Here is a 72,089-nt window from a genome sequence, read left to right as displayed (position 1 = left end):
GGAGTCCTATGGTCTGTCTTAAGGACTCAGCTTCACCCTTGTAATGGGAAAGTTGTGTTCCAATAATACTTTACTTATGAGTGCTGAAATCTAAATTTCATATAATTTCCATATTATGAAATATTCTTGTGATTTCCTGCCAACCATTTCATATATATATATATACACACACATATATATTTAGTTGTCAATGGACCTTTAATTTTTTATTTATATGCAGTGCTGAGAATTGAACCCAGTGCTAGGCAAGCCCTCTACCACTGAGCCACAACCTCAGGGTGCCCCCCACAACCATTTAAATGGAGAAACATACTATTTTTCTTCTTCTTTTGGTACTAGGGATTGAGACAGGGTCTTGCTAAGTTGTTTAGGGCCTCCCTAAATTGCTGAGGCTGGCCTCAAATTTGCAATCCTTCTGTCACAGCCTTCTGAGTTGCAAGCATACATGACAAAATATTCTTAGTTTCAGAGGACAAACACACACACACACACCACAAAAACAAAAAAACCTGCAGGGTGGATATGGCCTAGGGCCTTAGTCAACCCACTTTTTTTTAGAAGATTGATGTCTCTTGTCATCAAATCTTCCCTACCAACTGCTTAATGGAAAAGCACAAACCAATCCTCTTGGTACACATAACAAATGAAGCTTTAGAACTACAAAGGGTCAAGGCCATAAAAGAAAGGGGTGGGGGAGATCTGAAGCCTTGCACCTGGCTTTTTGGGGGCAACATCGCCTTTAGATGCAGCCTCTTGGCATCCAGAATGCTGGGAGTCTCTCTTGCCCACCACTGGAACTCTCAGAGAGGACACCAGACAGCAGCTGCTACTGGCTCTTCGGTGGGGCCTTAAAGTCCCGGGGAGGTGCCTCTCGATGGCTAGGGCACCTCAGGTTTCAGTGACATCTGGAAGATCCAGGACAAGGCCTGGGCCCACATTCCCAGATGCCAAAAAAAAGCAGACTGGGAGGGACAATGGAAGGATCCACATGTGCACTAGCAGAACTGGGGGAGACCTCTCCAGACTAGAAGCATCGTGGTCAAAATTTACCATCTATTAGGTACTCCTCTAAAAGAAGTTAAGATGGGGCTGGGGCTGTAGCTCAGTGGTAGAGTGCTTGCCTAGCTTATGTGAGGCACTGGGTTTGATCCTCACTCAGCACCACATAAAAATAAACAAATAAAATAAAGTGTGCATCTACAACTAAAAATATTTTTAAAAGTTAAGATTTATCAAATTATGTTATATGCATGTATGAATATGTCACAATGAATCCCAGTAGTACGTATAATTATAATGCAGCAACAAAAACAATGTTTTTGAAAAGGGGTGGGACATCTTCTTTCCTGTATTTGGCCTGGGTGTGTCCCTCATCTTTTTTTTTTCTAAGAGAGAGAGAGAGAGGATTTTTAATATTTATTTTTTAGTTTTTCGGTGGACACAAAACCTTTATTTTATTTTTATGTGGTGCTGAGGATCGAACCCAGCGCCCCGCGCAAGCCAGGCGAGCGCGCTACCGCTTGAGCTACATCCCCAGCCCTTGTCCCTCAACTTGCCAGAAAAATTGGGAGCCCCAGGGCGTGAGCTGGGAGAAAGGGTGGGGAAAGTTGCAGCTCCAGAGGAGCTTCCTAAAGACTCTGGGCTGAACACTTCCAGAGGGTCTCAATTAAACACCCTTAGCATCTCTCCCAGGAGGGTGTCAATTTCTCTACTTTTCGCAGAAGAAAGACACTAAAGAGTTTAAGTGAATATTGCAGTGAGTAACGAAGCCATTAAGTGACCGCGTCCTAATTCGAACCCTGGTCTTACAGAGGAGAAAGGAGAGGAGTCCTGAGCCCGGGCGCCCACTCGGCTCCGAGGAGGCGGCGGGAGGGAACTACCTGAGCAGCAGGGTCATTCGGTCGTTGCTGCGTGCCTCCTGGGCGCCGGCGACCTGCGGCAGCCCGCCTGCCCTGCCTGCCCCTCCGGAGTCCGTCGACTCTGCGGCAGTTTGCTCCTGGAGATGCCGCTCCATTGCCAACACGAAGACACCGTTGGAGAAGTAAGGCGGTTCTGAAGGGGCCGCTTTTCCCGCCACGAATTCGATGCCGGGAAGGAGCCGAGAGCCCCGCCTCTTCCGCCCCAGGGCCACACCCCCTCCCGCCCTCCGGTTGCTGAGATTACTGTATACTTAGATTTTGTGCTGGTCCAGTCGGTGGAGCTCGCTATGGACCACGAGCGATAAGTTCAAAGAACTGGGCTGGTGGTGTGACTCAGTGGTAGAGCTTGTCTCTTGTGCGCGAGACCCTGGTTCTATCTCTAGCACCGCAAAAAAAAAAAAAAAAAAAAAAAAAATCTAAGAACTTGAACTTGGCATCAGCAATGTCCTAGAACAGCCGCAGTATGGAAGGGGGAAAAGAATACCCGACCTAAATGGTCAGTCAGCTTTGACTCTGTGACATAGGAATGGGGATAGCTCTTCATTGCTCCACCTCGGCACTGCTAGGCTGTAGAATTGGAAAGCTGGCCAGCGGGTTGGGAAAGATAAACTTTGGAGAGTGCTTTGGATTTTTTTTTTTTTTTTTTTTGTCGTGCTTAGGAATGGAACCTAAGGCCTAGGCCTGTGAGACAGTGCTGCAACCATTGACCCGCATTCCATTCCCCTAGAAGGATTTAAATCTAAGGCCGTGAGGTGCATACCCCTCGTTTAGCAGAGAAATGAGTAGTGCAAGTTTTAAGGTTACCCAAACCCCCCAAGTACAAAGCACTGCAGGCACATAAACCCCAGACTTTCAGTGTGGCCACTTGCACTTTCAATTCCTTACATGGGTACTTCATTCTGCTATCAAGTAGGATTCCCACCACTCCTGAGAATTGGGTGCCCCTAAATGTCTCCTCTGTGACCGGGCCGGTTACAGTTGAGCCATGAAGCTGAAGAAAATGCTGGCCATACATAAATGATTTGTAGTTTTTCACTGTAGACGTATAAGACACATTTGTCCCTGATGCAAAAGCACAAAACCTCTTTGAAAAGGGGGGCCAGATGTGAAAAAAATGTTCAACATCATTAGCAATTGGGAAAAAAAAAAACAAAACTACACTGAGATTTCATCTCTCACCACTCAGAATGACAGGGGGAAGAAGTGCTGAGGAATGGTATTGGTTTATTTATATTGTTATATAAATTGTTTATGTACGAATATGTAACACATTCCATCACTGTGTACAACAATAATGCACCAATAAAATATGTGGAAAGCGAAAAAAGAAAGAGGGTTGAGAATTTTTATAGCTACAGCAGTTCCCAGTTAAACTTGACCACACAGTGCTTTCCCTCCTATATCTAATAAAGCTCCTGGTATTAATTTCCTTGGCTTTCGAAAGGCATAATAGGGGGCTGGGGATGTGGCTCAAGCAGTAGCCTGCTTGCCTGCATGCCGGGGCGCTGGGTTTGATCCTCAGCGCCACGTTAAAAAAATTAAAAATAAAGAGGTTGTGTCCACCGAAAACTAAAAAATTCTGTCTTTAAAAATAAAAGGCATAGTAGGATGTAAAAGGCATTAGGCTTGCTAATCCTACCCCCAAACTCATGGAACATTCTGTTTCCTTTAATTAATTTTGTTTTATAAAAATGTGATCCTACAGATGTAATCCCAGATATTTGGGAGCCTGAGGTAGGAGAATCTGCCTGAGGCCAGCCTAGGAAATTTAGCAAGATCTTGTCTTACAATAAGAAATAAAAGAATTACGAATGTTGCTAAGTGGTAGAGTGCTTCTGGGTTCAAGTCTCAGTACAAAAACAAAAATAAATAAAAATAAAAATTAGTGATCCTATTGTTCTTTTTTCACTTAACCATTTATCCAAACTGCCTTCCAATATTTCATCTCAAATCTCATTTTTGCCAGCAGTTAGTTGTCCACCAGGTTATCCACTGACTAGATTTGGAACAAAAATCATGCAATGGTTCTTCAACCAGAGAATGTATCAGATTATGGGGAGGGCTATTTCTGGATGCTTCTAGGACTATGATTTGCATTTCTTTCTTTTTTAGTTTTTTTAGAGGGAGAGAGAATTTTTAATATTTTTTAGTTATCGGCGGACACAACATCGTTGTTGGTATGTGGTGCTGAGGATCGAACCCGGGCCGCACGCATGCCAGACCAGGAGCGCACTACAGCTTGAGCCACATCCCCAGTCCTATGATTTGCATTTCTACAAGTTCTCAGGTGAAGTTTTGTTTGCTGATTTGGGATGGAACTTAAACAATCACCTAGGGAATGGATCATGGCACAACCCATTTAGCTCCATTGTCCCAGATGTAGAATACCTATAACTGGTATATAATATATAATGATTAATAATTATAATTAATGATATATAAGAACTGGATTATTACTTCCAACCTACTTTATTTTTTGGTACTTAGAATTTAACCTAGGGTGGCATTACCACTGTACTACATTCCCATCCATTTATAGTTTTCTTTTTTCCATTTATAGTTTTTGATACAGGGATTCATTAAGTTGCTGAGGCTGGCTTCACAGTTGGAATCCTTTTTTTTTTTTTTTTTTAGAGAGAAGAGAGGAGAGGGAGGGAGGGAGGGAGGGAGAGAGAGAGAGAGACAGAGAGAGAGAGAGAGAATTTTAATATTTATTTTTTAGTTCTCGGTGGACAAAACATCTTTGTTTTGCATGTGGTGCTGAGGATTGAACCCGGGCCGCTTGAGCCACATCCCCAGCCCTGGAATCCTCCTGTCTTGACTTCTTCAGTCTCTGGGATTACAGGCATGTGCCACTTGACCACTGAGCCACATCCCCAACACTATTTTTCATTTTATTTAAAAACAGGGTCTCTCTGAGTTGCTCAGTGTCTTGCTATTGCTGAGGCTGGCTTCAAACTCATAATTCTCCTGTCTCAGCCTCCTGAGACCCTCAGTGAGACCCTGTCTAAATTTATAAAAGAGCTAACGATGAAGCTCAGTGACAGAACACCCCCGAGTTCAATCCCTGGCACTGAAAATAAATTAATAAATGGTTTACTAAAGTATAGACCTAAATGAGAAAAATTAGTTTTAGAAATTGTTCATGGTTTGGGAATGATCTTGACCTTAAGATTTCAAGAAGAAACACACACACACACACACACACACACACCCCAACAACAACAACAAAAAAAACAGATTTGGTTACGTGAAAACTTCCTGCATGGCAAAAGACAGCATAAGGCAAATGAGAAGCTCAGAAAGCCTTCCACATTGATAAGACAATTTATTCAACTTGCCATCAGAAATTCAATTAAAATAACAAATATTTTTTTTTGCCAGTTGAAGACCTTCAATTCTAACAATGAGGCAAAGAAAACCAGCACATTTGCATGATACCAAGAAAGTATCTGGCTCTGCCTGTCACAAATTAAAATGCATAATCAGAGAAATCTAGCATAAAGAAAAGCATAGTATAGAATGATATTTCAACAGCATGTTCTGTACAGGCAAGAGAAAATGCAGTCTGAATGTCACAGGACAATGGCTGAATACACTGCAGTACATCCTTACCACATAATGTGATGCACAAATCCAGGAAGGCCTATATACAGTTGAAGAGAACTTCTATGTATAGAAGAAACCTATTAAAAAAAAAATCTCTATAACAACTTAAATGTCTGTCTTTATTTATACAAGGAATGGAAGAATACATTCCAAACCTTTGATGGGATTGAGAAGGGAGGGGTAAATTACCTTTCTCTTAACAAGATACCTTTGTATGTTTTTGAGCATCCTGTTTGTTAAACCAATAAACAATGATAAATACATGACATGAAAACAAGGTTTAGAATGCAAATTAAAATTCTCATTTTTCAAAGTGAAAACATTTTAAAAAAAACTATTAAAGTTGACAGCTTAAAAATAATGGTTAAAGTAAATCACTTAGGGCAGAAAACCTCAGAATAAATAAATAAAACAGAAGGACTAAGGATGAGGTGACAGTTTTTTATATTTAACATAGAACTAGGCAGAAGATTTTCCAAGCTGATTTGGCTCACATGTGGTATCCCCTAATGAAGTAACAGTTTTAGATACTTTTACCACCTCATAAAAAGCAAATGCCAGGTATATATAACAAGTATATTAACACATAGGCAACAATTATATACATCAGTTGGATCCCCTGGTAAACTGAAAGCAGTTTTAAAAAATATTCCCCACCATCCTCTTAAGACACCTTTCAGGTTACCCATGAATAGGAAGCAACCACATTAAAACGAGTTAAACTATGAAAAATAAAAAGGGCCATGACCTTTATTTAAAAGTATGTAAAGGTAGTATAATATGTACAGGTGGCACATGGTGCCAATTTTATTTGCAGATATAGTATTCCAACTCAAATTTGCAAGTTACACCTTTGCCACAGCCTTGGCTAAATCTTGAACTAGTGCAGAATTCAGCTGTGCTAGAGTGCTGATCTTTGCATGCTTAGATGTAGCATACTTGTTCTTGATAGTCTGGAAGAGAAATAGCACAGTAATTACACAGGGAAATCAAAAATTTACAATATCCATTGGAAAGCAGTATGGAGATTCCTGGGAAAGATAGGAATGGAACCACCATTTGACCCAGTTATTGCCCTTCTTGGTCTATTCCCTGAAGACCTTAAAAGAGCGCACTACAGGGATACTGCCACATCGATCGATGTTCATAGCAGCACAATTCACAATAGCTAGACTGTGGAACCAACCCAGATGCCCTTCAATGGATGAATGGATTAAAAAAATGTGGCATTTATACACTATGGAGTATTACGCAGCACTAAAAAAATGACAAAATCATGGAATTTGCAGGGAAATGGATGGCACTAGAGCAGATTATGCTTAGTGAAGCTAGCCAATCCCTAAAAAACAAATACCAAATGTCCTCTTTGATATAATGAGAGCAACTAAGAATAGAGCAGGGAGGAAGAGCAGGAAGAAAAGATTGACATTAAACAGAGGCACGAGATGGGAGGGAAAGAGAGAGAAAAGGGGAATTGCATGGAAATGGAAAGAGACCCTCATTGTGAGGGGAATTGGAAGAAAAAATAAGGAGAGAAATGAATTACAGTAGATGGGATAGAAAGAGAAGATGGGGGGACAGGGGGATAGTAGAGGATAGGAAAGGTAGCAGAATACAACAGTCACTAGCATGGCATTATGTAAAAATGTGAATGTGTAACCGATGTGATTCTGCAATCTGTATTTGGGGTAAAAATGGGAGTTCATAACTCACTTGAAACTAATGTTTGAAATATGGTATGTCAAGAGCTTTGTAAGGTTTTGAACAACCAATAAAAAAAAAATTTACAATATCCAATAGTATAGGATTCATTTAAAAAAAAAATCAACACTTTGGGCCTGAGGTACAGCTCAGAGGTAAAACAGCAGCAGCAACCCAAAACACCTAACATGATCTCCTTAAAAATAAAGTATGAATTTGCAGGCAGTAAATCTAAATTATTCTCATTTTTTCAATATCTCATTATTAATTTGACTTACCATATGCTTTGTAAGCCCTTGATTCACCATGACTATATTCTTAGCCAGGTGCTGCATAACAGGAAGAAGAGACTCTTCAGTATATGACAGGTAATGCTGTAGAATTGGTGTCTAAGACAAAAACAAAATGTCAAAAATGTTCAACCTGGAACAAAACCCACTTATCAATGAACTTCTTATTACAAATGTCTACAACTTTTCATAAGGTTTCTAGATGTTAGTCAAGAGAGGTAGGGGAACACACACTATATGACTAATTTTAATTCAAATTTAAGACAAGTTTGAGCCTCTTTTTTCCCCAGTTTCTCTCTCAGGCTTCTGTAGAAACCTCTGCTCAAATCTCATTACACTAATGTAATTGCTGGGTTGTCCACCCCAAAGCTAGATTCCAAGTTCCTTGAGGCTGAGTTTCTTATTCATAGCTCTGTTTCCAGGGTTTAGGGTAGTACCTGACAAACAGGAGAAATATTAGTTGAATCAATGATTACGAATGAATTTCCAGTTATGTCATTTGACAGTTTCTACATATATAAAGGGTAACAGCTACTATGTCTTTCTCAAAGGGTTTATGGAGATTAAATTCAGTAAAGAAATGAGAGCATTCTATCAAGATGACATCATAAATAAATTATTTTTAGCATTCCTTCTATAGATTCTATATTTAGGAACCAGTGGAAATGACAAAATTCTGTATTCAAACATCATTTACAATTTAAAAGCTTCGGAGTTCTGTGAGACAGATCTTACCCATTCACCATTGTCAAGAATTTTCAGTGCTAAGCAAAAAGCTCCTGCTGCAATTTGAGAAGGAGGAAAGTGCACCATATCATAGTCCAACATAGTTAGTTCCATCAGATATTTAGCCAAAGTATGTTGCTCAACATCAACCTGGAACAAAACCCACTTATCAATGAACTTCTTATTACAAATGTCTACAAGTTCTCAAATGCAATTGCTCAAAAAAGGCTTCATAATGATATTAATATGTAACCTGATTATAAATAAAAAACATCTTTATCCCTTCCCACACGTCATTAGGTATTTAATATACAACCAGCAGCAGTATTCCCTAATACATCCTAACGAAGGCTTCTCAAGGAGTATGTACCTCTCCAATTTTAGATGCTCTGCGAAGGAAGTGCAGTGGTAGAGGGCGACCCAGACCAAAGTTTAAAACTCTTAGAATCTTCATTTCCATCTGTCTGATTTGGTGCTTAGTGTAAGTGTTGTTAGTCACAAAAGCAAAGTCACCAATTTCTGGAGGGTACATTTCTTCATATTTGCTTGCAATAAACATGGCAGTGACACCAACCAGCTGCAGCATCTTCTTGGGCACACAATTATCCTATAATGAGAATTTCAACTGGGTAAATAACATGTACTTCAAAAGGAGACAGTTATGAAGGATACATACTTCTATAGCAAAATCTTAACTAATGACGTTTTATCTCCTGAGACAGATTTTAGCTGAAAAATAAGTTTCTTATGACTAAGCTAAGACCCTAGAATAGAGAACCTTCAGTTACTGAACCAGGCTCACCTGCATAAACCGATCAATAATGGAAACGGTCATATACATGGTCTCCTGCAGCAACCTGAATTTCATTTGAACTTGTATTAGCCAGTCAATTAGGATAGCTCTCATGTTTCCAGTGACTTCCCGACCCAGTAGGTATTTTGGTCTCACTGACTGTTCTTCCTGCAAAAAAAAAATGCAGATTATCCTTAGAAGCACAACTGCATGTGACATTTATGTCCAGAAAGGTGAGTTTTTTTGTTTCTAAATATAATAGATTTGAGGTATTTAGAATCTATAAGTTTTTAGTCCAATTATTCATTTGGTAACTAACTTTAATGGGGAAGAAAGCAAATCTTAGCTAGAACAATGTGACACTGTCAGATGTTATAATGTCCAATTCATTACCACTGCTGCTGGTGCACATTCTGTATCCACCTTCCTCACAAATAAAGACACTATACCATCATTTCAGATTTTTTCACTGAAGACTGAAAAACCAGAGCCTGACTGAAATTTTAGGAAATAAGAGAAAAATGTCAATAACTTGGGTGTCAACATACTTTATATATAAACAGAGATATGAATTGTAATGTAAAAAACAACAACAACAAAGCACATGTATAAAGGCAAAAAAAAAAAAGAAAGAAATGCTGCCAGGGGGCTGGGGTTTCGGCTCAGTGGTAGAGCGCTTGCCTAACATGTGACACTGGGTTTGATCCTCAGCACCACATAAAAATAACTAAAATAAAGTTTAATTTTTTTTTTCTTTTAGAGAGAGAATTTTAATATTTATTTTTTAGTTTTCGGCGGACACAACATCTTTGTATGTGATGCTGAGGATCGAACCCAGGCCGCACGCACGCCAGGCAAGCGGGCTACCGCTTGAGCCACATCCCCAGCCCCAGTTTAAAAAATGTTTAACAACAGGGCTGATGCTGTGGCTCAGTGGTAGCACACTTGCCTGGCATACGTGAGGCACTGGGTTTGATTCAGCACCACATATAAATTTAAAAATAAATAAATAAAAGGTCAGTCAATAACTAAGAAAATTTAAAAAAAAATTTACCAACAACAAAAAAACGAGGGTTGAGGTTGTGGCTCAGTGGTAGAGCACTTGCCTCATATGTATGAGGCCCTGGGTTTGATCCTGAGCACCACATAAAAGGTAATAAGTTGTGTCTATCAACAACTAAAAATTCTAAAAAGAAACAAAACAAAAATAAATGCTGCCAGGCATGATGCTGCATGCCTGTAATCCCAGTGACTTGAGAGGGTGAGGCAGTAGGATTGCAAATTCAAAGCCAGCCTCAGCAACTAAGCTGATCGTAAGCAACTTAGTGAGACCCGTCTCAAAATAAAAAGGGTTGCAGCAGGCGTGGTGGTGCATACCTGTAATCCCAGTGGCTCAGGAGGCTGAGACAAGAGGATCACAAGTTCAAAGCCAGCCTCAAAAGTGAGGCACTAAGCAACTCAGTGAGACCCTGTCTCTAAATAGAATGCAAAACAGAAATGGGGATGTGGCTCAGTGGTTAGGTGCCCCCGAGTTCAATCCCCAGTACCAAAAATAAATAAATATATAAATAAATAAAAAGGGTTGCGGATGTGGCTCAGTGTCCCTGGGTTCAATCTCTAGTTAAAACAAAACAAATCCACTGCCTGTAATCCCAGAAATTGAGGAGGAGGCAGGAGGATCACAAATTTGAGGCCAGCATGGGCAACTTAGTGAGACCTTGTCTCAAAATTAAAAAATAAAAGGAACAGAAGATGGAGTGTACTCTGTGCTTCTATTCCCAGTAACCTCCCTGCCAAAAGGAAAATGTTGCCAAAGTCCTGCTTCATTACTGTAAACTGTTGATAGAAAAGTATCTTTAATAGTTGGGTGTAGCAGCATATGCTGATAGTCCCAACTATTCAGGAGGCTGAGGCAGGAGTATCACTTGAACCCAGGAATTCAAGGTCAGCCTGGGAAACATAATGAGACCCCATTTCAAACAAAACAACAATAACCCCCCAAATTTTAATGAAACTAAATATAGCTTAGAAAAAATGGACTCTAGTGATTTTACTGACCTCAAGTTGTCTCAGATAAGCATAGATATCCTTTACATATTCACTACAAAGGTTTGGATCTACTCCATCTTCTGCATCCACATCACTCACTGCAAGGATTACATCAGAGAAAGCCTGACATAGATATTCTTCTGCAGGAGCACATCCAGATGTTTCCATTGGGCTTGCAGAGGGAGTATCAACCTTGAAACAGAGAGAACTTTTGAAATAATTGCAGAGGACACACACTATAACTTGGGAATGAAGGTCAGATTATTGGTAACACCAACTCAAGAAACAATACTGCTAAAGACAATTCATTTCCTTAGAAGAAAAGAATTAGATTTGTTCAATTTCTTCTCAGGAAGTTAATAATATAAAAAGGAAAATGTCAATTTAGATCAAGCCAATTTAAAGTCAGCAGAATGTAACTGCTAACAGGCAAAAAGAGAAGCAAATTCATATTCTAGACTTTCTGCCAAAGAAAACCAGCAAGTCATAAAGCTGTTTATCAGCATCATGTGAAGTTAATTAAAAAACTAATGACAAATGAGCCTTTAGTCCATTTCTTTCTTTTTTTTAAAGGTGAAAAATTTTAATGTTCACTTTTTTTTAGTTGTTAATATTTTTTTAGTCGTTGGCAAACTTTTATTTTATTTATTTATATGCGGTGCTGAGAATCGAACCCAGAGCCTCACACATGCCAGGCAAGTGCTCCACCACTGAGCAACAACCCCAGCCCCCTTTAGTCCATTTCAAAACAGGAATTGCTTCTCACTACTCAGGAAAATATAAGTTCTGTCCTGAGTACCAAGGATTAACTGACTTTATTGCCTTTAACCATTTCCTTTATGCTCCTTTTACCACACTGTTCAAATATTCATTGAGCACCTTCTTCAAGTCAAACTGTGTTAGGAATTGCCTCAGCATCCTTAAGAGGCTTTAAATTTAGTAGAGACATAGTAAAGAAACTCATGAGATTGATTGTGGGAGCAGAGAAAGGGTGGGGAAATTAGGGGAAGTTTCAGGAACTGATGCTTGAGCTGTTTTGAGAAAAACAAAAAGGTTATTTGCTAAATGAGACAGAGGATGGGAAAGGCATTCTTAAAGGGGAAATCAAAGGCAAGAAACAGTATGGGGCAAGGTGAGGTTGCACAGGCCTGTGATCCCAGCTATTTGGGAGGCTGAGGAGTAAAATCACAAGTTGAAAGAAAGCCAGTCTTGTGCAACTTAGTGAGACCCTTAATCAGTATAGGACTTTAAAAAAAAAACAGAAAGAAAAAGAAAAAGTTAATTATTGGGCATTTTTGGTTGGTTGTATGTTTTGGTGCTGTGGGGACTGGACCCAAGGCCTCATGCATGCTAAGCAAATGCTCTATCAGCTAACTACTTTCCTAGCCAAAAAATTCTTAGTTTTAGACTGTTAATCCATTTTCTTCTTCACTCTTTGGAGGAGATATATATATATTCTTTTTCACTCCTTTTTATACTCCAACATCACAGACAATTCTTTTCAAGAAAATATTGTTTCAGTCAATGAATTTTGGATAGTATTGGCCTGTACTTAAACAAAATTTTCAGGCATCTACTATTTAATATCATTTACAAAGGGGGTAATATAAGAAAACAATTAAAAGCCAAGATTCTGAGCTGGGGTTGTAGCTCAGTGCAAGAGCGCTGCCTAGCATATGTGAGGCACTGGGTTCAATTCTCAGCACCATATAATAAATAAAATAAAGGTCCATTGACAACTGAAAAAAAAAAGAAGAAGCCGAGGTTTTGAAGCTACAGCAAGGGCTTAAATTTCATATTGACCATCATTTAATTTCTCTTAGCCATTATCCAAAAAGTAGAAATAATACCTATCCCTGAAAGTAAATAAAGATTATGTGAGTTAATGCACATAAAGTGTTTAGCAGGGCTTGCCCTATGCTAAGCACTCAATAAAGAGTAAGTTTACCAAAATAGGTTCAGGCGAAAGTTTTTCTTCCTTGACAGGCTCAGGCTCAGGCTCAGGTTCAGTCTCAGGCTCTGGCTCTGGCACACACACAGGTGCCTTTTCCAAAGGTTTTGATAGTTTTTTAGCAATAACCTTTCCAGTAGCTGATGGTTTTGCTTCCTGTGGATGAAAGAGAGAGAATGGAATGTTTCTCTATCAAGGGTCACAGCTGGAATGTGGGCTCTTCAGGGAAGTTGGGTCAGGAAGATAGTTACCTTTTTCAGAAGCACTCTAGTCTGCAGCTGTTCACTGACTTTATTACCAATGTCTCCAAGAGCTGTTCTTGGCCTCAGCCCAGGCTTGGAGGCTGCAACAGTGGCCACAGGCACACGCTTTGCCCCTGCCATACTAATCTTGGTCTTATTGTCAGCATTAATTTTCGTGTTCTGAAATAAGAAAGAGCACTTTTGACGGCTGGTCCAGGGAGGCTCGAGTAAGTCAAGGGTTAATTAAGGTAGACACAATTTAGGGGCTGGGGATAGAGCTCAGTTGGTAGAGTGCTTGCCTTGCATGCACAAGGCCCTGGGTTCTATCCCCAGCACCGCCAAAAAAAAAAAAGGTGGACATAATTGAGAAGGAAAGCTGGCTGCAAATGGGTTCTAAGGAGAGACGTGGTTCCAGGCTCTAAGGCCTCAGCAGTCATTTTCCTCCCAGAAACTCTTCATTCACCTATTGCGGGATTACCTCTTTAGTCCCCGCTTAGCCCCGTGAATTACAGTAGAAAGGGGTATTCAAGTACAGATACTGCTCTGGGAAAAGGTTTACGCTGTTGGTGGGGGGCTTACTCAGGGGTCCTCCATTGCTTTTTTAAAAAGGTTTCCCGTTGATCCTCCATCTACTCTCAAGGTCTATATCCAAGATCCGTTCAATTTTTTCTCACCTTCCTTCGTCCCCAAAAGTCCCCCAGCTCCCCAGAGGCCCAGCTCAGTTCTCTCCCGGTAACCCCTCTCCCATACTGCCCCCGTAGTAGCCACGGTCCTCTCGGGTTCCGGGGACGCCCGCAGGTGAGTCAAGGCAGGAAGCCCGGAGCAAGGAAGACGGCGTTTTTTCACGGTCCGCAACGGCTCACCCTGGTGACTCGGAGCGCCATGGCTTTCTCTTCACCAGGCAGCGGCTCAGCTGGCAGAAGCAGGAACGGGAACACCGGATTCTCGGACTGACTAAAGACCTGACCCCAGCACAGATAAACAGCCGTTCCTCTGCAGCACGCCGGGAGGAGCCTGCCCGCTCGGGTTTAAACCCCGCACCGCTCCCTCCTTATTGGTCCATTCATGGAACTCGCTCCCTTCCCATTGGCCCCAGTCTGTTCTTGCGAATGCGTTTCCTGGGCGACCCCACGAAGACGTTCGACAGGGGCGGGGCCAGGGAAAGCTGCGGCCCCCAAGACACCGCCCTGTGCTCGCGCTGTCTGGCTCCGCGCCTGCGCTCTGGAGCACCGCGGCCTCCTGGGAGAGGCGTGTTGCGTGCACCGCCTACTTGGGAGGGCGCGAGTGCGTGTTTTCTGCGCCTGCTGCAGTCTTTCCTCCTTGGAGAGCGACGTTGTGTTGCCCGTAGTTTTAGAAACTTGCACTTCTGGCTCTAGACAAGTTTATTGTTACACACTCTCTTCCCTTTCAGTAACAATAATAACATCTTAAAAGTTTATGAAAGATTTTAATGTAGGTAATTCTTTAATTCGATCATTCCAGTAGCTCCGTGGATTTACAATATGGTGTTATGGGATACACATGCTACAAATGGGCATCTCTTGAAGCAAAGTTAACGCATTTACTTTTCAGTTACTCTTTTTTTTTTTTTTTTAGGTTATGGGGATTAAACCCAGTGGTGCTCTACCACTGCACTTCATTCCCAGCCCTTTTTATTTTTGGTACCAGTAGTTGAACCCAGGAGTGTTCAAACACTGAGCCACCTCCCCAGCCCTTTTTAAAATTTTTAAATTTATTTTTGGTGCCAGGGATTGAGTTTAGGGGCACTTGACTTAAAGTCACATACCCAGCCCTATTTTGTATTTTATTTAGAGACAGGGTCTCCCTGAGTTGCTTAGCACCTCGCCATTGCTGAGGCTGGCTTTGAACTCGCCATCCTTCTGTCTCAGCCTCCTGAGCTACTGGGATTACAGGCGTGTGTCCCTACGCCCGCACCTTTTTTATTTTTCGAGACAGGTTTTAATTAAACTGCTCAGAGCCTTGCTAAATTGTTGAGCTGACCTTGAACTTGCAACTTGCAATCATCTGTCTCAGCTTCCCAAACCGCTGGGATTACAGGCCTGTGCCACCACTCCTGGCTCCAGCCCTTTTTAAAAATAATATTTATTTTTCTAAGTTGCTGAGGCTGGCCTCAAATTTGTGATGTTCCTGCCTCAGTTTAGCTGGGATTACAGGAGTGCAGGTAGGTTTATGGAGGTCTTTTGGAATCAGTACTTGAGAAGGTAGTGAAATTAGTTTTTTGTTATATTTTGAATGTGGCCTTGTGTAGTTGAACTTTCTTTGACTCATGCAAAAAAGTCTCCTCAGCATAAAAGCTTTATTTATTGTGATGATTATAGCAGTCTTGGGAGGATAACTAGTTTTGTTTTTGTTTTCTACAAAAACATTGCTCTAGGAGTAAGTTATACTCCCTGAGACAGAGTATTTCACAAGTAAATATCCTATTTGAGAAATCTGTTTCAAGGCTTAACTTTAGTCCTTCAGTCTGCTGAATTAAGTGATGGCAAGAAGATGGAGGCAAGCAGAATGTGGTGTCATGAGCCCTGTAGGCCAGGCTACTGGGGGACTGAGGCAGGAGGATTGCTTGTGTTCAGAAGTTTGAGGCCAGCTGGGGCTAGACAGAGAGACCCCCATCTCAAAAATAAAAAAGAAGCCCTGTATGGTGGTCCACACCTGTAATCCCAATGCCTGGGGAAACAGAGGCAGAAGGATCACAAGTTCAAAGCCAGCCTCAGCAACTTGGAGAGGCTGTAAACAATTTAGTGAGACCCTGTCCCAAAATTTAAAAGTTAAAAGGACTGGGGATGTGGCTCAGTGGCTAAGTGTCCCTGGGCTCAGTCCCCAGTACCAAATAAAAAAATGATGGGGCCAGATTAAAGGAAATGAATAAGAGAAAGGGCAAGTAACAAAAGAGGAGGATGCAAAGAAGAATGGTGGAGAATAGAGAATGAGAGAGGACCCTTACCAGTCCTAGAAATTGAAGTGAGGGTTCTTTCCACATTCCACTCCTGGTTTATCTTCCATTTCTTTAAACAGAAAGTAGTTTTTGTAGAAGACTGAGTAGTAGCCTGATGCCCTCAAACTGCACTGAGGAACATGAAATGTAACAGTGAGAATTTGAAAGCACAATTTAAACTGGGCTTGTGGGTGCATGCCTGTAATCCCCACCCTGGAGTTTGAGTTAGGAGGATTGAAAGTCCTGCAAGTTCATGAGACCCTGTCTTTTTTTATATTTATTTTTTTTTTAGTTGTACACAATACCTTTATTTTGTTTATTTATTTTTATGTGGTACTAAGGATCGAACCCAGGGCCTTGCATGTGCTAGGTGAGCGCTCTACCACTGAGCCACAACCCCAGCCCGAGACCCTGTCTTTAAAAAAAAAGGAAATAAAAAGGATGGCATGTAGCTCAGAGGTAGACTCAGGCATGCACCAGGCACTGGGAATCCCTAGTACTCGAAAAAAAAAAACAAAAACAAAAACAAAATATATAGTTTTATATTGGTGCCCAGCTATACTTTATAATCTGCTGATTGGTGGGGGTAGGGTATATGGGTGTGGTGAACAGAAGAAATGGTGTTGAGAGCCACTGCTGAAGGAGCCCCAGCAAACTTCCAGCTGATTGGCTCACCGTGGCCCCAGCAAACTTCCAGCTGCCAGCTGATTGGCTCCTCTACAGTAATACTCATTGGGCTGTTTCCCCGCCCTTTCAGATCACGGAGCTGCTCATTGGGGGACTCTTTTGGCTCCACCCAAGGGACCCAGCCAACTGGTCAGTGGGGGGTGGAGAGGCTCTCTGGAAGCCGGTGGTGGCAGTTGGGCTCTGAGGGAATTCCTGAAGAGCTCCTGTGGTGCAGTGTGTGTTCTAAAAATAAAGTTCCTTTCTGCTTGATAAGTGGCTCAGGAATTGTGCCCAGCCAGATTGTGGCAAAATGGCCCACTGATTACCCAAAAACTATGGTGCTCACAGCTAATTAACCTGAAGATCAGAGTTTAAACAGAAGTGTCAGCCAGTATATGAAATGAGCCAAGCTTCAAGCTTCAAAATCATTGCTTATAGGCTCAGCAATAGAGCATTTGCCTAGCATGTGCAGAGGCCCTCCGTTCCATCTCCACACCAGAAAAAAAAGAATGGCTAATTCCACTGATTTTCCTACATTATAAACATATGCCCTCTCATCCATAAAGGCTTTTCTCACTTCTAGGAGAAGAGTTCTTGTTCTCCTTTGAATTGGAATAATTTACTTTTTTTCATTCTCAAGAGCTTGTATGGCTTCTGGCTCTATATTTTATACATTTTTGGGGTATCTGTGTGTGTGTATGTGTGTGTGCGTGTGCAATGGATTGAACTCAGGCAAATGCCACACTACTGAGCTACATCCTCAGCTCCTATTTTACAACTTTTTATATGCTCAGTAACTAGTGCCTTCTTATGAGGGGAGAGACAATGTTATATATTTTTTGTATCATCATCCTGCTTTACATATATTGGGCATTTAATACATCTATTGACTAAATACTTACCTTTGATAAAACTGTTCGAATAAATTAGCTGCTTCCATAAATTCTGCAGGAATCTGCCATATATTTAATGGATCCAGACTTCATCTGTTTAAGTCAGAGAATAAGTAGCCCTTGGACCATATCTATTGGGAGAATCTGATTCCTAGGTCAGCCCATCTCAGTATAAATTTTCAGTCTTTCATATTAGGCATTCCTATTTTGCTCTTATGGAAAATTGAGGCAACCAATAAAAGGATAAGTCAGTATAATTTGATTAATTTGTAACTGTTAAAGAGAGGCACAGTTACAGATATTTAACCTGGTATCCAAGTAGACTCAAAGTCCCACTCCTGACCTTACTTTCTAACCATAGGTATACAAATCTGAGGTATGTGATTGTTATGCCAGATTCGTGGGACCCCAATAGACCTCCAGGAGCTGAATCCGATGCAATCACACAAGAGTCTTTATTGCAAGCTGGAGCCTGGACTCACAACCGTTCCGAAGCAGGGGTCCCAGGGAGTGAGTCCTGGTCCTTTGGTCCGTGAGATTTTATAGGTTTTAGGGGGACACTCTATGCATCACAACATCACATTGATTAGCACATTCACTGGCAGGAACAAGTTGGGTAGAGGTGATAGGCTAGTACAAGAGGGGGGTTCGTTTGAGCTGATTGGTTTAGGCCACGAGGGGTGTATGTGCTGAACTACATGGTTTCCCAACATGTTATCAACCACCATAAACTACTTGGGGGTCATCTGGCATCCCAGGTATTTTCCCTGTCTTATGCTGATTGGAGGTTGCTAGGGGGGTTGCTATGGGTCCCCACTAAGCCTGAGTCAGGGACACCTGGTGCCACAGACCTCTCCTGTTATTTACAGACAAACAACTCAGCAGGGTGGGTATGTACTTAGGAGTGCTCTGTGGATTTTTCCAAGGACAAGGGTCACGCCCCCTTCCTTAGTTCAGGCCTTGAGGTAGAAGCTGCTGTTATTTATTTTAAAAAATGGAGCCACATTAGTTTCTCATGATTATGCAAAAACAACTACAAATGATTTTCTCATTTTACTTCCAAACCTCATTCATCTCTTAGGTCTGTAAATGCTATCTCCATGAAGTCTTCTTTTCCTTCTAGTTAAAAGTAACCTCTACATTCTGAAATTTGTCACTCTGTGAAAGCGTCAAACCTCTCTAAATATTTACTTATAATTTTTATTTTTAAGTTGTAGTTGGACACAATATCTTTATTTTATTATTTATTTTTATGTGGTGCACACATGCTAAGTGAGTTCTCTACCTACCGCTAAGCCACAATCCCAGCCCTATTTATAACCGTTCATGTGTCTTATCTTACCTAAGCATGGTAATAAGCATACTAAAGAAAAGGTTTGTGTCTGATTCATGTTTTTGAAAAGAAAGTGAGAAAGCGAGTGACTAGTGAGCGAGAAATGAAAGACCAGGCAGAGATCCACACAAAGGTTTATTTGTCAAAGCAGACAAATAAAGGCCATCCTTCTATATATAGAGTGGAGATATTCTGATGTTCAGCTTTTGTGGGGTAAGGGTTTGGAGCTGTAGTTGTGGTGCTATGGGATAGGTTGGGGGGAGTGCTTGCCTCAGAGTTGGGCGGGTAGGAATAGCATGGGATTGGCTTAGGTCTATGGCACCCTGGGGCTTTCCAGAGTCAAGGGGTCCTGTCCTTCTGGTATTGGCGTAGGGTTATGGTAACATGCAGTAGGTCACTAATGCGGGTGGGAGGAGTTTGGGTAAAAGGAAGTACAGGAAAGTGAAACTTAAATGGCGGTTAACATATAAAATGACTGCTCAGATGTTAAATCAAGACCCTATAGTTTTTATCTTGGAAAAGCAAATTCACAAATAAAAGGCAATGAGTACATTACCTAGTCCCAGTCATTGTTCTCTCTACTGAGCTTCAGCAAAAAACCTGCCAACTGTCCCCTATATCCTACTCACTCTCCTCCTCTGATCCTTTTGAAACACATTGGTTCATGACAATCTCTTTACTCAGGGAGGTACATCTACAGGCTCCCAAGTCCTCAAAGTGTCATCTGCCTAATCTTGCTGCATCACTGTCCTTCTTGCTCTACATCGCGCGCACGCACACACATATACACATATATTTTTTCTTCCTGTGGTGCTGGGGATTAAATCCCAGGCCTTACATGTGCTAGGCAAGTGCTCCATCACCTAAGCTACACCCCCCTACACCTGTTTTGTTTTGAAATCATGCGAAGTACTTCCTTCCTCAAAAGCCCTTGCATTTGATGTACTCTCAGTCTAGAATAGTTGATATTGTGGCCTTTCTTCCATCAGGTCCTAAAGCCTTCTTCCACAGAGAACCTCTTTAATCATTCTTTAGCACATTCTCTGGCACTTTGGCCTGAACTCTGCTTTTGTTGAATGTCAACTCTGAATCCATAATGCCTGGTTTGAAGAGCTGGCTTTCCCATTTACTAGGTATATAATTTTGGGCAAGTTAATTAAACATTCCTTGCTTTCGTTTCCTCATCAGTAAAATGAAGATAATAATTATATATGTATTTATTGCTTAAAACGGTGTTCATCTGACACGAGAAGGGTTCCATAGCTAATGCTTTTCTTCATAGCACTTAGCACACCTGACATTTTGTTATACATTAGACTGTCTTCACTAGAAAGTAAACTTCCTCAGGGCAGGACTGTTAATTATTGATGACTTTATCCCTAGCAACTACAGCAGTGTAGTCAGTGTTTTGCCACTGAGTTACCTCCCCAGCAAACCCCCCTCCCCCTATTTTTTTTTGGAACTGGAGACTGAATCAGGGACACTGAACTATATCCCCAGCCCTTTTTATTTATTTATTTTTAATTTTTTTTACCTTTATTTTATTTATTTATATGTGGTGCTGAGGATTGAACCTAGTGCCTCACATGTTCCAGGCAAGCACTCTACCACTGACTGAGCCATAGCCACAGCTCTTTATTTTTACATTTTGAGACCAGGTCTTGCTAAGTTGTCTAGGATGGCATCAAACTTGTAGTCCTGCCTCAGCCTCCTGAGTAGCTGAGATTATAGACTTGTTTCATAGCAAACCAGCACATTTTCTTTTCTTTCTTTCTTTTTTTTGGTACCAGGGATTGAACTCCGGGGCAGTCAACCACCGAACCACATTCCCAGCCCTATTTTGTATTTTATTAGAGACAGGGTGTCACTGAGTTGCAAAGCACTCTGCCATTGCTGAGGCTGGCTTTGAACTTGCAATCCTCCTGTCTTAGCCTCCCAAACCGCTGCGATTACAGGCATGCACCTCTGCACCTGGCTAGCACATTTTCTTAAAAAGGCTTTCCATAACTATGTGAATGTTAATATTGAAAAATTTAGGTACTTCCCAAAGTTGCAGGAGGAACCTCCTTAGGCTTTAAATTCAAATGAAAAATAGCCATAAAATAGAACAATATATATCTGAAAAAAACCTAGTCAACCACACTGCACTATCAAGCTTGATCAGTTCAAGCATACTTAATATATGGTAACACTAGAGCAATAGGAGGAAAAAATGCATATGATCATGTAAAATGCTAATGTAGTGCTTAGCACAAAGTAATTGTGAAATAATGAAAAATTGAAAAAACCCAAGCCCCCCCCCAAAAAAAAACTTAAGAAAATGAATAATGTAGAAATTAAAATTTCAAAGATTTGACAGTTGTGTACAGCTGTGTAATCACTGTCCTGACCAAGATGTAGAATGATCTCAACACTCCCCAAATATTCCCTTTTCCTCCTTTCCAACAAATCCTGTACACCCTCAAGACCACACGTGCTGTGATACATCCTCCCCTAAGATGTCCAGGCCCTAATGGCTGGAATCTATGAATATATTACCTCTTCATGGCAAAAGGGTCTTACAACACTTTGAGACGGGGAGCATACCCTAGATGTGTGTGGGCTTCGTAAAATCACACTGAGTCCTTAAAAGTAGAAAAGGAAGGTACAAAAACCAGAGAGATGCAACAGTAGGAAAAGGGGCAGAGAAATTTGACGCATGAGAAGTGACTTGCTGCTGGCTTTGTAGACAGAGGAAGGAGTCCACAAACCCAAGAAAACAGGTGACCTCTAGAAGGTGTGAATAGCAGCAAAGAAACAGGGACCTCAGTCTATATACAGAAAGACTAACTTCAGTCAACAACCTGAATGATCAGGGAAACAGATTCTTTCTTGGAGCCTCCAGAGGAAACACCGACCTGCTGACTCCTCCATTTTAGCCCTGAGAAACCTATACTGGACTTGTGACCTACAGAAGCCAGTAAGGTTGCAATAATTTGTAATTATAACAGCAATAGAAAACTTATAATACAGACCACTTCCCATGCTCTATCACTATAGTCTTTATTTATTTATTTATTTTTGGTGCTGGGAATTAAACCTAGGGCCTCATGCTTGCTAAGCAAGCACTGTACTACTGTGCTACACTTAAAACCCTAGATTAGTCTTATATGTTCTTGGACTTAATCATATAAAGGAATCAGTGTGAACTCTGGCTTCTTTCAGTTAACATGTTTTTGAGATTCATCTCTGTGGTATGTAACAGTCATTTTATTTTAATTATTTTTTGCAGTGCTCTTTATAGCCGAGTAGTATTCCAAACACATATTATGAATATGTACATTTTATCTAAATATAAAGCAAAAACAGAATCCTTTGTTGAGAAGTGTCTAATTATGTAGCTTCATTATTTTTCTATTGAAACTAGAAAAGGTTAATGTTATTATGTTAAAGAAACAACAACAAAAATTTTTTTGGGGTACCAGGGGATCGAACCCAGGGATATTAACCATTGAGCCACATCCCTAGCTGTTTTTATTTTTTGTTTTGAGACAGGGTCTCACTAAGTTGGTTAAGGCCTCATTGCTGAGGCTGGTCTCAAACTCCCAATCCTCCTGCCTAAGGCTCATGAGTCGCTGGGTAACAGGTGTGCGCCACTAGGGCCAGCAATGGGAACAACAAATTTATACTATAAAAGATGCAAAGGGTGGGGGTTGTGGTATAGCACTTGCCTTACATGTGTGAGGCACTGGGTTCGATTCTTAGCACCACATAAAAATTAAAAAAAAAAAAAAACCTAAAAATATTAAAAACAAAATAAAATAAAAGATGCAAAGTCTATTTTAAGGGGAAATCATATGCTCCTAAGTTCGTAATAACAGAAATAATGGTTGAGAGACTGATAAACAATCACTTCCTTTCTCGGAGCAAATGAACTATCAAATAGGCTTTGTCTTGGATATTATTTTAAACTTATCTGTACACTTAATATCTAATAAATCTCTTAGAATGATGATTATTTAAAAAAGAGAGAAATTAATGAAAGCTGCCTTTGAAGTTAAAGTTAAAATAATGATTCCTCAAATTATTTAGCCCTTTGCAACTTTTTATTTTCACATATCCTTTTGTTCCCAAACCCTGGTGAAGCAGATTTGAGCACACTGTATTGCCTTTAAGAATGAGGGGAAAAAATATAAAAAAAAAGGCTGATTTGCCTAAAGTCACATGGTTTCCATGAAATGGAACTAGCAACCTGATTCTTTCAAAACCTAGTTGCTCTAATTTCCAGCTATACCCCTCAACTGTCAGCCCACTTCTCTTCCACCCTGATAGTTCTCAATCAATCACATTAATTTATTTTTGCTGTTATATGCCTTCTAAGGGAAATGAAAAATTTAACATTGGTGTAATATTTATTGTACCCTCCTAACTGCTTAAATTTTTTTATTTATTTACTTATTATTTTTTAAAAAATATTTATTTCTTTTTAGTTGTACACAATACCTTTGTTTTTCTTTATTTATTTTATGTGGTGCTGAGGATTGAACCCAGGGCCTTGCACATGCTAGGTGAGCGCTCTACCACTGAGACACAACCCCAGCCCTTTTTTTTTAGTTGTAGTTGGATACTTGGCTTTATTTCATTTATTTTTATGTGGTGCTGAGGATTGAACCCAGGGCCTCACACGTGCTAGGCGAGCACTCTACTGCTAAGCCACGACCGCAGCCCCCTTTATTTTTTAATATATATTTTTTTAGTTGTAGTTGGACACAATACTTTTATTTTATTTATTTATTTTTATGTGGTGCTGAGGATTGAACCCAGGGCCTCATGCGTGCTAGGCAAACGCTCCACTGCTGAGCCACAACCCCAGCCCATTATTTACTTATTTTTTTTAAAGGACAAGACAACCAGTTCTTCCTTAGACCTTCTTTTTATTTTATTTTTTTTTTAAATATTTTCTTAGTTGTTGATGGACTTTATTATCTTTTTATTTTTATGTGGTGCTGAGGATCGAACCCAGTGCCTCATGCATGGTAAGCAAGCACGCTACCACTGAGCCACAACCCCAGCCCTTAAATTTTTTTATTTTAAAAAATCTTAATGTATAAAAATTGCATTAAAACATCAATGTGCAATTATTTTCCCACCACTCAAAAATTTTAATATGAACTGAAGATTCTGGACCAAAAAAATGTGCAAAGAGAAGACATGGAATATAAAAATAACTTATAGCAAATTTCTAAAATTCCTCACATATTAAAATTAGTAAGACAAAAATATCATTTACAATACATGTTTGCCATTATAATAGATAAGAAAATAGTACCCATATTAAATTTATGCTACTTTTCAAAATTCCTAGCATAAGAATGAAACTATTCAGATGCTTATAGATATTCAAAAGTTTCTTTTGGATAACATTCTTTGGTATTCATAAAACAGCATATATTATATATTTATTATAAAGTCTTTTTGGATGATATATCCATTTAAAATTTGAAATGAAAATATAATTAGATATCTTTATTCAAAGAAATTATATGTCAGTTTGATTTCATGCTGTCTAAATGTTTACGGACAAATTTTACTTATTAAACCCCGACATAACTATTTTTTGTTTATTTCTTTTTCTTTTTGGTACCAGGGATTGAACTCAGGGGCACTTGACAACTGAGCCACATTCCCAGTCCTATTTCTGTATTTTATTTAGAGACAGGGTCTCATTGAGTTGCAAAGCACTTTGCTGAGTTGCTGAGGCTGGCTTTGGACTTGCAACCCTCCTATCTCAGCTGCCTGAGTCCCTGGGATTACAGGGGCTAATGTGTGTCACCACGCTTGACTTGATTATTTCTTACTTAGCTACATTTTCCAGAAATTAGAAAAAAGTTATATCCATAGGCAGAGATTTCAACTCTGAGTTGGTAATCATTCTCTTAACTGGCTGTTCTACAACATATGGAGGCAAATGAGAAGTTGAAAAGCCTAGGATTGCTTGGATACCAGTGTGATAAACAGCTTGGAATGCCGAATGCATAATAAGAAATGGAATATTCTACTCTGGAGAAAGATGACAAGTAAATGAAAAACATGGACACAACTTAGTGTAAGTTTTTTACCCTAATAAATTAATTATTCATTTGCGAATATTACCAAAAGTAAAAAAATTTATTTTACAGAGTGGTTGGTTTTGTAATACATCAAAAACTGTAAAGTTATCCTTCCCTATTCTCACTGCTTATCTCAAATCAGTGGCTGAAGTTTCTTCTAAATAATTTAGTTTACATTTAAAGTGGCAATACAGATTTTACTTTTAAGTTATAATTAAAAACCAGTTTTATATACAGAAAATCCATAAATATAGAATTTTTATTCCTATTTTATCCTCAGGCTATGCAAAAATTGACTAAAAACTTTTCATTTGGGTCTTTGTAATAAACATGTAAATACATATTTACAATGGAGATGCTTTCTGATAGAAAGTAAACATACAGAAGTAATTTTGGTCTTCACTAGAATCCATCATTATGTGTCCATTTTTGAAGACGATGCAGTACGTCATGTTCCCTCAAATTTTAAATTGCTCTCATAATTCAAATATGGTAATTATTTTTCTTGTACCATTATGCTTCATTCTGTATTTAAATATTCTTTAAGAAAGATTCCTTGATCCAACAGTAGGGAGCTTTAAAAGTTTTTGTACAATTATGTGCAATTTTTGTCCTTCTGGCAATATTATAAACAGTGTCATTTAATCATTGTCATTTCCCAGGGATAATTCCTGATTATCTTACATGATATAAGTACCATCTTTGCAGTATTTCAGGGACTCCATTTGTTTTGTCATAGCCAGAACATCATGAAATCCAGTACTCAGGCCAGACATGTGTTGAAAGTATGCCTCTTTTTCCACTTGAATTGTTAAATTGTTTACTCCAGCATCTTTAAGTATTCCTGTAACCTGTTACAAAAATCCAGACATTTGAAAGCATTTAAAGTATTTAATCTTTACATAAAGTATTACATCTTTACATCTTACATAATTAATATATTTTTTATAGTTATAGATAATCTTTTTTTTTTTTTTTTTTTTTTAATATTTATTTTTTTAGTTCTCGGCGGACACAACATCTTTGCTGGTATGTGGTGCTTGAGGATCGAACCCGGGTCGCACGCATGCCAGACAAGCGCGCTACCGCTTGAGCCACATCCCCAGCCCAGTTATAGATAATCTAAGATTAAACCCTCAGAGAAATGTTTATTATCTAGTTAAAATGTTAGATCTGTGGGGCTGTGGCTGTAGCTCAGTGGTGGAGTGCTTGCCTCGCATGTGTCAGGCACTAGGTTTTTATTCTCAGCACCTCATAAAAATAAAAATAAACAAAGGTATTGTGTCTATAACTAAAAATAAAATAAAAAAAGTTAGATACATCTGTAAGAAGGTCATTAAATTACTGACCTGACATTTAAAGTAGAAAATAAGAACAGCTAAGGTTTCCATATGTTGCATCTACCATAGGGCCACAGGAATTTCTTTTTCTTTTTTTGGTGGTACTGAGGATTGAACCTAGGGCCTTAACACATGCCCAGGCAAGTGCTCTACTACTGAGCCACATCTCCAGCCCTTGGGGCTGTTTTGATCCTGCCTAAGTCTGGCTGGGCACAAATAACCAAGCTGCCACAAAGCCTTGTAGGTTCAAACAACTCTTAATTCCTGAACTATCACCGGCACTCTACACACACTTCCCGGGAACACATTCCCTCCACCGGGCTCCATGTGCCAATTCTCTCGGAACCCCCGCTAGAACTCAAAAGTAGTGGGTGCGGCAGGATCCGCCCTAATCCCAGATCCGCCCTATTCCTTGCAGGATCACCTTTCAACCATTCCCTCTGGCAAAATGCCAAGCGTCATTGACTCTGGCTCTCAACATGATCCTTTATCTCCAAACATAGCATATACCCTGCCAACCTGGTTAGGGCATATTTACAATAATTTATTTCTTGATAACCTACTGGGAACCAAGATGGATCATAAATGAAATTTTTTTGGTGATACTAGGGATTGAACCTAGGCCTTTGTACATGGTAGGCAAGCACTCTATCACTAAGCTATAGTGGTAGTCCTTTTTTCCCATTATTTTATTTTGAGACAAGTTCTTGCTAAGTTGCCCAAGCTGGCCTTCAACTTGCAGTCTTCCTGCTTCATCCTCCTGAGTAGTTGGGACTACAGGCATGCACTACCATGCCTGGCTAAGATTAATATTTTTGAGTAGTAAATAACTACTGAGCCACATAACGAGGTGTGCAATTTTATGTATAAATCATCTCAACTGAAATTACTAAAACAAAAGAATACTATTACCTGCTGTACTATTCTTTGTTCCATCACATCAGATGTCACCTGTATATGAATTGTTCCCGCCACAATGCTCGCAGAATGACGCCAAAAATGAGGGTCTCGGTATGATATTAATCCTTCAATTTTCTGTATCTGTCAAATCAAAGGAGAGGTGATATAAATGGTCTCAAAGACTAATTTGTTTATTTATTTATATTTAATTTTTTGGTACCAAGGATTGAACCAAGGAATGTTTAAACACCAAGCCACATTCCCAACCATTTTTTTCTATTTTATTAAAGACAGGGCTTGCTGAGTTGCTTAGGGTCTTGTTAAGTTGCTGAGGTTGGCTTTCAACTCACAATCTTCCTGCCTCAGCCTTCCGAGTTGCTGGGATTACAGGCATGTTCCACCACACCCAGCTAAGGCTAATTTATTTAAAATGGGATGTTCTCTGCTATAAATCAAACATAGATTCCTTGGTCTAGAATCATTATGCTGATTTAAAAAAAAAAAAAAAAGAAGAAGAAAACGGTATTAGGGATAGGCCAGAAGTAGTAAGGTGCAGAAGGATAGCTAGCTTGAAGTAAAGGTATCTTTATATAACATGTACTTTGCCTATTCTAAACATTATCTGAATGTGTTCAATGAAATACACAGTTCAGTTACACTGACACATACATATACACATTATTTGTTATATAGAGCTAACATATTCAAAAGTTTCTTCAATGTTCAACAATAGAGGATTGGTTATATAAATAGTACAGAGTCATTAAAAATGTATTAGAGGGCTGGGGTTGTGGCTTGGTGGTAGAGCACTTGTCTAGCATGGGTAAGGCACTGGGTTCGATCCTCACCACCACATTAAAAAATAAATAAATAAAACATAAATTTATTATAAAAAAATCTATTAGAATATTATCCAATCTAACATATTTAAATAGAGAAAATTTTACAAAACAGTACAAAAACAGTTTTTGCTCTTTTTATTTATTTATTTTTATGTGATGTTGGAGATCAAACAGTGCCTCATACTTGCAAGGCAAGCGCTCTACCGCTGAGCCACAATCTCAGCCCGCTCTTTTTATTTTTGAAATATTTTTATATAGAAAAACAACTTGGAAAAATATTTCTTCCCAGGTGGTAAAATTTATGTGATTTTCTTTTTTGTACTTTTCTTTATTTTGAAGTTTTCTGTAATGGATATATATTATCTTTGAAATAAAAAATACTTTTTATTTTATTTTATTTTATCTTAGGTACTAGGGATTGAACCCAAGGGTACTTCACCAGTGAGCTACATCCCCAGCACTTTTCATTTCTTATTTTGAGACAGGGTCTTGCTAAGTTGCTTATAGCTTCACTAATTTGGCTTCAACCTTGGAATCCTCCTGCCTCAGCCTCCCAAACTGCTGGGATTACAGGTGTGTGCCACATGCCTAGCTGAAATAAAAAATGCTTTAAAAAGTAGAATGTATTATGAGAAAGGGAGAAAACTTGACTAACTTATTTTTTTTTTTTTAAGAGAGAGAGAGAGAGAATTTTTTTAATATTTATTTTTTAGTTTTTCGGCAGACATCTTTGTTTGTATGTGGTGCTGAGGATCGAACCCGGGCCGCATGCACGCTAGGCGAGCACGCTACCGCTTGAGCCACATCCCCAGCCCCTTGACTAACTTAATTTATGAAAAGTGGGTTAAGATGCTACAGTTTATGTGGGCTGGGGTTGTGGCACAGTGGTAGAATGCTTGTCCAGCATGTGTGAGGCACAGGGTTTGACCATCAGCACAGTGTAAATATAAACAAAATAAAGCCATGGTGTCCACCTTACAACTAATAAAAAAGATGCTATAGTTTATGTCTTTTTCTCTTTCTTTGAAGTGCTAGGGATTGAACCCAGGGCTTTGCATATGCAGGCTACCACTGAGCTTAGTTATGTCCTAGTGCAACAGGCTTAAGAGGCTAGTTTATACATTCAGAATTCTGGGACCAGGGGTATGGCTCAGTGGTACAATATGTGTCTAGTTTTCAAAGCCCTGAATTTGATATCCAGCACAAACACACAACAAAATAAAATCACAAAATCAACTTTTTTCTTTCTTTCTTTTTTTAATATTTACTTTTTTGATTGTACACAATAACTTTATTTTAATATTTATTTTTGTGTGGTGCTGAGGATCGAACCCAGGGCCTTGCACATGTTAGGCAAGAGCTCTACCTCAGCTGAGCCACAATCCCAGCCCTCAACTTTTCCTTTTTAAAAGATATTAATTGGCTTTTATGTTAGTCTCTAGTAAAGAAACTCATTCCATAACATACTTTATGGACAACACTATGTTCCACAATTTCAATGCCAACCCCAATTTCTTTAATTTGATATGGCAAACCACAAAGTGAATAAACATTGTTGTATTTGTTTTTACTAGGAATTGTCTATATCCCCAGTCTATTTTTCTATAAAACTGTTTTTTTCTTGATTTGAAAGGAATATGAATAGTAAGTCTTTGTATTTTTATAGGTACTTCAAACATTTCCTCTTGATCTGCCATTTGTATTTCATGTTCATTAATGGACTCTTTCTTTAACTAGCAATTTTCAATTTGTTAAATGTGTAGATCCCTGCCTTCCTTTTTAGCTTCTGGTTTCACTTTAAGGTTATAAAAGCTTTTCGGGGGTGGGGATGGGGGCTGAGGTTGTGGCTCAGCAGTAGAGCGCTCACCTCACATGTGCAAGACCCTGGGTTCGATCCTCAACACCACGTAAAAATAAATAAGTGAAATAAAGGTATTGTGTCCAACTACAACTAAAAAATAAATATTTAAAAAAAAGCCTTTCCCTTCCTTTGGGACTATAAAAATATACTTGTTGGGCTTGGCTTGGGATGTAGCTCAATGGTAGAGTGCTTACCTAGTGAGCTTTAGGCCTTGGGTTTAACCCCTAGTATCACCAAAAAAAAAAAAAAGCTTCTATTTTATTTCAGCAATTTTATAATTTTTTGTCATTTATACATTTAATCTGTTCGAAATATATTTTTATAGTATGGAATGGAGCTATAACTTTCTTTTCTACGAAGTAGAAATGTAATTAATTCAAAGCAGATCAATTCCTTCTCCTCACAGATCTGAAATGACATCTTTGGTGTACATTGAATTTCATAAGTTTCTGGGTCTGTTTCTAGACAAACTATTATTTAATTAATTAATTTATTTATTTTAAAGAGAGAGAGAGAGGGGAGAGAGAATTTTTAAATATTTATTTTTCAGTTTTCAGTGGACACAACATCTTTATTTTATTTTTATGTGGTGCTAAGGATCAAGACCAGCGCCCCACGCATGCCAGGCGTTACGGCTTGAGCCACATCCTCAGCCCCGACAAACGATTATTTTTAAAAATAATTCATTTGCTTTCTTCTTGTTAAGGACAAAACTGTTAGTTTTACATGTTAATGTATAACTTTATAATAATAAAACAGGAACCTATTAAACTAATTAGTTAATTCTATAAATTATGTATGCTTCTTTATACTCAAAAACTAACTCTTCCAAATTTCAAAATAGTACTGGATTATCTAGTCCCACAAATAAAAAGCCAAACAAAATCCCAATGTGAGGCAACTGAATTGAGTTTTAAACAACAACAACAAAAAAATAAACACCTTTATAATATAGTATCCCCATCCAAGAACATGTCTCTGTCTCTTTATTTGGTTCCTGTTTTATATCCATTAAGTAAAAAAAAAAAAAAATTTATTTGCACATTTCTTGTCAGTCAACTTACTCATTTTTAAATGCTACTTTAAAAGAAAAACAACAGTAAAGAAATTACATACAGTACCTTTTCTAAGGCAATATGTAATTCTTTTTCACATTCTGGTGGTAGTCTCAGAAGGAGAACTTGACAGGCATCTTTAATCAGTGGGACAACACTGAGAAATATTAATACAGCAATAAAAAGAGAACAGAGGGGATCGGCAATGAACCATCCAAACTGTTCTATAAGAATTGTGGATACAATCACACCAATACTGCCAAGAGTATCTGCCAAAACATGTAGAAATACACCTACAAAGAAAATATATAAAAACATTATATAAATAAAAGTATCTAATATAGCTTTTTTAATCCATCTTACCGATATTGCTGGGTACCTACTAGACATCACCACTTTGCTAGTGGTACATCAAAAGGACATGGTTAGGGCTGGGGTTGTGGATCAGTGGTAGAGCGCTTGCTTCACATGTTTGATCCTCAGCACCACATAAATAAATAAAGGTATTATGTTCACCTACAACTAAAAATTAAAAAAAAAAAAAAAAAGGACACGTCCTCAGGGAATTTAATGTACTGTAAAAAGGTAAGGACAGGGCTGGGACTGTGGCTCATTGGTAGTGCACTTGCCTGGCATGTGTGAGGCACTGGGTTTGATTCTCAGCACCACATATAAATAAATAAAAAAAGATCTATCAACAACTAAGAAAAAAAATTAGAAAAAAAAAAAAGGTAAAGGCTACTAGGACACAGTGTGGTTAGGTTTTAATAAGTTGATGTACTTTTTTTGGGAAGGCTTCCTAAAAAATCATGCTTGAGCCAAGTTTTGTCACCCAAGTTATTTATATTAAGCAATTAGTACAAAGAGAATAACACAGTGGGAGATTAATATATCCACAGTACATTTTTTTTTGTACTGGGAAGTGAATCCAGGGCACTCAACCACTGAGCCACATCCCCAGCCCTATTTTGTATTTTATTTAGAGGCAGGTTCTCACTGAGTTGCTTAACACCTTGCTATTGCTGAGGCTGGCTTTGAACTTGTGATCCTCCTGCCTCAGTCTTCTGAGCTGTTGGGATTATAGGAGTGTGCCACCATTCCCAGCTTCCCCATACATTTTTTTTTTAATAGCACAATAAACATTCCCTATTTTTTTGTAGTGAAAGTTCATAATAGCACATTTAGTGTTTCCCTTGCAACCAATATTTATTCAACAGTCACTATGAAAAGGACTCTATAGTTATAATAATTTAAAAGTAGACATTATGAACAAATACATATGTATATATATTTGTTGGTGTTAGGAATCAAACCCAGCACCTCGTACATGCTAGATAAGTGCTCCACCACTGAGCTACACTCCCAGGCCCTTGATTTTCACTTTCTAAAACATCTATTTATTGTGGTAAGAACAGTTAACATAATAACTACCCTCAACCAAATTTTAATGGCATAATACATCACTGTTGCCTAGAGGTATGTTATACAAATAATCTCATAAACGTATACATCTTATTAACTGAAACTTTATGCCTGTTGACTAGCAACTTTATTTCTCTTCCTAGTCACCACTGTTCTATGAATATCATCACATGTAAGTGGAATCACACAGGAACAGTTTTTCTGTGATTGGCTTATTTCACTTAGCATAGTATCCTCAAGACATGTTGCTGTATATTACGGAATTTCCTTACTTTTTTTTTTTTTTTTGTGGTGCTGGGTTCGAACCCAGGGTCTTGTGCATGCTAGGCAAGCACTCTACCAACTGAGCTATATCCCCAGCCCTCCTTACTTTTTAAAAAAGAATTTCTTTTACACAATACCTTTATTCTGTTTGTTTATTTATTTATTTATGTGGTGCTGAGGTTTGAACCCAATGCCTTACACATGCTAGGGGAGCACTCTACAACTGAGCCATAACCCTAGCCACAGAATTTTCTTATTTTTTAAAAAAGATGAACAATATGCCATTTTAATTAAACAAAGGTGACTTTTCTTTTTTTATGGGTGGGCAATACTGGGATTGAACCCAGGGCCTGGAATATACTAGCCAAATGCTCTATCACTGAGCTACAATCCAGTCCTTTTTTAAATTTTTTTGTGGTACTGGGGATTGAACCCAGAGCTTTGTGCATGTGAGAAAATCATTCTACCAATTGAGCTATATCCCCAGCCCCCCTTTATTTTTATTTGAGATGGGATCTCACTGAATTGTGTAGCCTAGCCTTGAACTTTCGATTTTACTGCCTCAATCTCTTAAGTAGCTGAGATTAAAGGTGTGTACCACCATACCTGGTCAAATAGCAGTGTTTTCTACTGAAGGTAACTTCAGATTTTTTAATTTTAATTTTTTAATTAATTATTATTATTTTTTAGCACTGTGGTTGAACTGAGGGGCACTGAGTTATATACCTAGCCCTATGTTCCTAGTTCTTTTATTTAAAGTTTTTTTTTTTTTTTTTTTGAGACAGGGTCTTACTAAATTGTTGAGACTGGCCTCAAACTCACAATTTTCCTTGCCTCAGTCTCTAGAGTAGCTGGTATTGCTACAGGGGAACACCAATGTGTCCTGCTCAGACTTTTTTTTAGCCAGATTGCTCTAAAAATAACAGAGTCCTATAGGGTCAATAGTAAATAAAAATAAGCAGAAAATATCAATTCAGAACACAAGTGAAAGGTAGGAGAGTATTTCATAAGGACTTACCTCTCATGTTAGCATTCATGCCCCCACCTGCAGATCCATGGCTGTGACCATGCCCATGGTCACTGTGTCCGTGCATATGATGCGAATGGCTGTGATCAGATGAGTGACAGCTTCCTTGAGAAGCTCCATGGCTGTGGTTATGGGCATGGCTAAAGGCACAGATACCAATAAGGTTTACTATCAGCCCTCCAACTGAGACTGGCTAGCAAAAGGGAGGAAAGAAATCCTTTAAATTTGTAAAATGAAAAGAAACTTGTTATAAAAGCTACTATATGTCTACATATTACAGTTTTGAAAATATTTACAGTAAAACTTAAGTTTAACTTAAGTCCAAAATGTTAAAAATGTGAATTTTAGAATATTTTGGAAGAATCATTCTTTCAGACACCAAACAAAACTGACAAGTAGAGGGATTGGATTTACTTTAAACAAGTCATTAAAGAATGATATGTAATTTGTTCATGGCTTATGCACATGTAAATAAACAGCACAAAGTTTTGTTTAAATAAAGAGTTGGAAAAGAATGTTCACTAGGAGAGGTATACATTATATTTGAAATCTTATTTATATTACTATGTAAATTTTAACAATTTATATGACAATGATTGTAAATTATTAACTGATTCCAAATAAATATCATCTTTCTGTGCCTTTATAGTAAATTTTCTGAAATACAAAAGATACAATGAAAAAGCAAATATACGGTAGCAATCTCCTAATAAAATGTATGAAATTATCTCTTTTTTTTTAAAGAGAGAGAGAGAGGGGGAGAGAGAGAAAAAATTTTTTTTTAAAATATTTATTTATTTTTTCTTAGTTCTCGGCGGACACAACATCTTTGTTTTTGTATGTGGTGCTGAGGATCGAACCCGGGCCGCACGCACGCCAGGCGAGCTTGAGCTACCGCTTGAGCCACATCCCCAGCCCGTATGAAATTATCTTGATCCAATGGTGCCACAATAATACTCCAAAGTATAAACAAAGCTACTAATCCTTGATTATTCTCTTATGATTCTGAACAGTAGCTAAGGATGTTATTTAATTTATATGTGTCTACAATTTTTCCTTTAGAGAAATTAATTTATTAAAGGATAATATAAAATTGAGGGAGACAAATAATTTAAACTATATTTCTGTATTTCAAGGCAGTAAGAAAAGAGATTTATTTTAGTGAATATGTTTAGAGCTTATCTGCTCCTTCCTGTGATTCAGACCATTTGTCTGCCAGATTTTTTTTTCTTAAATATTTTTTAGTTGGACACAAAATCTTTATTTCATTTTTATGTGGTGCTGAGAATCGAACCCAGTGCCTCATGCATGTAAGGCCAGAGCGCTACCACTTGAGCCACATCCCCAGCCCCTGCCAGATTTTTTTTTTTAATTAAAAAAAAAAAAAATTACTGGGGATTAAATCCAGGGGTGCTTTACCACTGAGTTACATCCTCAGTTCTTTTTTTAAAATTTTATGTTTATTTATGTGTGGTGCTGAGGATCAAACCCAGTACCTCACATGTGCTAGGAAAGCACTTTACCACTGAGCTACAACCCTGGCCCCCCAGTCCTTTTTGTTTTGAGATGGTGTTTTGCTAAGTTGCTGAGAATGGCCTCAAACTTGCAATCCTCTTGCCTCAGCCTCCTGAGTTATAGGTGTGTGCCACTGTGTCCAGCTGTCTGCCAGATTTTAAAATTTCTGTGAAGATGTGGCTCAAGCGGTAACGCGCTCGCCTGGCATGCGTGGGGCACTGGGTTCGATCCTCAGCACCACATAAAATAAAGATGTTGTGTCCACCGAAAACTGAAAAATAAATATTAAAAAATATTCTCTCTCTTGCTCTCTCTCTCTCCTCCTCGCTCTCTTTAAAAAAAAAAAAATTTCTGTTAGCCTTATAAGCTTGTAGGTAGTTAATTGAGTTTGAATGAAACCAAATACTGCTTACAAAAACCCCATTATCTCATAAATACTCCTTTTCCTCTACTGAGAAACACCTCATTTTTATATATTTCATTAGGAAAAAAAATGTAGTAGAAAGTGATAGTCCTTCTATGATTCTACCCTGGAGAACTACAATCTCTTCTTTCTAAGAGAATAGTACTTCTTATACTATTTTGTAATTTTTTTGGGGGGGGTATTGGAGATTGAACCCATGGATGCTTTGTTACCCAGCTATATCCCCCCAGCCCTTTTTTGGGGGGTTTACCAGGTATTTAACCCAGAGGTGCTTAACCACTGAGCTACATCCCCAGCCATTTTTTGTATTTCATTTAGAGGCAGGGTCTCACTGAGTTGCTTAGGGCCTCACTAAATTGCTGAGGCTGGCTTTGAAATAGCAATCCTCCTGCTTCACCCTCCCCAGCTGCTGGGATCAGGTGTGTGCCACTGCTCCCAGAGGCTCCCCAGCCCTTTTTATTTTGAGAAAAGGTCTTGGCTAAGTTGCTGAGGCTGGCCTCAAAGTTGCAATCCTCCTGCTTTAGACTTCCAGGTTTCTAGGATCACAGGCATGAGTCACTGTACTGGTTGCTGTGTTTTTTATTTAATACACCTTGAAAATGTTTTTCTTGCAAATATATATCTCCTTCTTAGAGAATGAAGGGAAGAGAGGGATTAATGGAAAATATACTACCAGAGAGACACACAAGCATAATCTTGAGGGAGGCTGCAGGCAGAAGTGAGGATAGGGTGTGCCAACTATAAGAAATGCCACATATAATGTTTGGAGGTACAAAGAGAACATTAAACATTTCTATGGTACTGATATAATTTGTAGAGTAAAACCTTTAAAATTTTAATATTTTTCTGATTTCATTTCTAATGTTGTACAAATTTCCTCAGGTATTTAAAAATACATCTTTAGCTGGGTGTGGTAGTGCATACCTATAATCCCAGCAAGTCAGGAGGCTAAGGCAGAAGGATCACAAGTTCGAGGCCAGCCTCAGCAACTTAGTGAGGCCTTAGGAAACTCAGTGAGACCCTGTCTCAAAATTTAAAAATGCTGGGGAGGTAGCTCAGTGATAAAGTACCCCTGGGTTTAATCCTCAGTATCCAAACAAAACAAAACAAAACAACAACAACAATAACAAAACAAAAACAAAACAACTTTAAGCAAAAATTAACTCAGAAATAAACCAATGTTTTATAATGTAATCTAATATTTTGACTACTAAAATATTCAGAGAAAAGAATTATTTCCAAGAATCATCAGTATAAATGTAAACACAGTAGTCTTTCCTTATTCTTGGGAGGTGTTTCAAGGCCCCCAGTCAATGCCTGAAGCTGCAGACAGTAATAAACTCATATATACTATGCTTTTTCCTATATATTCATACCTTTTATAAAATTTAATTTATAAATTATGCATAGTAAGAGCTTAACAACAATAACTAATAATAAAATAGGACAATTATAAAAATGTAATAAAACATTTAAAACTTTGGAATTAATCTATGGAATATTTAGTATTTTCAGACCATGAAAACTACAGAAAGTGAAACCTTGAGCAATGACTATATAGCAAGAAAGGAAGTTATCTTGATTTAAACAAAAATTAAAACTTCTTAGGTTAAAGATAACAAATAGTTAAACTCCAACACAGAAAAACTTTAAGTAGAAATTCAAATAGGAAAAGAAAAAGACTTACTGTTAACATGTTTGTGTCTAATTCTGGAGGATCAATTAATCTAGCTACTGACTCCATAAACACAAAAAAAGCTATTACTATCAGAAAAAGTCCATTAATAAATCCAGAGAGGATTTCTATTCGGCCGTACCTAAAAACATAGAAAATTTTTTAGACAAGGAAAATGACAAGTATTTTTAAAGTACAAATATTATTAATTTATAAGTTAGGAAACAAGTCCAGATTTTCAAACTACTTAATAAATAATAATAGAAAATTACCAAGATTTAAAAAATGATAAAAGTCCTTTGATACATATATCTTTTGAAATTTTATATAGTCAAAGTCCTTCTTTAGTATCCTGATTATAAAAGTCTTTATTATTTATTTATTTATTTTTCAGCGCTGGGAATTGAATCCAGGGACCCAGGCATGCTAGGTGGCACTCTATAGCTGAGCTACAGCTCCAGTCCTTTTATTTATTCTTGATGCAGGCTCTTGCTTTGTTGCCAGGCTGGCCTTGAACTTGGGATCCTCCTGCCTTAGCCTCCTGAGTAGTGGGAATTACAGATATGCACAATTGTACTTGGCTGCCTTTCCTAATTTCTTAGCAAGAAGTTATTTCCTTTCCCATAAACCCTTGATGTACTCTGTTATGACACACAGATTCTCTTTGTACCAAAATTATTTGTAGCTTTCAAAATATAAAGTTTAAAACTGAATTTATTAATTTAGAGTAGATCTTTTTTTTTGAATTTTTTAATATTTATTTTTCAGTTTTCGGCGGACATAACATCTTTGTTTTGTATGTGGTGCTGAGGATCAAACCCGGGCCGCACGCATGCCAGGCGAGCGCACTACTGCTTGAGCCACATCCCCAGCCTAATTTAGAGTAGATCTTATCAAAATACCTTATACAAAAGTAATTCTGATAATGTAAATTATTTAACTAAGGGAAGAATTTTTCCCATGTGGCCATTTCAAATTTTGAATGATCTTTTTAACAACAAATATGTGAATGCAATGCATAGTCCACTGCTTCAAAGAAACATGTTGGGCAAACATCTAAAAATTTTAACTTTCTCACTGCCTATAAAAAAAGAATTTGTTAAGGAGTGTAAACTTGAGCTCACTGCCATTTTGTATTTATCAAATGCTTAATTCACATCCTCTTTCATCTACTTCAAATTAGAAAAATAAATTCCTGAAAATTATTATATTAAAAGTAATATAATTTTATTACCCTAAGATGGAATGTGTACTTAGATTTTTTTCATTGTACTGTATTACCTTGACACTGTACCTACCCGTAGGAGAAAATCCGAGTTGCTTTCCATCGACTCATTAGGGCAGCAAAAAGTCCCATAACCAAAGCAGAGCAGTCAAAGAGCATGTGAAATCCATCTGATATCAGACCCAGACTATTGGTCAACACACCATAGAATAATTCCACAAAGGTAAAAAGCTAAAAAAAAGTAAACAAAACAAAACAAAACCCAGAAAGAGTATGTTGGGAATATATTTCAACAGAGATTGATCAGAATTTATTCATGAGGATTTTTAAGCTTTAATTACCGAAATCATCTATGAAGATCTGCTTAAACTCTGCATCTTCAGTCATTTAACTGCCACTTACACAAGAAACCTCATTTCATATAAATTCTAAGAAGCTAAGCTAAATCAGATATATCCATCTTATAATCTATTAGAGACAGTTTTTATTTATATGTGTATAAAAATCAATAAACAAGGCTCTAAAATATTAGCACAACTGGTGGTCTTAGTGATATACTATAAAGAGGAGATTAAACTGCTTTAAAAACTACTGTATTTACTGATTTGAAATAGCATACAATGCTTCCACAATTCCTCAAAAATTATTTACTTAGGTAATTTGAATGATTCTTGATCTTGCTATTACTCAAAATGTAAATTTTAGCTCATCTCTAATTATTTGAAATTTTGGAAGTTCTAAAATTAAACAACTCTGCCAAAATTAAAATATTGAGCTTTTAATATATGACACTAATATTTAAAAATCTTACCAGATTCAAGCACAAGAAGTAAAAGATCTGCCTAGAATCACTCTCCTCAAGAATTTGTTTTAGTGATTCCTTAATAAACCTAGGGATCGATTGAGAGCTATGCTGAAAAGCATCACCCATGAAGTTATAAAGAGGCGTTCCTTCAGGAGAATATCCAATAAGGGTACCTTTCTGTCCTCTTTTAGAGGGAGATGATAAGATGTTGGCAGCTACAAAGAGAAAAATGTATATATTACAGAAACTTTCAAAGTTCAAGCTACCAAAAACAAATATATTAACTGTCAGAAAGTACTGAAATGCAAGCAGTGAACAAATTTCCAAATTAAGTAAATGACTTTAACACTAAGTCCATGAAAATAATGTTAAAATAAAACAAAAGGAAAAATGCTTACATAAAATGAAGAACATAGCGCTCACTACCACTCCTCCAGACAGGACGTGTTCGGTGCTCTCCTGGTGTGCTGCTTTGTTCATAGCCCGAAGCTGGTCTGTTATTGGATGTGTCCAAAAATTTCCAAAAAGGAGAGCACTAATAAAAATGGGAAAGGACCCATAACGAGCACATTTGGAAACTTCCATTTTGACTGAACAAATGGAATCCACATAGAAGTCCAGGATCATGACAAAAAAGATAACCGTTATGAAAGGCATAATGAGGGAAAACCAAGACTCAACTTTACTCTGGGGAAAAAAAGAAAAAAGAGTCAATACTAAGTGCACATTAAGTTCATATTTCACACGATGCTATAAAATATTTTTGTTAATCCTTATATGTATAAACAGACTCAATATGATTCATAAAATGCCAACTTAGTATATCTAAGAGCTATAAACAATTGGTACATCTCCCCAGTATTCTCCTGTGTGTGTATGTATGTGTGTGTATGTGTGTATGTATGTATGTATGTGTGTGTATACACACACACATATTTATTTTTTGTACCAAGGACTAAACCCAGGGTCTTTTAACCACTGAGTCACATCTCCAGCTCTCTTTATTTTATTTTTTTTTAAGAGAGAGAGAGAGGGCTGGGGATATGGCTCAAGCGGTAGCGCGCTCGCCTTGCATGTGAGCGACCCGGGTTCGATCCTCAGCACCACATACCAACAAAGATGTTGTGTCCGCCGAGAACTAAAAAATAAATATTAAAAAAATTAAAAAAAAAAAAAAAAGAGAGAGAGAGAGAGTGTTAGAGTTTTTTTTTAATATTTATTTTTCAATTTTCGGTGGACACAACATTTTTATTTTATGTGGTGCTGAGGATTGAACCCAGCGCCCCATGCATGCCAGGTGAGCGTGTTACTGCTAGAGCCACATGCCCAGCCCTCTCTTCATTTTTTTATCTTGACAGGGTCTTGCTAGGTTGCTTAGGGCCTTACTAAGTTGTTAAGGCTAACTTGCAAACCTCTTGCCTAAAAAAATATATTGTTTAATAATTTTATAACTTTTTGTCAGTTGACTGACAATCCTTGAACCTAATTGTTATTTCTTCCACTGATTTGTTTGGGCCATAGGAAGATGAGGGATATGTAAATGTAATAATGTTTTGCCCGTATTTTTATAAGCAATAACATTAATTCCAAATTTAAAAAACTACCAAGAAAAAAATAACAATAATTTAAGCTACTTTCAACCTCATATTATACTAAAATACAATATCCTGGGCTAAAATTTATAAGTAATAGCAATTTATTTTAATTACCAAAAAATTATTGTTCTTACCTCAGTCGTCACAGAAAGAACAATGACCCATGGGCACAAGAGAAGCACAGAAAGAAGTTGGGATAAAGCCTGAAGACGTTTGGCACCACCAATATCTATAGAGAGCTTTCTGGAAGCTGTATGAAAACCAACTTTGCAACACAAAGCCAATACTAGCAGCAGTACTCCACCCTATGAGTAAAATTAGGTAAGTGTTATTAGAAACACAGTCTAATATTCAATCCTAAATATACATTGAAGAAGTGGAACCAGTATGTTTTTCCTATATTCCCAATTACCTAACTACTTAAATGGAAGGCAATATTGTAATTTAATCAGTAATCAAAAAAACATTTATCTTTGTAGTGCTGGGGATTCTAACCCAGGGCCTTACACATGTTAGGCAAGCATTCTATTACTGAACTCTACACCCTGATTATTTATTTTATCTTATTTTATTTATTTGGAGATTATTGGGGACTGAACCCAGGGGTACTCTATAACTGATCCACATCCCCAGTCCTTTTAATTTTTTTCCTTTGAGACAGGGTCTCATTAAATTGCAGAGGCTTGGCATCTAACTTGCGATCCTCCTGCCTCAGCCTCTGGAGTTGCTGGGATAACAAGCATAAGCCGTCACACTCAACCCTGATAACTTATTTTAAATGCTTTTTTGGGTGATATTGGGGATTGAACCCAGTGCCTCACAAAGGCTAGGCCAGCACTCTACCACTGAGCTTCATCCCCTGCCCCTTAAACGCACTTTTTTTAAAAAAATTTTTTAAAAATATTTATTTATTTATTTATTTTAGTTTTTGGTGGACACACATCTTTGTTTGTATGTGGTGCTGAGGATTGAACTTGGGCCGCACACATGTCAGGCGAGCATGCTACCGCTTGAACCACATCCCCAGCCCCTTAAACGTACTTTTAAAGTTTTAGTTGCTATGACTTTTCAAAATCTTTTGATCACATTAACAACAAAGAAAGGAACATACCTTATGATCTGCCACACCTAAGAAGGCAATGGCTGTATAAAGCATGTGAGTTAGAGCACTGTCATGATGTCCTTCAGCTAAAGGAGTTGGAGTAAAGAAAAAATTCTAAATATTAACTCTTCACAGCATGAAGTCCTTTTGAAATTTTAGCTACATTATTGTTCAGAATACAGACTAGTCTGGGTATCACCTGACTACCCTCAATAACATGTTTCTCTTAAAAACAAAACAGTCTAAAATTCAGTTCTGGGAAATAATTAATAATGGAATGTGTTTCTTTTGTTGTTTCCAAAATAATTATAATAGTGCTTAGGATACAGAGGCTAAATTTTAGTTGATCTCCAAAAGACAGGTGTGTATGTACTATAAGTAGGACAAAGGAACCATTCCTGTCCTTTGAATTAAAGTTGTACATTTAGACTAACATATAAAATTAGTCTTAAATCTGCCTTCGAAGTCTTTGACCACATTAGAACCACAATAAGCAGTAAGCAAAAGTGGATGAGTAGGAGACATTGTATCACAAGCATTCTGGAGCTTTTTCAAAGTGCTACCCTCTCTCTCAGTCACAAAGTAAATTATTATTACTTTACTAATAAGATTTAGGGCAGTGAGTATGAGTAACCAGAAGAACCAAAATGGGTGCTATGAGTCCTGCTGAATGGATTGGGCAATGGCATGGGGATAGGAAAGAACAGGACTTGTCTGTAGAATAAAATGAGTAGACATATTTGACTGGAAAGGTGGGTTTATACAAGAGAAGAGTGGGAGCTGAGTTAGCAATAATAATTTAGAGCAAGAGAGTAAAAACCAGGTAATGGAATTTAAATGATTTTTTTAGCATAATATTCTTTCAGTGTCTATTTCAGAAAATTGTGGCTATGTAGAAAATATCGAGGGGTATAAGATATTTAGAATGAATTTATTCACTTTTTGAATATTGATTCAGGATGTCTATATTAATCTGTGAAAGTGTCAAATCATGATTGATCAGTTTAACTCACTCATCTCTTTTTCATTCTGCCAGTCTTCTATTTTCTTAAATAAGTTTAAGATTTTAACTCCAATCTACTGCAAAAGGATACGGTGTTCAGCCATTTTAGCCATGAGATCATCATTGTCGAAAAGCAATAAACAGATCACTGCAATTATGAAAAAAGCAGCTCCTCTTGTCTGAAAATAAAAAAATAAAAAGGATGGCTTTTTTAGAGGGTTAATTCTTAAAATAACTATACAAATGCTAACAAAATATTTTTTAAAAAATCAACATTTAAATAACAACATCTGACATTAAAGCCCTTAAATAAGTTTACAGTATTAATAGTACAGTATTAATAGTAAAGTATAAGGAATAAAATGATTTAAGAAATTCTGCAGAATATATATTTTTTATTATCAGGAACTGATCCCAGGAGTGCTTAACCACTGAGCCACATCCCTAACCCTTTTAATTTTTTTTTAATATTTATTTTTTTTAGTTTTAGGTGGACACACTATCTTTATTTTTACTTTTATGTGGTGCTGAGGATCAAACCCAGTGCCCCCCACATGCCAGGCGAGTGCGCTACCACTTAAGCCACATTCCCAGTCCCCCTTTTAATTTTGAGACAGGGTCTTGCTAAGTTGTTTAAGGCCTTGAGAGAAGTTGGTGGGTCTGGCTTTGAACTCATGATCCTTCTGCCTCAGCCTCTTGAGTCAACAGGATTACAGGCATGTGCTACCACGCCTCGGTTCCTGCAGAATGTTTTAAGGTTATTTAAGACATATAATATTGACAAATTTGATTATTTCCTTGCTAATATGGCTAGGCATGTTAATATGAACAAAATATTAATGTTTATAAACTCAAACTTCCTCAATGTTACTTGAGTGAAAAGCCCCAATTAGCTATGGAATAATTAACAGGGAGTTACTGTCCTGCATACATGTAAAGAATAGAGAATATTATAGTTACTACCATTCCTCTAAGGAAGAAGAACCATGAGGCTATGTTAAGACAATTAGCAAAGTCATTTCTGAGGTCTAATAAGGATGTAAAAAACTGATAAACTTTTTTTTTTTTTGTGGCATTGGGGTTTGTGAACCCAGGGCCTCATGCATGCTAGGCAAGTGCTAGACCATGGAACTACATTTTCAGCTCCTGAAAAACTGTATGTTCTCATTTCAGGGAAAGGATTTTGATGAAAGGAAATTATAGAAAGGATACATTGGCCTAGTTGATGTAAATATTTCATAATGTCAGGTATAAAAATGATCTAAAATATCATTACTATACATTTGATATTTACAGGTACTTTCTGCATAATATGCATACTTACATGTAATATTTCATATATTTATATGTGAGTATAAATACTTATGAAAATATAACACAATAACACAATATTTCTAGTAAATAAAGTTTTAAAATGAAAAGTTAAAATACTATCCTATTCATATTATTGACCACTATACTTGATAAATTTTCAGTGTGGTGGGCATTATGTCAAAACAGAGTATATATTAAAAAACATACAATTTAAAAGTTCTTAAAGTTTCATTAATTAGGATATGGTAACATCAAGAACACTCAAATACAGAAAATATAATTTAATCTTATGTTAACAAAGAGGGCAGCTGAGAATTCTGTAGTGCTTCAGAACCTTAATTATATATTTATATAATCAATGAGTCCTAGACAGATGCTCTGATTTCATTACTAATACTAATGAGAGGATATGTAAGATCTACACTCTCATTTCACTTCTGTTAGTGCTGCCAAACTTTTTTTTTTTTTAGTGATTTAAAGTCATTTGTATTCTTTGGTGAGCTGTTTTTCCGCTGCTCTTTGCTCATTTCTGTTGAGGAACTTAAGCATTTTCCTTAACTGATATGAGTGATTTATATTTTAAAATAAATATAAAACTTTTATTTGTAGTAATTTTTTCACATTTTACTGCTGCATTGTAATTATACATAATAGTGCGATTTGTTCTTACATATTTGTATATGCACACAATATAATTTGATAAATTTTGTTTCTAAGTACCTCCCTTCCTCCCCTGCTTGGTCTCCTTTCTTTATTCCACTGAGAAATGATCCCTGAAAACAGTTTTTATTTGTGGTAATTTTTATGGTTAAGTTTTCCTCCACTGCTTTTATGCTTGAAGAGTTCTTCTTCAACCATAAGTTACTCTTATGTTTTTATAAATATCTTTTTTTTAAAGCACAATATTCTTCAATTCACTTCAATCTTATCTTGGAGTACTCTGTTAGTGAGGGGGAATGATTAAAGAGTGGCCTAGGGGAGCTGGGGTTGTGGCTCAGTGGTAGAACACTCATTTAGCATGGGTGAGGCACTGGATTCCATCCTCAGCACCACATGAAGATAAATAAATAATGGTATTGTGTCCATCTACAAATGAAACATATTTGTTAAAAAAAAAAAAGAAAAGAAAAGAAAAAAGAATGGCCTAGGTTTTCACACTAATGATCTAATTTGAAATCTACACTCTGGGCACTCTTTGCTCTACTTCGCATGTTACTTTGTTCCCTTTATTATTTTATTTATCTTACTCTACTCCACTCATATGTGATTACCATTATATTTGATAAATAAGAACATAAACTTAACTGGAAAGTCCCTTTCAGAGCACAGTTATACCTTGTCTTTATTTCTTCTTTCCTGTGTGTCTAGGACAATATACCATGCACAGGAAATTTTTAATTTGGTAATACAGAAACATTATAGCTTTAACAGTTTGAAATTATAGATTGGTAACTCACTTTACCAAAAAGGATAATACTTGAATTACTTAACAGGGATCCTAACTGTCAAAATGTTGGACAAATCTTCATCAGACTTTATTTATTTATTTAAAAAAAATTTTTTTTAAGTTGTAGATGGATACAATACCTTAACTTTATATATTTATTTTTATGTGGTGCTGAGGATCGAACCCAGTGCCTCATACATGCAAGGCAAGTGCTTTACCACTGAGCCATAACCCCAGCCCCTCATCAGACTTTAAATACAAGTTTATAGGTATTTTCCAAAAATGATTATTAGGGTTAAGAACAAGGTGGGGGAAAGAGATCTTTGTGGTTTTATGTCAGCTCTGTATCTTGGTTGTGATGGTAGCCACATGAATCTCTATATACATATTCAAGTGTACATAAAACCGATAAATCTTGCTAAGATCTCTGGATTGTACCAACATCAATTTGCTGGCTTTTGATAGTGTATTTTTGTTAGGTAAGAAGTTAATCTCTGGGGGAAACTGATTGAAAGGTAGAATCTCTGCTTTTCTTTGAACTTTCTAGGAATCTGTAATCCTTTCAAAATAAACACAAGAAAAATGTTTTTGTAAGAAAAATGTAAAAAACAAAACCAACATAAAACAGTAAGATATATGACTTTTTTGTTTTGTTTTTTGCTTTGGATAATATTTTACAACAATACTTTAATTTTTGAGTAACTGATAATGGAAAATCTACCTTTGCTGGTCCTCCTCCAGAACTAGTGAATAATACACTGAGTAGTGAGATAACAACAATATCACTGTGTTCAAATAGCAGCAAAGTCCTATGGAAAAAAGATACCATTTATGAAATGTATCTAACCTTTATCAGGAAGCATCATCTAGAGTACAAGAAAAGAAAATAAGTATTTCCCTTGATTTCACAAAAACATACACATTATGAGAAGAGTAAGTAGGTATAATTGCTGTGGAAAACGTTTTGATATTATCTACCTTTGAAAGGCTAACACTACAAATATCCAACAAGACCACTCCTAATGTTAATCATATGGATTTCTTGTATGTGTATATCAAGAAATACTTGAGATTGCTCATATCAGCACTGTTTGCAATAGGTCTAAAGGGCAAACAAGCCACTAATCCATTTACCCACTAATAAAAGCATAAATAATATAAACCAGAGTATTTCCATTCAGTAAACTATTACACAGAGTATGAATGAATGAAATCTTATTGATATGTGAAATACTGAAGTATATACTTTTTTTCGGGGGGGGTGGGGGGGTGGGTGGGTGGTGTAGGTGGGTACTGGAGATTGAACCCAGGGCTGCTTAACCACTAAGCCACATCCCCAGCCTTTTTTATTTTTCTATTCTGAGACAAGGTCTCACTAAACTGCTTAGCGCCCTCAGTAAGTTGCTGAGGTTGGCTTCCAACTTGCAATCCTCCTGCCTCGGCCTCCTGAGTCCCTGGAATTACAGATGTGTGCCACCGTGCCTGGTTAAAGTATACACTTTTATTTTTTTGGAGACAAGATCTCACTGTGTTACCCAGGTTGGCTTTGAACTCCTGGGCTCAAGTGATTCTTTTGTCTCAACTTCCCAAGTAGGTGGGACTATCGGTGTTTGCTACAACCAGCCCTGAAATGTACACTTTGAAAAGGTGAATTTTAGGCTGGAGTTATAGCTCAGCTGGACTAGCACATGTGAGGCATTGGGTTTGATCTTTAGCACCACATAAAAATAAACAAATAATGTCCATCTATGATTAAAAGAATTTTTAAAAAATTGTATACTGAGTTGGGCACAATGGTGCACGCCTATAATCTCAGAGGTTTGGGAGGCTGAGGCAGGAGGATTCCAAGTTCAAAGCCAGCTTCAGCAACTTAGCAAGGCCCTAAGCAACTGGGAAAATAAATAAATAAAAAAAATATAAAAAGATCTGTGGCTGTGGCTCAGTGGTTGAGTACCTCTTGGTTCAATCCCCAGTACCCGCCCCCCCAAAGTGGGTGTGTGTGTGTATACAAAAAAAAAAAAAAATATATATATATATATAATAAACACTGAATGGGAGAAGCATGTTGCAGAAAAATACATGCAATGTAATTCCATTTATATAAAGTAATAAAGTAAAAAACTTTGCAAAGTTAAACACTAAAAGAAAGAGGGAGGGGCTGGAGATGTGGCTCAAGTGGTAATGCGCTCGCCTGGCATGCTTGCGGCCCGGGTTCAATCCTCAGCACCACATATAAACAAAGATGTTGTGTCCACCGAAAACTAAAAAATAAATATTAAAAATAAATAAATAAAAGAAAGAGGGAGGAAAAGAAAGAGAGAGAAAAAAAAGAAAACTACAAAAAAGTAGATAGTAATAAAAACAAAACCTAAGATATTGGTTATATCTAAAGGCAGGAAAAGGAGGAGATATAATCAGGAGAGTCACAGGGCTCCAAAGGTATTAATAAGGCTTTATTTTGGGGGCTGAGTGTTAAGATACATGCATATCATTTTTATTATTCTTCAAATATATTTTTATCTATATTTATTCTTCTTATGTGGAAATACTTCTTTTAAAAAAACAGAAATCATTATCACTATTCATAAGGAGACTTATGAGTTCTAAATAGTAATTAGTTCAGCTGCTTATTAATGTTTTCAATTTTTCTCTTTACCTAAAAATCTGTAATGAGAGCACACTGATGATAATCTTAGCTGTATTAAAATTTGGAAATTTAAGAAAATAAATGTCAACAGTAATACTAACCTAAAATTACATAGACTATAAAACATGAAAGGAATCTTTCTTTCTTTCTTTTTTTGGAAGCACTGGGGATTGACTCCATCACTGAGCTGTGTCACCAGTCCTTATTTTGTTTTTGTTTTTTTAATATATATATATATATATATATATATATATTTTTTTTAGTTTTCGGCGGACACAACATCTTTGTTTATATGTGGTGCTGAGGATCGGATCCGGGCCGCACGAATGCCAGGCAAGCGCGCTACCGCTTGAGCCACATCCCTAGCCCACCAGTCCTTATTTTGAGTTTTGGTAAGTTGCTCAGTCTGGCCTTGAACTTGGAATCCTCCTGCTTCAGCCTCCCCAATGGCTGGGATTACAGGCACGTGCTACCATATTTATTTATTTATATTTATTTATTTATTTTAAAGAGAGAGAGGAGAGAGAGAGAGAATTTTTTATTTATTTTTCAAATATTTATTTATTTTCAGTTATCGGCAGACACAACATCTTTGTTTGTATGTGGTGCTGAGGATTGAACCCGGGCCGCACGCATGCCAGGCGAGCACGCTACCGCTTAAGCCACATCCCCAGCCCCTGTTCTACCATATTTAGCTTGAAAGGAATCTTTCTCATCAAGTAATTGCATGATGGTTTTAGTCAAAGAATAAGAGGAACAGTGTTGTTGGTGGTAGAGTTACAAGAGTAGGAGGTAGATGACTAAAGGAGCCAAGTAAGAGTTTAAGTTATTTCCCCTTTCCTTCCCTATCTTAATATATAGAGACAGTGATTTAACAGCATATGAATTAAATAATAACTTTGTGAATAATAAATTAAAAATCTTACAAATGATAAGCAACAGTACCATTCAATTATATTCAAGAACAAATTGAAAAAGTTATACCCAGAATGAGAAATTTTGCCAGCTTTCCCAACCCTCCAGGATGCTATTGCAGTTGTGGACAGAGATATGACATTTGGATTTAACATACTCTGCAGCTGACAAAGCACAGAGCAAAACACCCAAAGGGACCCAGAAGCTATTCTAATGGCTATGAGAGGAAAAAAAACTTTACACAAAGCATTTCTCATTCATGACCTTCCTCTCTGTTCACCCTACTACTCTGAGTGAAAGCCTTTAAAATATCCTTCATTTTTTACTCCTCACCTCTTGTCCTTACACTCCCCCTCATCATTGGCAAGTAAACAAAACCCTTTAGAAACAGAAAAAATATTAAACTGGCTCATGTGCACAAAAAAGATTACTCTACATAGATCTACGGGAACATGAAATGGGAGTAGTCTACCTAATTTACCACCTTTAAGCTGATGACTGATAAACTATTTCAAAATATTTGTTTATAAGTGACTTGCTGAATTGGGCCAAAAAATTAGATGAAGGGGAATGAAGGGAAGGGAGGGGGTATGAGACTAGGAAAGATAACAGAATGAATTGGACATGATTTTCCTATGTTCACATATGAATACAAGACCAGTATAATTAATTCCACATTATGTACAACCAGAAGAATGGGAAACTGTATTCCATGTAAGTATAATATATCAAAATATGCTAGGCATGGAGGTGCACACCTGTAATCCCAGCGGCTTCAGGAGGCTAAGCCAGGAGGATCGCTAGTTCAAAGCCAGCCTCAGCAGCTTATAGAAGCCCTAAGCAAATGAGTGAGACCCTGTCTCTAAATAAAATACAAAAAAGAACTGGTGATGTGTCTCAGTGGTTAAGTGCCCCTGATCCTGTCTCTAAATAAAATACAAAAAAGGACTGGTGATGTGGCTCAGTGGTTAAGCGCCCCTGAGTTCAATCCTTGGTTCTAAAAAAAAGAAAAAAAAATTCTACTGGCATGTATAACTAAAAAGAACAAATAAAAACAACAACAAGAAGCCAGACACAGTGGCATAAGCCTGTAATCCCAGCATCTAAGGACGCTGAAGCAGTATTGCAAATTCTAGGCTAGTCTCAACAATTTAGTGAGCCCCTGATTAAAAAAAAAGGGGCTGGGCTAGGAGAGTAGCTCAATGGTAAATTACCCTTGGGTTAAATTCCCAGTGCACACACACAGACACACAAATGCTTTTTAAGTACTTGGGTTTCTTCTTATTGGTTGATTTTATTTACCATTACAGACCTTTTAGCCTCCAAATTAGCAAGTAAAAGTATCACTAATAAGTGATTTAAAAAAAAAAAAGCCACTTATGATAAACATTTTCTGAAATTCCTTGGATGCTAACTAGTAAAATATCTATGATAGATCATGAACAAATACATTATAGTATTCCCCAAAGAACTAATCCACAAACCAGAGGTTCTCTCTCTTTGTTGAATTCTATGCAAAACTATAGAAGTGATAGAAATATTTGTACAAATAAATATTTGACAGGAAATAAAATGGAACAAAATTAACATTCAAAATGAGGAAATGTAAACAAACATTCTAAATATGCACGCTTATTTACCTTAGTGGTCCACAGAGAGTAAGGCCAAAAAACCACAAGAGTGAAATTATACATCCAGCTACTGCATGTTTAAATATTTTGATCCACTATAAATAGAAAAAACAATGAAAAATTTCAGTCACATATTTCACTAACTTCATTTTAAATAAATATAAAAGACAAATGATAAAAATGGTAACAGAGAAGGAGAAAAAAATAAACATTTTAAAAACTAAATAACTACATATTTTAAAATTAAAATTAGAAAATGTTTATATCCCTTGATTAACTCTAGATTTGCAAGACAGAATTGTTTCCATTACCTGTGTTGTTGTATCTTGAAATCTTTTTCTTACAGTTTTTCTGTTTTCTTAGTTTCTCACTAGGAATACTGAATGATTTAGTCTTTAAATTCTTTTCCACCAGGAATTTTTAGTGCTCCAATTATTCAAAAACAGAGAAAGACTAAAAAGTTTCTTCTCAGCAAAAGAAACAATCTATGAGGTGAACAGAGAGCCTACATCTTGGGAGCAAATCTTTACCCTCACGCATCAGATAGAGCACTAATTTCAAGGGTATATAAAGAACTCGAAAAGCACCAAAAAAACAAATAACCCAATCAATAAATGGGCCAAAGACCTGAACAGACACTTCTCAGAAGATGATATACAATCAATAAACAAATAGATGAAAAAATGTTCATTATTGCTATCAATACAGAAATGCAAATCAAAACTACTCTAAGATTTCATCTCACTCCAGTTAGAATGGCAGCTATTATGAAGACAACAATAAGTGTTATTGAGGATGTGGGGAAAAAGGTACACTCATACACTGCTGGTGGGACTGCAAATTGGTGCAGCCAATATGGAAAGCAGTATGGAGATTTCTTGGAAAATTGGGAAAGGAACCACCATCTGACCCAGCTATCCCTCTCAGTCTATAACCAAAGGACTTAAAAACAGCATACTACAGGGACACAGCCACATCAATGTTTATAGCAGCACAATTTATAATAGCTAAACTGTGGAACCAAGCTAGATGCCCTTCAATAGATGAATGGATAAAAAAGAATATTACTCAGCAATAAAAGAGAATAAAATCATGGCATTTGCAGATAAATGGATGGAGTTAGAGAAAGTAATGCTAAGTGAAGTTAGCTAATCCCCAAAATGAAATGTCGATGTTTTCTCTGATGTAAGGGGGCTGATTCATAGTTAGGTAGGGAGGGGGAGCATGGGAGGAATACACGCACTCTAGATGGGGAAGAGTGGTGGAAGGGGAAGGGAGGAGGAATAGGGTTAGAAATGATGGTGGAATGCGATGGACATTATTATCCAAAGTTCATGTATGAAGACAGGAATTGGTGTGAATATACTTTGTATACAACCAGAAATATGAAAAATTGTGCTCTATATGTGTAATAAGAATTATATGCATTCTGCTGTCAAATATAAATGAAAAAAGTTAATTAAAAAAACAGAAAGAAATGTAAAAGGGTGTTTAAAATATTAATGCTATTTTAAAAAATGTTCTTGGTCTCTAAAAACAAATACTTATATTTGTCATTCTGATAAAAATCATGGAATAGGTTTCTAATTTGTGATATAAACCAAATATGTCAAATATGTCAAGAGCAGATTATTTGTAGAAATTTTCTGTTGTGCGTTTAAATTATTAAGTATCCCTGATCAAAAAATGAGCAAGGAATAAATGATTCTGCAGAAACCTTACCTGGTTTTTGGTAACTGTTTTCCCAGAAGAAAATGGCTTTTGAGACAAAACCATAAAAAATGCAGTCCTGTAAATATTGAGACAGTAACATACTAATCAATATTAAATACAAGATGTGGTTTTAAGTAAGGACACTTATTTTAAACAAATGTACCAGAACTTGAAAGGCATGCTATCCTCTGAAGATCTGTACTGGAAAACAGTACATATTTTAACAATGTTTCCATGGCAACATTTTGGGGAATTCTTCTTTTGTAATTGTCTTTGGAACCAGTCAGTTCACAAGCCACACAAGAGGAGTCTCAATATTTTTTAATACCTTGACATACTAAAGAAAATAATTCTTATTTTCTCTAGAGCTCAGTAATAACAAACCTTAAAATAATGTGACAGAAATGAAGAAAGTACTAATTATATGTTCCCACTTTTGCCAAAACGCTATATAAAAACATGCCATGTAAGGTAGTAGCACATTCCTATAATCATGGCTACTTGGGAGGTTGTTGCAGGAAGATTTTAATTTCAAGACAACCTGGATAACTTAAAGAGTCTCCATTTCACAATATAACATAAAAGGAACTGGGGATGTAGCCCAGTGGAAGAGTGCTTGTCTAGCATGTGCAAAGCCCTGGGGGGTTCAATTTCCTGTTTCCCCCAGTGCATACAACTGGTACTTAAAATTTCCTAGTAAAGAATCTCTTTCCCAGATTACCAAAATTATACTCCCAAGGGTTTAATATATTTTTAGTAATAGAAGGCAGCAGAAAGTAGTCACTATCAATTTCAAGATCCAGAAATCTCTATTTAGGAAGAATGAATTACTATATGTAGAAGAGGACACAGTACGCTATGAAAGGATTATACAGGAAATGCAGTTCAGCATGTTTGGGTTTTTTTTTTTTTAACTTCTTTTCTTCAGATTAGGTCTTACTATGTTGCCAGGTTGACTTTGAACTCCGGGGCTCAAGGGATTCTCCTGCCTCAACTTCTCAAATGCTGGGACTATAGGTATATGGCACTATGTCCATCTGCTAGCATGGTTTAACTTAGAAAATAAGGAACATACTCACCCAAGTTTTAATATGAAAATGAACTGAACAATGTGAACAGCTTTCAGGAGATCATATGATTCAAAAAGTCCCACAGCTTTCAAAACTTTAGTGAAACATAGTAACACAATATATTTTGTTAATCTGGAAAATAAAAACAAACAACTTTCAGTATAATTGAAATCACAAGGAACTCAGTAATTTTCTTCTTATACAAGTATCAGACATAACAGAATACAAAGATATACACATAAACAAATATGAAACAATACAAAAAAGCCAAACAGAAAACAAACCCAAACAACTCATTATCCACATGATAACTATTGTTAACATTCTGGTGTATGTTATACTCCTGGTTTCTTTTCAATGTATATGAATGATAATATATATAGATGCAGTCTATTTTTTGAAAAAGCAACAACTAAAAATAAAGATGTTCTTGATCAACCAGTTGCCACTGAGCTATACTCCTAGTCCTTTTATTTTTCATTTTGAGACAGGGTCTCACTAAATTGCTAAGGCTGCCCTCAAATTTGCGATCCTCCATTTTAGCTTCCTGCATTGCTGGGATTACAAGCAAGTGCTACCATGTCTGGCTATAATATGCTTTTTTTTTGTTTGTTTGTTTGGCATTGGGGATGGAACCCAGGGCCTTAACCAACGAGCCACATCCCCACATTCCTACCCCTTTTTATGTTTTGACAAAGGCTCTGGCTAAGTTGCTGGGGGCCTTGCTAAGTTGCCGAGAAACTGGCTTTGACCTTGCAATCATCCTTCCACAACCTCCCAGGTAGCTGGGATTACAGGCATGCACCCAGCCTGTAATGTCTTCATATTATGTATATACACACACACATATTAGTTGTAGATTTACAAATAACTTTATTTACTTATATTTTATGTGATGCTGAGGATCAAACCCAGTGCCTTACACGTGCTAGGCAAGCGCTCTACATTGAGCCACAACCCCAGTCCCTATGTCTTTTTTAAAAAATTTTAAATTTTTTTTATTTGTAGATGGACACAATATATTTATTTTATTTTTATGTGGTGCTGAGGATGGAACCCAGTGCCTCACGTGTGCCAGGTGAGCGCTCCATCACTGAGCCCCAGCCCCAGCCATGTATTATGTCTTTCAATTTATCAATTACTCCAAACAATTAAGGAAAACAAAAATAGGGACTAAATTCTATCTGTGATGAAACCAGAAGACACTAACTTGCTAAGTGATTACAGTAAGGATTGAAAATCCAAGTGCCCTGATCCAGAGATTTCTGAAAAGCTCCAGGAACCATATACATCTGAGAAAGGGTGTGGGAAGCTATACCAAAGGGAGGATCCTTAGAGAAGTCTTCTAAGTAACTAGATCCCCCACGTTCTTGCCCTTCACAGCCAGGCAACATCCCTTCTCAATTACTACAGGAGTCATAAGTTTTGGCCTCTGGTTAGGTCTGAACATGAAGCAAAGAGAAAAGGAAGGATGAGGCATTGGACTAAAAATGTGGAGATTAAAAAGAAGTTTCTCTTCTTAGCCCTGCTTACCTTCTTTCCTTTAATTTCAACATCCCAACAGCCAGGCTTCAACCCCCCCAGCAGAACCCTTCTACAAAGCCTACTAAAATCTCTAGCAATTATCTAGGTCTGAAAGTAAATGTATGTTAGGGGAAAAAAGTTAAGACATTAACATTTAAGAGGTAAAAAAACACCTTCGAGATTGTCTAGCCCAGCTCCTCTCAGGTTGTAGATCGGAAAGAAGAAGTGCAGAGAGCTAGGCAGGGTCAATCCCAGGACTTCTTAGCTTCTCTTTTTAATATATTGCCCAAAAGACCAAAGTTCATCCAAAAGGCTTTTGGGGGTTTTTATCTTCTCAACTATTCACGATTATACATAAATCCTCCACAGGGTTATTCAGTCATTCTTCACATAGTTCCTTGTTCACTTACTGACAGGGTGTTTTCAGGTATAGCCATCCCTCTTCCACATAAAGGGGCAAGATGTACCTGGAACTATTAATCTCATTATTCCTGCTTTAATAGGAGGATTTTTATTTAAAATTTATCTAAACAATTTTAATCCCAAACTGCTGCATCCATTTTATAACAAGTCTGAATATGAAAGCCAGTACACTAAGAATTAATGGCAGAGAGGAAAAACAAAAAGAATTTGCCTCCCAGATGGTATCACTGAGGTCTCTGAACAAACACCAGCAACCTCTGGTTTCCTTTTTGTGAGAAGATAGAATCCCTATTTGTTTCAGCCTCTGTTATTTTTGTTTCTTACAACTAAACACATTTCTAGGTAATAGCCGGGACACTAAATGCATAGTGGAGACCCTACACTCAAGGAGCTTGAGTTCTACTGGGAAAGACTGGCAAATAGACAATCTATGTGATCCACTTAACAGAATCTGGAAAGAACACACATGGAAACAACTAACTAGGGAAGGGAAAGGTATCTCCACAGAGTTTGAGATATACAGTCTGTAATGAAGACAGTGTAGGAAATACCAAGCATGGAATAGGAATAATATTTCAAAATACAAGACAGCAGCATAGGTACACAGTACTGGGAAAGAACCCTTGAAAACAGTACTATATTTACTCAGTTCATGAGATGATGCTCATAATAACTCTTTTTTTTATTTTTTAAAGAGAGAGTGAGAGAGGAGAGAGAGAGAGAATTTTTTTAAAAATATTTATTTATTTTTTAGTTCTAGGCGGACACAACATCTTTGTTGGTATGTGGTGCTGAGGATCGAACCCGGGCCTCACGCATGCCAGGCAAGCACGCTACCGCTTGAGCCACATCCCCAGCCCAATAACTCTTAAGTCATTAAGGAAAAGGTAAATTTTGTATCTCTGTCTGTATGCCCCTACATATGTAATTTCTTTTTGTAGTGCTGGGGATCAAACCCAGGGCCTCAGACAGGCAAGTGTTCTACCACTGAGCTATATTTATAATGCACTTGGGAAGGTGATTAATATATAGATTTCTAAATATTTTCTGACTATAAAGTATTAACAAAACTTGAAAAACAGGGCACTTGGATGACAAGATTTAGTCATATGGAGCATTAACCTATGTAAAACACTTCTTGATAATATTATTACTCTTATGGTCTTTCTGACACCAATTTTCTTTACTTCTTTTATGTTCTGGTACTGGAGATTGAATTTAAACTCGGGTACTTGACTATTGAGCCATATCCCAGCCCTATTTTGTATTTTTTTAGAGACGGGGCCTCACTGAGTTGCTTAGCACCTTGCTTTTGCTGAGGCTGGCTTTAAACTTGCAATCCTCCTGGCTCAGCCTCCTGTGCTGCTGGGATTACAGGAGTGCACAACCATGCCTGGTTTCTTTACTCTCTTTTTAAAATTAAACACACACACACAGCCTGGCATGGTGGTGCATACCTGCAATCCCAGTGACTTGGGAGGCTGGGGTAGGAGGACTGCAAGTCTGAGGCCAGCCTCAGCAACTCAGTAAGACTCTATCTCAAAATTAAAAATAAAATGGGCTGGGGATGTGACTCAGTGATTAAACGCTCCTGGGTTCAATCCCTAGCTCTGCAAGGAAAAAAAAAAAAAAAAGAGAAAGGAAACTTTATTTAAAATAGTCCAAGGGGCTGGGGTTGTTGTTCAGTGGTACAGTGCTTGCCTGGCACATGTGGGGCACTGGTTTGACCTTAGCACCACATAAAAATAAATAAATAAAATAAAGATATTTAAAATAGTGTGAATTCAGGCATAACATCTTTGATTAAATAATTTATCAATTAGTTGTTGCTTTTTTGAGATACTGGGAATTAAACCCATGTTAAGCAAGTTTCCTGCCACTGAGCTATATCCCCAGGTCTTTATTTTGAGACCAGGTCTTATTAAATTGCTTTGGCTGGCCTCAAACTTTTGATCCTCCTGCCTCAGCGTACTGAATAACTGGGATTACTACAGGCATGTGCCACCATAGTCAGTTTTTGTTGGAGATTACAACCAGTTTTGGTTTTTAGCCTCTATAAAGAAAAACTTTTGTAACCTGGAATCCAAATTCAGCCAGTCCTGAATTGACTTTGGTTCTGCAATGATAACTGTGCTGAACAAACAGATGGCAAAGAATTGTTTACCACATTTACCTACCTAAGACAATAAGTTCTTGAGTAAAAAAGCATTTAAACAACTCATTTAGAAATAATTTCAAATTAACACAGAATAGTATGCCCTTTTTCTAGACAACTTAATTGTAAATATATTGTCTCATTTGTTTTGTTGTGCTCTCAAACAGATTTTTTTCCCCCTGGATTATATGAGAGTGAGTAAAATACATCAATGTTTTTTTTTACTCCTGAATAAGAACATGGAGGGCCTGGGATTATGGCTGGGCAGTAAAGCACTTGCCTAGCACGTGCTTTGATCCTCAGCACCACGTAAAAATAAATAAAATAAAGGTATTGTGTCCAACTACAACTAAAAAAAAAAAAGAACATGAAGCTGGGTGCGGTGGCACACACCTGTAATCCCAGTGACTCGAAGGCTAAGGCAGGAAGGATTTTGAGTTCAAACTTAGCCTCAGCAACTTAGTGAGGCCCTAAGCAAGTCAGGAGACCCTGTCTCTAAATAAATATACAAAAAAGGGCCAAGGATGTCGCTGGGTGGTTAAATACCCATGGGTTCAATTCCTGATAACAAACAAACCAGAAAAAACCCACAACGCACATGGGCATTCTGCTATAAAACCACCACGGTTATCAACAGGAAACTTAACAATGATATGATATAATACTTTAATCTGTAGTCCATAGTCCAATTTTGTCAAAAGACATGTAATGTCTTTTACAACATTTTCCCTTGGCAACTACCAAATCTAGACTACAACTCCCCTATATTGCATTTAGTTGTCATGGGCCAAAAATTAATATCTGATATGCTGTTATTTACAAAATGAATTGCTCAAAATAGACTAGAAAATTTATGCTACAAAAATGCAGTTGGTTGAAGTTCTGCTCCAGCATATGTGATGTTTTGATTTTCACATGCAAAAACTACATCAGTAAGGCTGTTACTGCTGTTCTAAGGAATTTGTCAAAATAATTTTTAAATGTCAAAATTTTAAGAACCACTAAAACTTAACCTCATTAGAAATGAAGGCAATAAGTACCAGTTCTAATCAAATTGCTGGGCCTTATTTTATGCATCCTATAACACTACCTCAGAATTTAGGGCAGGTCAGGAAAGACACTGGACAGTGTCACTGTGCTACCTGGTCTCTGGTCTTTAGGTGTTGGTGGGAGGACCTCTATGAATTTTTTTTTTTTTGACAGCGAGCATACATTTCTTATTTAAATAATAAAAGAAACAAAAAAAAAAAAAAGGAAAAGAAAACCCAACGACGGGGCTTAATTCTTGATGTGCTGGGTTAACCTGCACACCCAAGTTAATCTGCTTGTACTTTGATTTTTTCAGAGATGACAGTGACACCTTCCCCCAATTTACGCAGGGAGACGTCGTTAAGGTTAAGTTGTCACCAAGCTACTGCTCCAGGGAGAAACAGCTATGAGAAATGTTTCTCTGATTAGAAACTGGTTCTAAGGCTGACGGTCTGCCCTGAAACCCAGGGAATCTAGCAGAAGCTTCCTGGATCTCAGAGCGTCCATTCTGCAGTGGGCGCCACAGACGCCAATGAACCTAGAGGCAGGCAGCAGGCTGGGAAGCAGCGGGAGAGGACCCAAGGCTCGGCAGCGCGTGCGGAGTCCAAGGGAGGCCGGAGAGAAGGTGTGTCCGAACCGCCGGGCTAGCAGCTGCCGTCCCGGGCCGCAGTGCGTGAGCGGCGAGTCGGGATCAGTCCCTTACCGAGAGCTGGGCACGTCCACCCGCCCGAGGCCGCCGCCGCCGCCGCCGGGGCCGGTCAGCGCGTCCCCGCTGTATTTCTCCTCCATCCCGGGCTCAGGAGCCGCCGCCGCTACCCCTGCCGCGGGGTCTCCTCATGTCTTGTCGCTGCCGCGGAACAGCGGGCGCAGGCGCGTCACTCCCCCATGGCAGCAGCCCCGTCAGGTTCCTGCAGGCCGGATCGCCTCCGCTGTTCCCAGCTCCAGTTTACAAGCACACGCGAGTTGGGACTAGGCCGCGAGCAGTTTCGATTCGCCGGTTCCCGGGAGGCCGCACCGGCAGGGACGTTGCCAAGCCACGTCATCGGGCCCAGCATCCCTCACTCCCGGGGGAGTGCCTAACCCTGCGCCTGCGCACAAGGAAACACTCGCCTTCCAGTCTCCTTCTGTTGGCTCCTCCCACCGTGGCGATGGCGGCTGGAATCCCCGCCCCAAATCAGTCTTTCCCTTTGAAGAGGATGAGGCACTTACGTGCCCTTGCAGCGCCACCTATGGGCCGTCTGGGTTATAGCGGGTTCCTGCAGCACAGCGAGGGACGGGTCACAGAAAATGCACACGTGTGATTAAACCAAGTTCAATAGTCTTACCCTCTGTGTAGACTGTAACACACTCGCTGCCTCGAACATGCGTGATAAGTGGATCAACATTTTTCTAATGAGAAGGCTCAAAATCTCTAAAACATCAAGTCACCCCCAAAATATAACTATTTAATTTTTTTTCATATTGCTCTACTTTTATTTTATTCATGTAATTTTATGCGGTTCTGAGAATGGAACCCGGTGCCTCAACATGCAAGAAAAGCAAGGCAAGCGCTCTACCACTGAGCCGCAACCCCAGCCCAAAATGTAACTATTCTTGAATTTAGAGTTTCTATCACAAATATTGGGAGCCTGGGAAGACCTACTAATGAAAGAATGAAGAGAAATGACTGCTTTTTTGGCGTTATTTGCTTGGGGCCTGGAATACTGGTCGTGATGCCTAGGCAAAGGCTGGTGTAATTGCTGAAGTGCTCCAACACAGAGCATAAGAAGGACAGGATTTGGTTAAGTGTTGCTGTGAACTATTTTATCTCCTTTTTAAAAAGTATAGAATTTCTTTAAATTTTGTCTGTGGAACTGTGCTACTTAATCCAGACACATTTGTAAACATAGGCCTTCAAAAGGGGTATTTTTCTGTTGCCAGAAAGTTAGGAACATGGGCTCCTATGTCTCTTCTAGTTTAATTCCTGACTGCCATTTACTGTCAGTCACTTGACTTTCCTTTTCCTCATATGGAAAACAGGAATAATAATAATTATATCTTAGCGTTGCTGGGAGGGTTATATGTGTTAATGTTAAAAAGTATCTAGAAAAGTAAATGATATACCGTATCACTCAATAGATATTAACTATTATTTCTCATAGGGAAATTTGGGGATAGGAGTTGGAAGTGAAAATAGGATTTTGAACAGTATAGATTACAATTAGTTTATAGTACTCTTAATTTGAGTACACACAAAGAGCCATAGTAACAAGGAGTCTGCTGGTGGGGACATGATAATCTATTGTGGAAAATATTTAGCAATTTGAGAGGAATTTTGTCAATACCTGGTCTTTTACTTTTTAACCCAGGCCTTGTAGCTTACAAAACTTTACAATGCCCCGTCTTTTACACTTTAACTCAGGCTTTGCGGCTTAGAATCAGCTTAGAAATTTTACCCTTACAGGGTTACAGGTGTGCCCCACTGTACCCGGCTTCTCATAAGATTTTTTAAAAATGTAATTTAATTTAAGTTTTAAAATATTTTTTAATATTGTTGATGGACCTTTATTTTTTATTTACTCATTTATATAAAGTGCTGAGAATCAAACCCAATGCCTGATGCATGCTAGGCAAGCACTCCACCAACTGAGCTACAACCCTGACCCCACTCATAAGATTTTGCACATGAAAAAAACATTGGCAGAAGACACATTCTATGTGAAGCACACAGAGGAAGGCAGCCCTCAAACCCTTATAATTATGATTTATACAAAGCAAACAAAACAAGAAAACAAAAATATCTAAATCATCTTTAGGTAGTTCTACAATTTTTCAAAATAGTATTTTTAATGAGGAGATTATTACTAGAAAGTATAATTCTCAGATATTGTTTTGTTATAAAATGGTTAAACCAATAGCTATATGTGACCTTAGTTGTGTTAATATAAGTTACTTCTTTTTGTGTGTGTGTGGGTGTGTGCATGTAAGATACAAGTATATGTCAAGGAGAATGAGAACTAATAAATGTTTTCAGATGGAAAAGACAGAAATGTTTTATTTTAGATTGGGTGGCTGTTCATTATATTACATAATGTAATTTGGAGACTTTTGTTTGACTTGTTTTATAATGAAATGAAATAAATTAAAGCTTATTCATATTAAGAAAAACTCTGATACAAAATCCTCTGGGGATCATTGAACAATATTTATTTATTTATTTGTAGTACGGGATTGAACTCAGAAACTTTCTACCACTGAGCTACACACCCTTGATTTTTTAGTATTATTATTTTTGTTTTGAGACAGTCTTGCTAAGTTGCTGAGGCTGGCCTCAAACTTGAGATCTTTTTGCCTTAACCTCCCAAGTCACTGGGATCACAACCACATGCTACTGTGCAGGGCCGTTGTACCTTATTTTTTAACCTAATAATATGAAGAGAAGACCTTTGAGGAGCTAGACTATTCCAGCCCCTCACCTGTGGCTTCTTAATAGTAAAATTTAGTACATAAATAAAACACAGAATTTAAGACTCATAGGTTTTAGGACATTTCACGAATAGTTCTTATTTATTTTAAAAGTTCTTTTATTTTGTTCATAAGTGATTTTTTTTATTAACTCTATGCTTTTATTTATACCGATTTTGAAGTAGATTGTTGCAGGGAATTACAATAATTATTAGAAATAGTTTACAATTATTAAAGTGGAAAGAATTTAAAACTTCGAAGCCAGGTGTGGTGGTACATGCCTGTAATCTCAGGGACTCAGCTTGGGAGGCTGAGGCAGGAGGATCAGAAGTTCAAAGCCAGCCTCAGCAAAAGTAAGGCGCTTAGCAATGAAGCCAGATTTAAAATTAGGTAGTCAGTGTAGTTAGGTAAATCGGGTCTAATACCAAGTGAAATCTAAAATGGAGGCCATGCTGAGAATGATTCCAGGAAACGCAGGACAACTCACGGAATGTTAATGAAGTCCTGAAAAGGCCCTAGGCCAAAGTCCATCCCAAAGAAGTGTTAATGAAGTCCTTCCTGCTCAGACTACTTCTTTGGCCCACCTGTGTCCCACCCCTGGGGCCTTCCAACCTACATTCCATCACCAAAACTATAAAAAGGGGAGACAACTGCACTTCCACGGATTCCACCTCTTGGGTCCCCTTCTTGCTCCAGGAGAAGTCTTTTCTGCTGTCCTTTAATAAACTTCTAATTTCTACTCTGACCTTGCCTCAGCGTGCTTTTCTGGTGTTATTCTTCAAACATTGGGGAAGCAAGGACTCGTCACCGGTCAACAGCGGTAACAGCAACACAGTGAGGCCCTGTCTCTAAATAAAATACAAAACAGGGCTGGGGATGTGGCTCAGTGGTCAAGCGCCCCTGAGTTCAGTCCCTGATGCCCACCCCCACTCCAAAACAAGAACAAAAACTTTGAAACAGTTTCAAGAATTCAAAGAACATCTGTATTCCCTAAGCCGGATTCCTCAGTTGTTAGCAATTTACCACCTCTGCCTTACCACTCTTTCTCTATATACAGGTACATTTTTTTGTTGTTTTGTTTTGTGGAATCATTTGAGAGTAATTTATAAACACGATGCCACATTGCTCCTAAATACTTCAATGTCTGTTTCCTAAAAATAAAGACATTTTTCAAAAAATTATAATGTATCTATCGAAATCAGGAAATTAACATTGATACCACAGTACTTTCTAACCCACAAACATCATTCAGATTTTTCCCCATAAAATACTTTATGGGGATCCAATCCAGAATCATGTATTGCTTTTAATTGTCCTGTTTCATTGATGAGTTCTGCTTCCCTACATGTTGAAGTATAATATTAGAGAAGCACGCTGAGGCAAGCATATAAAGCAGGATTTATTTAAAAAGAAGTAACAGACTTCTTCTGGGAGGGAGAAGGGGGCCATAGCTGGTATCCTGGTATCCCCAGAAGTGAGGGTGTTCTGCATTTTTTTATATGTCCTAGGCATATATGTTTTATATGTTCTGCTGCTCTCTTCCCCTTATCTCTCTCCCTCCTGCATAGGTGACTAGGTCCAGGAGATGCTCTGGTAGGATGGCCAAAAGGTGAGAAGCAGATGGGCTGGGGAAGCCAGGGAGGAGTGATCTGATCTTTATCAGGAAAGGGGGCATAATTAACAACTTTTATAACTCCTTGGAGGGAGGGACAATCCCTGGAACAGGTTTACTTCAGCAACAGTTTGGAGCAAGGGCAGGTTATCTTGATAAGGGTGGAGGAAGGGCTCTGAGGGAATTAACATTTCAATCCCTCCATTCTCTGGATCCCACCCTTGCCTATGTGCCTGTCTAATTCTGGCTTCATCATTAGTTTCCTTTTCTTTTGCTTGTCTTGCATGGACCTTGAATTTTTGAAGAGGATAAGCCAATGACTTTGTAGAATATCCATCAGTTTGTCTGATGTTTTTGTTAGGTAGGAGTTCAGGGATGCCAAGATGGTGGAGAGAGGATATGAGAAAGATGCTTTTGGAGGACAAGACAGGGATAGTCCTATTATCATGACAACTCCGGTCATTGATTCAATATTTTAAAATGACCAATGGGAGTAAAATGGGGGTAAAATTAGCTGTTCTAAAGTAACTAATGGGAGAAAATTGGACAACATTCTCATCAGGTATCATAAGGTAACCAATGGGAACAAGTAGGGTAAGGTCTTCAATACAGTTCATACAGAAAAGAGAATGCCTCACAGCTGGACATATAAGACACTAATTTCCAGATATTGGGGCCTTGAACCTTTCTTTCTTGCTCAGCCCACTCTTCTATACCTTATGGAGTGCTTCTCTCATCTTCACCTTCAATATATCTGTACTATGCCTGTTACTTGCGTGTGTTTGGCTCAGTTTTTTGTTTGGGACAACAAGGACCTGGACCCCAACTGGACACACCAACTATGTCATTTCCACATCAGACAAAAGTTAATTCTTAAAAATACTTCTTAAAGTTAATTAAGAAGTATTTTATCTGGAGATATCTTTGTAAGGGTCCGGCGAAGCGTCGGAGGAAGAGACCACCAAGAGACTGATTCATGCAATTGTAGAAGGGGATTTATTGGGGATCCATTCCAGCGTGCTAGGGCTCCGTGCTCACTCAAGAAGGGAGAGCAGCCCAGAGCCCCGGGGAGGGGTTGAGCAATGCTTAAGTACACTTTTTGGGGAGGGCGGGGGCTTTGCTACATCAGAACAAATCAGCATGAGGCGCAGGGAAAATTGAACAACAACTCTCATACATGATTAGCACATTCATTGGTGGGAACAGGTCGGGCAGGGGGTGATTGGTCACTCCTAAGCGGGGTACACATTCAAACTGATTGGTTCGGGCCCTGTATACCTACGTGACAAGCTGCACAGGGCCCTAGGCTAAATGGCCAGTAGGGCGTTGTCTTAACTGCCTCAGGAATTTCAGGTTCTGGGTGTAGCAGAGGAACTTAACAATACCTGGTCCTTCACTTTTAAACTCAGGCCTTGCAGCTTAGAAACTTTACAATGCCCGGTCTTTTACATTTTAACTCAGGCTTTGCAGCTTAGAAACTTTACCCTTTCATCTTGAGACCTTTTCACACTTTCACTCATTTATATTAGTATTGATTTTTGCTTCTTGACCAAAACAATTATCACTATAAATGTAACCAAATGATAATCATCCCTCCCATCAACATTTATTATTGACCTTTGAATGTAAAGTAAAACTTTCCTGTCCCTTTATTGATCTAGTAATTGATGTCAGTATGGTTTCATACCTTCCTATTTCACTTAATGAGTTGTAAGTGATTGCTATTATTATCTTGATGCACTTCAATTTCAGCTCTTTTGCTATGTTCTTCCCACATGAGTGACAACTTATTCCAATGATATGAGAGTCAGATGGGGAAGGCCTGTTTTATAGGTCACCTCCAGGAATCTGGATCAGAGAATATGGTGGACACCGTTTTGACAAACAACTTAGCATCACCTTTTTTTCCTTCCAAGGAATACTTACTGAATATGTACCACATACTAGATCCAAATATAGGTCCTGGTTAGGTTTCCCAGAGGCAGATTCTGAGATGAGGATTTATATCAAAGTGATTTGAGGTAAATAACCCAGGAAATCTAGGAAAGTGGTACAGGAGAGGAAAGAAAGACATGCAAGGGTGTAATATCAGGCAAAGTTTCTCCACGGGGATTGGATATTTGAAGGTCACACACTGGGGATCACAATAGTAGTAGTTCTCCAACAGAGTTAAAGATATTGGTTACTAGTATGTGTGGAAAAAGGAAAATGATCCCAGCATATATAGGCAAGAACTTATTGAGAGCTTCTGCTACAGGGCTACCTGTGTTGTGGTTATCTTCCACATTGTATGTTTCACCTTCCTGAGGTCTAACCAGAGAATTCATATTTCCCTACTTTTGGCATGTAACTTCGGTTTCACTGATTAAATATATCCAGACATGACTTGACTTTAGTTGGGTGGTGACAAGTAGGGGCATTGACCTTCTACCCTGAGGAAGCATTTGGCCTTTTCTTTGAAAATAGCAGTGACAGAGCTTCTGATGACCAGTCCAGAATCATTGGTTCCAAGAGTCTGTGGCAGTGTTTTTTTTCTTTCTTTTTCTTTTCTTTTTTTTTTTTTTTTTTTTTTTTGGCAGAGTGGCCTCTATGGCATGGTTGGGCATTGCTTCAGGATGCCTTGCTTTAGAGTCTGGCTCTCTGATCTTCCAAAGTGTTTTGTGAATTATCCATTATTTCTTTAAAAAATTCCTTTTTGCAGGAATCAGAGTGGTGGCAGTGATTTGCAGTTAAGAACACTGAATATAAGTGGTATCAAACCTTGGATAACAATAAGATGTACATGGATTTTATAAAATGCATTTTATTTCATAAAAGTCAACCCCTAATATGTTTGGTGGATAATATACTTTGGTGGATAAAGTTACCCCAAACTCATCAGATGACAATACCTGATGCTAAAGATATTCTTATTCTTCTTTTGAAAGCAGAAAAGGAAAATGACAGCGCTCAATAATTCCACAAACATCTTCAACTAGATAGGAAGAGGAGTGGGGATGTGAGTGTTCTGGAATTCTCAGAGATATTGGGCGTCACATGATAAGGCAGAGGTGTAAAGGAAGCACTAAATAGTTCTTAGGATTTGATTTCTTAGAAGTTAGGGACTCTTGTGTTGTTGTGGGGCAGGTTGCTTAGAAAACACACAAAGTCCCAGTTTTGTCCAAATTGAAGAGTATTTAGCAGGCCTGCTGGCAACTGCTCCCCGCAGGAACAGCCCTGAGCCTGAGCATTTTAGGGTATTTAAAGACAAAAACCACATCTGGGTTGACATAGCTGCAAGCAAGCAGGTACAGAAGCTGAACTGGGCAGTTAGTGAGACAATGCAATGGGTACATTGGTATTTCCCATGGGACTCTCCAGGTTGGCACAGCAGCAAGCAAGCAGAAGGGAAGAGTCAAAATGACCCTAGTTCAGTACAAGTTAGAGAATGGTTACTAATGTCTAGATAACCAATCTCTGACAAGGTACATTGCCCAAGAAAAATGGAAAGTAAAGAGAACAATTTTATAATGTATAAGAATTGCTATTTTGTGTTGCCAAGTGTGTTATAATGCTAGGTAACTATTAATGGGTACAGAAGTGGGGCTTTCCCATGGGAGAAGCATTTCTTATATGGTATGGAGTCTCAGGATAAAATGGAATCTGTTTGGTCATTGTCCATATAGCCTGGCCCATAACAGTGTGCGGTAATCCCTTTTGCAGCATTAAATGTGAGATATTAAAAATGAAAACACCAAGGATCTACAGGGAAGATTAGAAGAATGCCAATGAGAAGATGATGAGAAACAGCTCACGCTCAGTCTCAAGTAGCTGATCAAAATCTGCCAGTGGAGGGGCCTGGGGTTGTGGCTCAGCGGTAGAGCGCTCACCAAGCACATGAGAGGCCCTGGGTTCGAACCTCAGCTCCACATTAAAAATAAGTAAAGGTATTGTGTCCAACTACAACTAAAAAATAAATATTAAAAAAATATCTGCCAGATGATTTCAAGGTTTCATTATAATTATGCTGTAGGCATTCCAAGTATTTGTTTATACATCTATACCCACCCACCAGTCAAAAGGAGATTACTTAGTGGGAGCTTACTCTGTGCCAGTGTTGGTAGTATCCAGAGTGGAGGGAAATATGGTTAGAAACTCAACTGGTAGCAACATACATTGGGAAAAACAAACCAAAAAGAGTCTTTTTGGAAGGCAATTCTCTGTGGGCCTCTTGTTTCTCTGCATTTTCCCCTAGCAGTTTCCAGTTTTTGTTCCAAACTCTTCAAGTATGTTTGTATAATAAACAGTCTTCTGAGGCAGAGATAGTATCTTCCTCTGGGGCAGAGGGAAAATTCATTTGCTGATCAAGATAATAAAGATAATATTTACTTCTGTGGCAAAGGTTGGACAAGTTGGCTCATTGTACCTTTAAAAGATTTGGAGTTTCTTAAGCCAGGTGAAGTGGAGCTTGCTTGTGATTCCAGAGGCTTGGGAGGCTCAGGCAGGAGGATTGAAATTTTGAGGTCAGCCTCAGCAGCTTAGCTAGGCCCTAAGCAATTTAGTGAGAACATGTCTCAGAATAAAAAAATAAATATAATAAATAATAAGCGAGGTGCGGTGGCACATGCCTGTAATCCCAGCAGTTTGGGAGGCTGAGGCAGGAGGATTGTAAATTCAAAGCCAGCCTCAGCAAAATTGAGGTACTTAGCAACTCAGTGAGACCCTGTCTCTAAATAAAATACAAAATAGGGCTGGGCATGTGGCTCAGTGATTAAGCACCACTGGGTTCAATTCTGGGTACCAAAAAAAAAATTGGGGTTTTGTAAATTCAGGCTTCCTCAGTCGTGATGCACACTCGCTGTGTGCACAGCATATGCCTAGGCTTTTGTGCTTTACCCCCAATGGACTCAGGAGGAGGTGGAGGGCAAGGAAAATGATGCAAACATAAGGTTCTTGCTGCCTGCTGTATGATGAGCAATAAAGTCCTTTGTCTCTGCTGTAGTTGGATCTGGAGTGTCCCCCAGAGGTCCATGTGATAAACCCTTGGTCTCCAACTTGGGAGTCCTTTCTCTCTTTCTTATCCTAGTCATAAGGTGAATGGACTTCTTCCACCATGCACTGTCACCATGAGTTACTATGCTGTCACAGGCCCAAAGCAAAGGGGCTAACTGTTCATGGGCTGAAAACTTCACAACTGTGAGCCAAAAAATAAATAAATACAAAAATATTTTTAATTGTAGATGGACAAAACATATTCTATTTATTTATTTTAAAAATATTTCCTCAGTTGTAGATGGACACAATACCTTTATTTTTATTTATATCTGTATTTTTTTATGTGGTGTTGAGTATTGAACCCAGAGCCTCATGCATACTAGGCAAGCACTCTACCACTGAGCCACAACTCCAGCTCAATAAACTTTCTTTTATATAAGTTGGTCTACCTCAGGCATTTATTACAGTAAAGGAAAGCTGACTAACATAGTCTCTGACACAGCAGTCTGGTGCTTTCTGCCAGCATCCATGAAACTCTGGCAGGCTGATTATGAGCTTGCAAGCAGGGTAAAATCTTAGTCCCTTCACAGTTCTCTATGTGTCTTACCACAGAAATAATAATATTTACCATTTAAAATTCATGATATACTGTTGTCAAGGGTGTGGGAAAATAAGGACTCTTGAATTGTTGATGGAATTGTTAGTTCATATAGCTTATTTCAAGGGCAATTTGATAATATCTATAAAAATTCAAAGTACATGATCTAAGAGTTCACAGATATATTACACAAATGCACAAACACATAGATACAAGGATATCAATTGCTGCAATAATTGTTAGCAAGACTACTAGGTAAATGCTAATAATAACAATAATTTATTTAGGCTTTATGAGGTCAAATCATTCTATTAATGACTTTATATGTAATGATTCATTCCTCATAACAACTCTATGAGACAGTACCATTGTTATCACCTATTTACTGATATGGAAACTGAGACACAGGTGGGCAATACAACCTTAGTCTGATCTCTTCTCTTTTTAAAATATATCAAATTGGCACCTAAACATTTGACAAATTTGAACTAGAAGGAGACACTGGAATGTGGAAAATGTTAATCTTTGGGTAGAGGGTTATGGATGGTTTAATTTTACTTTGTGTCAGTTTTCAAACATTTAAAAAGTTTTTCTGAATACTTTTTTAATTTACTCAATATTATTGCTTTTTTTTTTTCCCTTTGGTGGCACTGGGAATAGAACCCAAGGCCCATATTTGCTAAGTCAGTACTCTACTATTGAGAAACACCCTAGCCTCAATATTATTACTTTTATAATTTGAAATTAATATTCTAAAATTGTATTCATATGGTATTATGCACTACACAGGAAAATCTGGAGACTACCCTATAAAAACCACCAAATGGAGGGCTGGGATTGTGGCTCAGTGGTAAAACGCTTGCCTAGCACATGTGAAGTACTGAGTTCCATCCTCAGCACCACATAAAAATAAATAAATAAAATAAAGATATTGTGTCCAACTACAACTAAAAAACATATATTAAAAAAAAGTTTAAAAACCTCCCCACCAAATGCAGAACTGGCAGAATGGTAGAGTTCTTTTCATCTTTGTACCTCAGTTGAAATTGGAGAATATGAAAGAAGGTGAGACAGATAACTCACTTAGCCAGATGAGATTGGAACTTCAAATGATTGGCCTGCATTGTAGGGCTTCTCCTTCTGCATGTTTTATAATGAACAGTCATTTATAAGGGAATAGTAATTGATTTTGACATCATGACACTGCTATAGTTTAAAGGACAAATATGACAACGAAAAACATGGAACAATATAAGTACAGACAGAATTTTATCCAGGTGTGGTGGCACACCTGTAATCCAAGTGAATCAGGAGGCTGAGGTAGGAGGATCTCAAAACCAGACTGGGAAACTTACAGAGATCCTGCCTCAAAATAAAAAAAATAAGAAGGGTTCAGTGGTAGAGTGTCTCTGAGCTCAATCCTCAGTATCTCCCTCCACCAAAAAACCCCCCTAGATTTTATAAAAGTATAATATGATTATATGAATCCTGACTACAACCATATTTTAAAAATATTTATAAGATACAGTTATTTCAGTGTTATGCCATTAAACTTATTTTCTAAGTTTATTGATTATGTGTTTTTTTCTAATATTTTATTACAAAAATTTCCAAACACATCATTCAGTTGAAAGAATTTTGAATAAATGCCCACATGCCTGTGATCTAGATTCTACTATTGGCAATATATTATGCCACATTCCCAGTCCCTTGTTTTATATTTTATTTAGAGATAGGGTCTTGCTAAGTTGCTTAGGGTTTCACTGAATTGCTGAGGCTGGTTTTGAACTCTCAATCCTTCTGCCTCAGCCTTCTGAGCTGCTGGGATTACAGGTATGAACCACTATGCCCAGCTCCATCATGTTTTTGGATGCATTTAGAAGTCGATTGTAGACATTAGTACTTCCCCCCTAAATACTTCAGTATGTGTATTGTTAAATTCAATATTTGTTTCTATTTCTTTTGATATAAAATTATTTGTCTTTTGCATTATTGAGCATCAAATGCAGGTCCTTGAGCACGCGAGACAAGAGTTATACCCCCAGATTTTTGATATAAAATTTATATATAATGAAATGCACAAATCTTAAGTCAACATTTGTCCAGTTTTGAGAAATACTTACAGTAGTTTTTGAGACTAAACTTCCATCAAAATATGAAACACTGCCATCACCCCACAAATTTCCTCATGTTCCTCCTCAATCAATCTCTAACTCCACTGTCCTAGTCTGGTTAGATTGCTGTAACAAAACACCATAGGCTGGGTAACTTAGGAACAACAAAAATTTATCTCTGACAGTTCTGGAGGTTGGGAAGTCCAA

The 72,089-nt window shown here is 37.8% G+C and overlaps 3 protein-coding genes across 3 annotated transcripts in view; all 3 read right to left on the bottom strand.

The window, feature by feature from the left end:
* The window catches only part of Cenph (centromere protein H), a 16,671-nt gene extending 14,657 nt beyond the window's left edge, over positions 1-2,014 (bottom strand). Inside the window, exon 1 of the mRNA XM_026390878.2 lies at positions 1,881-2,014. Within this exon, the coding sequence (XP_026246663.2) occupies positions 1,881-2,014 (134 nt within the window). The remainder of the gene's footprint in view (positions 1-1,880) is intronic.
* Positions 2,015-6,373: 4,359 nt separating this feature from the next.
* On the bottom strand, positions 6,374-14,413 carry Ccnb1 (cyclin B1). Its single transcript, XM_077795879.1, has 9 exons — positions 14,144-14,413; positions 13,290-13,460; positions 13,036-13,194; positions 11,097-11,279; positions 9,048-9,206; positions 8,616-8,852; positions 8,255-8,395; positions 7,508-7,618; positions 6,374-6,481 (listed from the first exon to the last, which is right to left on the bottom strand). Exons 1-9 carry the CDS (start codon positions 14,162-14,164, stop codon positions 6,374-6,376), a joined length of 1,290 nt encoding a protein of 429 aa, XP_077652005.1. The 5' UTR covers positions 14,165-14,413.
* A 9,649-nt stretch (positions 14,414-24,062) lies between these two features.
* Slc30a5 (solute carrier family 30 member 5) lies at positions 24,063-60,153 on the bottom strand. Its single transcript, XM_026390865.2, has 16 exons — positions 59,844-60,153; positions 54,019-54,141; positions 52,949-53,015; positions 51,236-51,321; positions 46,755-46,842; positions 43,364-43,451; positions 42,279-42,355; positions 41,302-41,472; positions 39,971-40,259; positions 39,579-39,787; positions 38,841-38,998; positions 37,555-37,684; positions 33,920-34,121; positions 31,282-31,508; positions 27,470-27,598; positions 24,063-26,068 (listed from the first exon to the last, which is right to left on the bottom strand). Exons 1-16 carry the CDS (start codon positions 59,927-59,929, stop codon positions 25,898-25,900), a joined length of 2,301 nt encoding a protein of 766 aa, XP_026246650.1. The 5' UTR covers positions 59,930-60,153; the 3' UTR covers positions 24,063-25,897.
* Between the last annotated feature and the right edge of the window lie 11,936 nt (positions 60,154-72,089).

The sequence above is a fragment of the Urocitellus parryii genome, chromosome 1 (assembly GCF_045843805.1).
Source record: "Urocitellus parryii isolate mUroPar1 chromosome 1, mUroPar1.hap1, whole genome shotgun sequence".
Classification (NCBI taxonomy): domain Eukaryota; kingdom Metazoa; phylum Chordata; class Mammalia; order Rodentia; family Sciuridae; genus Urocitellus; species Urocitellus parryii.
Note: the sequence above shows the minus strand (reverse complement) of the source record. Positions and strands in the feature narration are given on the sequence as shown.

Excerpts from the sequence above, each read along its gene's own strand:
- Ccnb1 (XM_077795879.1), bottom strand. The coding sequence starts at position 14,164 with ATGGCGCTCCGAGTCACCAGG. Across the intron at positions 13,461-14,143 it reads TGGCGCTCCGAGTCACCAGG|AACACGAAAATTAATGCTGA; the intron begins GTGAGCCGTTGC and ends TTCTTATTTCAG. Across the intron at positions 8,853-9,047 it reads TTATTGATCGGTTTATGCAG|GATAATTGTGTGCCCAAGAA; the intron begins GTGAGCCTGGTT and ends TTCTCATTATAG.
- Slc30a5 (XM_026390865.2), bottom strand. The coding sequence starts at position 59,929 with ATGGAGGAGAAATACAGCGGGGACGCGCTGACCGGCCCCGGCGGCGGC. Across the intron at positions 46,843-51,235 it reads ACTCTCTGTGGACCACTAAG|GACTTTGCTGCTATTTGAAC; the intron begins GTAAATAAGCGT and ends TTTTTTCCATAG. Across the intron at positions 38,999-39,578 it reads ACTTCTTGTGCTTGAATCTG|CTTTTTACCTTTGTGGAATT; the intron begins GTAAGATTTTTA and ends ACTTTTTTTTAG.